Source organism: Schistosoma haematobium, chromosome ZW (assembly GCF_000699445.3).
Source record: "Schistosoma haematobium chromosome ZW, whole genome shotgun sequence".
Taxonomy (NCBI): domain Eukaryota; kingdom Metazoa; phylum Platyhelminthes; class Trematoda; order Strigeidida; family Schistosomatidae; genus Schistosoma; species Schistosoma haematobium.
In genome coordinates, this window is record NC_067195.1 from 11,653,339 (window position 1) to 11,725,427 (window position 72,089).

Sequence of the window (72,089 nt, forward strand, 5' to 3'; positions counted from 1 at the left end):
TACTGTACGGCTATACGAAATACAAAGTTTATGGTATCTACTGGGGAGCCGACAAGTGTCAGCATCTCATGTTCGAGAGCGTCAATCTCACCAACTTTACCGGCTACTGTAAGAGTGCGAATGCACATTCAACTGAACTTGGCGAATTAAGCTATAACCAATCAAACTGCGAATAAATGGAATATGGCTTAGTTTATCAGCTAGTGAGAAGTACTCAAGAGACTGAAAATTTGACCTATTCAACCTAACGATTAGGTCATATTAGTTTTCCTTACTAGACATTGTTGAGTGTTTCATCGCCTACTGATGAATTGGACCAAACAAGTTTATCAGCCACAACGCAGAGTCACTTAGATGAGCTTATTGAGAGGATAGCTTATGGCAAAACAGATGAGGGCGTTTCGCGGAGTATTGCACCTAGCGGTAAACTCAACAATATGGAATATGAGAAGGGTGTGACGATGTTACAATTTCAAGTTCATTAGCTACACAGATTTAAATATTTAGTCCTCCAAGTATTTATCAAGCAACAAATATGATAAATTACGCTCATATAAAACCTCATATTCTCCCAAACTTTCATTTGTACCATTCTGTAGTGTACAGCTCCAATAAGACTACAAATCAATGAAATGTGATTAATCCTTCGACAGATAATTTCAGTAATTTTTATAACACTGATTATTTAAATATACCGAGCAACGTGTGGAATAAAAATAATCACTTAGTTATCGAGTTCAACACAAGACTTATTCTCTGGTAGCCCTGTACGAAATTTTCAAAATCCATTGTTATCCAGTGTCGTTCACCTTAGTAGTGACGTTTTTACCAGAAGTTTTAACCTACACAAGTTAATAAAATTAAATTCACAAAATAAGCCTCTATTACTTAACAACTATCAATCTGGATCTTCAAACACATTACTTGGTCAGGATGTAATTCATAAATCTGAGTTCATATGAGAAACAATATTGAGAACAACATTGTTAAACGGAAATCAACAGTCAACAATTACAAATACTCCTTTTGTGTCCAATCATGATGGCTATAATAAATTAAGTTCAAATAATAATAGTAATTTCAACAGTTCCATGAAAAACTCAATTAATCAAGAAAATATTTTTGATCGAATATCTCGAACAAAATTATCACATCCGATTTCATAAGTAGTTTTCATGTTTTTTCAAAACAATTGATTTGTGCATAAGTAGCGTACTGATGTTATTTAATCATACCCTCTAAACAAGCAAATAAATCTTAGATCAATAGTGTCTTTTTATAGCTTGATATAATTTATTGACTTTTAAATGACATTGTAAGTATATATACGCAAGAGAGAGAGAGAGAGAGAGAGAGTACGAAGACACTAGAGATGCTTTTACTGGATATTTAAAGTTATGATACTTGTTAATTCATCTAGACTAATCGAAACTAATTTTCTCTTCTCACGAAAGAATATGTGTTGTTTTGAAATTGTATACACTATATTTTATCAGTTAAGAGAATTGCGAAAGTCAGTCAGTCAAACAGTTTAAAACCTGGCACACATGTGTATCGGTTCAAGTAGCTATACCCCATTAACATAGAGATGAAATTGGTAAGACAAATTTCAGAATAGTAATGGTAGTAATAGTATCAGTGGTAATAGAGATTAGGTATTGAAAATAAAACTCAATAAAATATAAGTCAGTGAAATTAAAACGAAAAGAAGTTATAAGGAATTTAAAATTTGGGAGAAGACAAAGAATGAATGCAACTGCGCCATCGTAAACGATTTTAAATCACTTCGTTCAAAGTCTCTAATAATTGATTAAGACAACCACACGGGCCCAAACCAGGTAGTCTACACATATTAACATGGCGTAGTCCAATTGTCGATGACTTCATGGACTGATATCATGTAGAAATGTCACATAAATTCTAATAACAATTGATCAATTTATCCGATTAAATGTGTAAATGAACCTTCACATAACTCACTTATTATTTGAAAGGTTTCTCAAGAAGTTTAATGTCACAGAATATCAGGTTGAAGGTACGGGTTTGTTGATATTTTACATTCGAATTAAACTGTACTTCCCAGAATGATTTCCTTTGAATTATCATGTATAGTATTTCAACTCGTTTTTTGAAGTAACCTAAAAGTTTTTTAAGATTTTGTCTGCGTTTTTTAAAATCTTTTACATGCCACAGGTGAATAAAATAAACAATTTCATTTCAAATGAGAAGAGACAATGCCTCATAAAAAAGGTTATTGAAGACGGATAGTGTCAAAGATGCCGCATTTCTTGCAGACGTGAATTATCAGGCCGCTGCAAGTGTTATAAAAATTTTAAAGAACGCAGGCAAAATTTTTGGTTATTTCAAAAAAACCCTATTGAAATTAAAAAAACGAGTTGAAATAATATATTTTAAAACCAAATTGATTGATCTCTAAGTAGTGACCAATGTAACATCCGTCCAGTACTTTTTAGTGATGATAGGTTTCTATCGATCAAGGTGTAATATGAACACCAACCTCAGTGATTTGATATTGTGTGACTACAGTACAATTTTACGTATCTTATACACTGTGTATAAAAATCTGATATGAACATTACTCAGTCAATTTATCTAACTATACTTCTACCAAGAGCATCTCAAAATCATTCATACACAACTCACAACAAACAACGAAATATTTCAGTAGAGTTTTGGGCAAGAACGTTACCTACTATTCTGTACTAGTGACAGAAATATTAGTACAACTCACTCTGTATACATATGAATCCACTTAGCTCCCCTTCTCAAAGAACAAAATTGCGTATAGGAATATTATCAATTATTTATACATGCTATATGACAATCACAGCCGTTGCGTAAACTTTAGGCATGGATTTCCTCCGTCACAATACCAAAAACAAAAAAGGTTTTATAAGAATTAACTAAATTGGCAAATCTTCACAAAAAGTGAGGAATATAACTAAAGTAAAAATCAAGTGAGCTGTTTTGATAAAAGATCTGAAAAACAAAACAAGAAAGACTGACAAAATAACGAAGGTTTTTAAACAGTAAACCAAAAAATTGTTTTAAATGACAGATAAATATTTGAAATTAACAAGCTCATCTCTGTTGGACTAACTATAGGAATTTGTAGCATGTAGGGGGGTGTTTGTTATATGTGAACGTATGTGCCTGCACACACATAATTTTAACGGTAATGTAGTATCATAAAAAAATGTTGGAGTCAATCACACAAAGATCAATCAAACCAAATTCATATTCACATAAATAAATAAGAAGCATAGTTGACAAACATATCACGACTACTATTTAAAACAAATAACAGTAGTATTAGGATTAATAATTGGTTAAACAACAGTAAAGGAAAGACAATTTTACAAGGGTTTGGAGATTTTAAAAAAGAGAAATACACAAAATAGGTTTAAACCACGAATACTACTTTTCTTTTCCAGAAATATTTGATAAATGTCCTTGGAACATTGTATAAATGACAATTAATTCAATTTCTGGTTATTTAGTGAAAATACACTCATAATGTGTAATTAGTATTTGTGTGAATGCATTAATCACATCGATGGCAGTCAATGAAGCTTGATTCCGTGACCAAATTAAACTAGGCCCGAATACAACAGCTAAATTAGCTGCATTCATCTTATTTTGCTGAGAATAAGTAGTGACCTGAAATAATGAAAGTGAAAAAAAGATTTTTGTGAAAAACATAAACCGCCACAGATCTTGACAGAACAGTTGATTCCAAATAAAAAAAACACTTGATTTCTAACTATCAGAATAGTAAAAAGCATAACAGTCTGAATATAGACGGCGAACAAGAATTAGGATAGATACAAAAATGAATACATAGCCTTCAAGATTTGTTACTGGAAAAAATATAATGATATGTCTACTGATCATAGTAAGGTTGGATTCAGATGTACCGAACGACAGGTATCAATGGTATATTTTATCATGGGATAATGGGTCAGAAAAGGACCACTGGTTGTCGATTGAATAATGAACAATACTATGTTTGACTGGTACTTTTTCTGATCAAAATCTACCGTTCAAGTTTCAATGTAGTCACCAGTCTAAGTTATAACAAGAGTAGGACTATTAATTAATTGAATATGATAATCGTTCACTGTAACGTTCGGTTATTTTCCGACATTTTCTGTTGTGTATTCAATCCAATATGACTTTTGTTCTTTATAGTATTCCTTTAAGTTCTGATTACTTGAATCTACTCAATAATCACTGCAAAATAAATCAGTGAGTATAAGAGTTGTACTTTTCCCTTCTTGCGTACACAGGATAGGCCTTGTATTTTTAATAGTTGTGGCTCGGTCAAAAGTATTGGGGGCAGCGTTAAGGAGTAACTTCATGCGTTCACCCATGTATTTATATTATTGAGATGTGTAGCGAAAAATAGGTTATGTATAATACTAAGTAAGATTTAGCGAGTTCGAACTGGGTGACGAGCATCGAACCGTTCAAGATTGTGATAGATATGTCTGGTGAACAAGTGTTAGATAAAACCCAACAGATTAATACTACAAATCATAATTTTCTTTTTGATGTAAAATCGTTTATGGTAAAAATTTAAACTAATTAGTTTTATAATTGTTCTGGACTGTTGTTTCATATTTTGCTCATTATTTTTTCTATCTATAAAATTACATTTAGTCTGTGAAATTAGTGCGTTCTCTTTTTGAAGGATTTAGAGCGCATAAAGTGTTATATTGAATCCATTTTATTTATTTTATTATTTGTATAAATGAGGGCCAGAATATAGATGCATTACACAAACAGGGGAATGAAATAGTAGAGACAAAAAGAGAGATAAGTATTATTAAAAGGAAATAAATAAATAGGATAGTATATAGTGAAAAGAACAGTTCATTTAGAATACTTTCAGTTGAGTTTTTTATTTTTATGAAAGATGTAAGAGAAAATCACGGTATGATAGCCAATGGTTGAGCCATGTCTGATAAAGTCTCAAAACCGCGAGTTGATTCACTTTTAAAACTCCCAACCAGGGAGACGAGATGGTCCAACAGGTTTAAATTACATACAGCTTTCTTTCAACTAATGGCGCACTGGCATGAACTGACCACCTCTTCGCCTTTTACACACAGTCCCTAAGTCGGTAAATAATGCGCAGTATGAAAACCATTAGGATGACATAGGTAACAAATGTTAGGGTCGCCGAAGTCGGTGTTTCAAAATGATGACACTAAGTGAGTTATCATCACTGTATTCGAACACACAGTACTGAATCTAAACATTACTAACATGATTTTGTCGCTGAATATCAGTAATCCTACAGAGATAACGATGATAGAACACAGAGTTGTTTAACATTCTCCGTTCGGAGAGACCAGTTTCCAGAGCAAAAATGAATTAAACCCGCTGAATACTAAAGCTTATTACTTGTTATTTCACCTAACAATAAAACAAATATTTATGATTTATCATTAATAATGATCAGGTCACAAATGAACTATAATATTTCAAAAGAAACGTCTCACGTACACACATACATCCGAAAAACTCACTAACCTCTGTTAAAAATCTTATTAGGAAATTTAATATTTCGTAATTATCATCAGGTAACTTCATAAGAATTAGTTTTTTAGCTAATGCAACTTTTTCTTTGGCACCCAGACCTTCCACAATTTCAATGAAAAGAGAGGGAGAAACAAAACAGATGTCTATTCTATGCAACAAATAATAATATGGATTTGATAAATACATAATAATACCAATAGTAATAATAATGATCACTAGCGCTAATCCTGGTTGGTCTTTCGACATACATATCCTTTTTATTCGTCCCTATCTAGTGTATCGTACCATATTACTTTTTAATATTCAGTAACTAAGGTTATTGTCAATTATCTTTTGCAAATATCGCTTAGGATGTCTTATTTGCTATAGTAGGGAATATTTTTTAAATGTTTATATGTGTTTGCAACACAACCCATTCTATCATTGGAATTACATTTATTTGACAACTTTGGTAGTTTATCCTTATTTCATAAGTGTTTATTGAACATATGTTTATTCGTAAAAAACTACATATTTGATTTTAAGAGTTCTTTTTAAAATTTACTGTCCAATATCATAGACTATGACTTAACTCTACGTGGTGTTCTTCACGTTATCGACACACATCCTTTTTGACCAATGCTATGAAGCATATGTTTTACACACTTCCTCCGAATAGTATCAAGAGTTCGGACATAATAGTGTATGGTTGACATGTGGATCACATCATTATTCAGTAACATTTAGTTAGTCAGTTATGTTAATTAATTAGTTTCGAAAATAAATTACAAGATTACTTACCACTTGTACCTAATATTTCATCATACAGTTCAAATGTTAATAATGGTTCAGTAAGTTCACGTAAAAATGATTTCAATAGAACAGCTGCCAAGTGAGGATCATCATAATCTCGTAGATCGACAGTTTCACCTATAATTTATCATTATTTACGGGAAAGTAAAAAATACATACAATATAATCTATAAAATTAACAACACGAAAATACAAAAACCTTACAAATCAAACTTCACACCCATAACATAAACTAATGGTTATCACGATACCGAAGATCCGTGGAAAACGCTTTGCTGTTTGATTTAAAAGGAATTAGGTTCGAGTCCAAGTGAATGCGAATACAGAAATGTAGGTACATCCAGGTGACGAGTCCCAAACAAGAAGAAAAAATGTATCACAGATTCCACTTCTGGCCACCGTCCAACTTTAGTAGAAACTTATGATTGAATGATAACATTGAGGCAGTGTGTTAAGGATATACACACATATACCAAAAGATAACCGATTAGAAATAGTTAACAACAAGAAATAACAAGCCCTCATCCATGAGGTACACAAAAAAATAGTTTAACAACTATTTCAAAAAAGACATACATATATAGATATTTGAATAATGCGATATGTGAAATGTAACAGGTTAATTTTAATAAGATCATCCATTCAAATTTTTCGTATATATTATATCGAAACTAATAAATAGGGAAACATAATGAAGTCTGACTCCATTGAAATCCTGAACCGATCTAAGTTAAACAAACACTGGACAAGTAAGAAGCCGTGCGGCAATTACTCACCGAAGACAATGCAAGGTGATAGTGCAATGTCGTGGATTGATTTAAGTCAAACACTAACACAGATGGATCCCATTCAGCTCAGTGATTAAAAAGTTAGCGTTTGCGCGTGAGACCGAAGGTCATGGGTCAGATCCCCGCATGCGAAGTCATGGATGCGCACTGCTGGAGCAACCAATACTAGGACGAAACACCTGTCCAATACCTCCAGATTTCCATTGGTTGTCTAACTTAGATCGTTTCGGGATTTCAATCAAATTCAATAATCTCCGTAACTCCATACTTATAAAAATCTATTGTTGGGAACTGAAAACGTTTTGATTATCTTTTTACGAGAAAATATGTTTAACTAGTATGCTTTTCTACTGCCGAAGCTGTAGTAAAATGTACTGTTATACATACAATAGACGGCATAGAGAAAGAAGAATAGATGTTACCCATTATTATATTCAGTCAGTCAGTCAGCTACAATGTAGGACCAGGCACATATATGCATCGGTCCAAGTTGCCATACCTCCTTAACACAACAAGATGGACAACGGATTCATAAAAGTAGTTAATTCAGAGGTGGTAATATACAAAAGAAAGATTGCAATAAGGATATAGTACAGAAAGAAAGAATTAGTTCGTAGAAAGAAAGATATAAAGCGATTTTAATCTCTTAGTTTAAGGGAAGACAGAGAGTGTATACACCGACGCCATTGTGATCGATTCTGAGCCATGTCACTAAGAGTTTCCAACCATTGGTTACGATAGTCACGCGGACCCCAACCAAGTAGTCTGCATCTACCAACATGGCTCAGAACAGATGTTAGTGACCTCAAGCACTGATGCCACGTTTCAGTTTGGCCGCCCCTAACTTTCTTCCAACCATCCCGAACACCGGTTAGCATTGCACGTCGTGGTAATCGGTGTTCAGGCATACGTAACACGTGGCCCAACCATCTCAGTAGATGAAGATTCATAACCTCATCAACTGATTTACCATCATTCCCTAATACCCTGCGTCTAACCTCACTATTACTTACCCGGTGATCCCAGCAGACGCCAGCAATATTTCTAAGGTATCTGTGGTCAAATACTAGTAGCTTACGGGTGTCTTCTACTCTTAATGGCCATGTTTCGCTGCCGTAAATTAAAACAGAACGAACTGCCGCGCAGTATACTCGTCCTTTTATTGATAGACAGATATCTCGCCTTCGCCATAGGTGACGTAAGTTGGCAAAAGCAAAACGAGCTTTTCAAATCCGTGCTGAGATTTCGTCAGACACCAACCTATTAGGGCTGATCAGACTTCCAAGATAAGTGAAATTGTCAACGCGTTCGACTACTTCACTCCCTATCCTTAGTTCAGGTGTTAACGCAGACCAATCCTGAAGCAACAACTTGCATTTAGAGGGAGAGAAGCGCATTCCAAACATTCTGGCATTGTTGCTTAGTGCTACCAAAAGACTCTGCATTTAATCAGCGTCTTCACCAAACAGGACTATATCATCTGCGTATTCTAAGTCGATAAGTGGACCTCCTGGAAGGAGATCAATACCCGAGAATTCAGTCGACGAGAATGTTATTTCCATCAATAAGTCTATGAAGTTAAACAAAAATGGAGAAAGTGGACAGCCTTGACGGACACCACTTGAGGTTGCAAAAGCAGATGACAGTTCGCCATAAACTCTGACTCGACTGGTAGTGTTCGAGTAAAGAGCCTTCACAAGGTTTATGTACTCCTGAGGTACGCCTTTCAATGACAGACACTGCCACAGAATCTCGCGGTCTACCGAGTCAAATGCTGCTTTTATGTCAAGAAAGACCACCATTGTCGGACGCCGATAAGTATGCCTATGTTCTAGAACCTGACGAATGGTGAATATGTGGTCGATGCAGCCACGACCAGGTCTGAAGCCAGCTTGATTCTCTCGTGTTTGCAGTCCACGAGTCTTAGTTAGGCGTCTGATAATTATCGAGGCTAGTATTTCAGATACTATATTAGTTAAACTAATTCCTCTGTGGTTGTCACAGGATGATTTTAACCCTCTCTTATATATTGGGACGATAAGTGATTGTGACCAGTCAGATGGAATAACGTCTAACTCCCAGATCTTAGCTAAAATATTAGTCAACCTAATCGCTAAAATTGGACCACCATCCTTAAAGACCTCTGGAGCCAATCCATCTGGACCAGCTGCCCTTCCTCGTTTCAGATTAACTATAGCCTTTTGAACTTATGCTAGAGTTGGGGGACCTACTTCAATGTTCCATTCACACTGTCTGGGAATGGAGGGTAGTTGTAGAGTAGCTGAAGGCCAGCTGAACTGTTCTCTGAAATGTTCCGCCCATCGTTCTAAACGTCTGGACTGGGAGCAGATGAGAGTATTGTCTTTTTCCGAAATAATCTCACTTACACTTGACTTATTAGTTCCAGTTTCTTTTATTAGTCTGTAAAGCTGTCTTGTGTTCCCTATAGTCGCCGCCTTTTCCATCTCTTTTGCTTTCATTGCCCACCACTGCTCACGGAGGTTTCTTAGACTTTTTCTTAACCTAGATCTGATTTGTTGTCGCTCTTCATCATGTTCGGAACCTGATGGGACGAGTTTGCGAGAATCCATCAGTGTGATAGACTTTGAAGAAATCCACTGGTTCTTTGTAACTCTGTGGTTTAAGTCACTAATAGATTTCATTGCTGTTTCCACAGCGCAAGCAGATGCGTGCCCGTATTAGGGCGTGGTCGGAGTCCAAGCAGGTACTCCAGAATGAGCGACAATCTTCTACCGACCCTCTCCAACGATGACTGATGGCAATATGGTCTATTTGAGTCCATCGTTGGTTTGGTGTAGGGGGGTCGCCATGTTAGACGATGTCTTTCCTTATGCTTAAAATTTGTGTTTGCTAAAAACAAACGATTGTCTGAGCATAGTTGCAGCAGACGATTACCATTATCTGTTCGTTGTGCCGGTATACTAAAATACCCACCTAAATGCCTTTCTGTTTGGTTTAAACTACCTATCTGAGCATTAAAGTCACCCCCTACGAGTACTATGTCTGAACGTTTAGCTTTCTGAAGAAGTTGAGATAGCTTTCTGTAAAATTCATCTTTCATTTAATCTGAGCTGCAGTCGGTGGGAGCGTAGGCAGAAACGACGAAAAGGAAACGACGTGTATCCCTATCATTCAGAGTTCTTACGGAGCCGTTTAGCCGAACAGCACATAGACGACTGTTAACGGGAATCCACTCTAACAGTGTTTGTTCCGCCCTCATGCTTAGTGCTATCCCTACTCCTGCCAGTCCATGAGAGCTGGCCGTTGGGTCACCAGATACACGGAGGGTGTGTCTCGTTGGCTCTCCGTTTTGCCGAGGTGAGGTCAAGTCAATGACCACACTGGAGTCCTGTATACGTGTTTCAGAGACAGCATACATCAATGGTACGAGATTCAAGGGTTCTAGCCAAGGAAGCCTGTTGACTGATTTGACATAGGGTGCGTACGTTGAAGGCTCCAATGTGTAGTTTGGAGCGAGGTTTCAGTAGACCTGGGACAGTGTTTTGAGCACTAGAATCGTTGGCTATGGTGACACTTGAGGGGGAAGCCGAAAAAGGAAGTTTAGAGGTGGAAGTCGATGTAGGAGGAATATTAGGAAGTGAAGACGGAGGTTGATTATGAATACAGTGGTCTTGAGTGCGATTATCACTTCCCGGTTGCCCATACCGTGGAAGGGTTCTTCTGGAGGTACCTGAAGAGGAAATTCGATTAGAGGTGGTCTTAGTGAGTTGGGAGCGTGACCGCAGTGCCCAAGGGACAACTGCTTGAGGTCGGTCACACACGACCTTTTTATGGGTAGTTTTTGTGTTAGCTCCGTACTTGTTGAAACCTTACCATCGTGAGATAAGGCGAGCTGTGCATTTTTAGGGTCGACCTTTTCTAACCCCACCCCTCCTTGTGGGAAGGCAACATCGCTGTCATGCTGGTTGTTTGAAGGAAACACCTTACTGCTGTCACACCTTGGGTTTGTTGCTTTTAGTCTTACCGCTTTACAACCGACCTGTCTGACATGGTAGGACCTTGAGGAACGGTTGTTCCAGCCAGTATAGCTCGGTTGCTTCATCACGATAGGCAAGCCCGACCACCACGTCAAGTAGCAACAACGGTCGAGCCATTATTATATTGAATCTCATCCTTTTTCCCTACCATATACATATTTGATAGTTGCTTCAACAACCGACTTAAAAGTTTAACAACTACGATACTAGCTATTATAATGTGTCTTCACTTTGATCTTGACCTTTAAAATTACCTTATACTTTTGTTAATTCCGCTAATTTATTTTTTCCTCTGAAATCACACTATTTACGCTTAATGTTCTATTACCACTGATACTGTTACCACTCCCACTACTCTGATATTTGCCCCTGATAGTTTCATCTTGATATGTTGATTTTGTGTGGCAAATTGGACTGATGCCCATTTGTGGAAAGTTCAATGTTATTTATGACAGACTGAAACCCCTCGTATATTAGTTGAAAAACCCTAACTCTTTAGGACCTGATATACAAGCAGGCTAGTTAGAAAATTATCAGGCTAAAATCAGGAACTTAAGGCCTGGTAGCAACGTTGTACTACCAACTCCATAGGAGTGTAACAGCAGTTGGTATTTCCAACAAACCACTAGCATCCTCAGAGATATTGCCTTCCCATGAAGAAGGACGGGGTTAGAGTATGATGGTCGTAAAAACAGAACACCTGACCTCACTACACAGATTACCGTTGCTGGCAGTAAGGGCTTCAATGTATAAAAAAGGGTGTGTGACCAGACTGAAATAACTGTCCTTTAGGTTCTACCATCACACATCTAGGTAGTCAAAATCACTACCAAACCAATTTCCTTTAAAGGTGCCTTAAGAAATATCCTTCCACAGTGTAGGTAACTGGGAAGTGATTACCACCCATATATTTCTAACAATGAAGGCCAGAGTAATCGACTTTTAATCACTACGCTCCATTGACTTCGGTTTGTTTTAAAGAGTAGCGATGCCAGTAGGCTTCATACAAATACTGTACCTCGAGTTCAAGTGCATACAAACCTGTATTTAGCGAATTTTCCAGATTATAGCTGATCAAAAAAAGAATTAAATGAAAATATCAATGATTATGATCTAAATAGAGTACTTTAGAATAGACGTCAGGCTGGTTGGTTAACAACCGTTGAATATCTAAAGTTAGAAACCAATTAGAGCTTGCGTAGTTTGGACAAAATGGGCTAGTATCACCAACTTTTATAGGAACAAAGTTGAGTAAACAAATCTGTACATGGACACATAGTTGTATTATTCCAAATAATATTTGTTATAATCTGTGAAAAAATGATACTTCCCACAGGAAACACTGAGATTCGCACAACTCAATTAAGAACACAAATTTAACAACTGAAGTAAGAATTATTCATCCCCCGAAAAACATGACAATTCATTTATCAAACTAAATCCATTTATTTATTGATTTTACTGACATTTGACGATTAGTCAACGAATATCACTTATAACTGAAATATGGCAAATAAAAAAATAGATTTTTCACAGAAATAGTACAGAAAGTATACTATCAGTTACACTCTGCATAAATGTCACATTAAATTAAACAAACATTATATTAAGTAATTATCCCATTGAAATGATATAATACACGGAAGTAATAGTGAACAATAGTTAATTACTTAATAATTAGTTAAAATTTGATCTCACATTTGCATTTCATCCTGACAAATAATATTTATTGTAATCCATATCCAATGTAAATTATTATTGGTTTCGATGTTGTCTACAACTATCACCATTGATTAGAACATTAATCAGAAATTTTCTTACTAAAGAAAATATTGTTAGCTTGCAAAAAGGATTCCTGTCATGAAACACGTTTATATTTTTGTAATATTTCATTGTTTAGGAAGGAAAAAAAACAACTCACTTCTATACCACTAACTACTGGAACAAAACACAATCGATAATCGGCATTATTTCTACCTATGTATTTATGTATGTAAAACTCCACAAGAATGGAAATATTTTACACATCTGTATGCAGGTAAACTACACTGTCTTATAAGTTATAAAAAATAACTTGACTGTAATGCTGATAGAAACGGAAATACGTAAATTAAGGCTATTTGTATTGGAAATTCTAAATTGATATTGTTCTGGGATAGGGCGTGACAATTTCATCTCTCTGTGCTGATTGTGTATGGCAACTTGAACCAATGTACAAACGTACCAGGTTCCACGTTGCGACTGACTGGCTGATTGACACTGTTCATATAACTTAATAATAATAATAAAGGGAGTTTACCATTATTATATAAATTCTGTACATCTCGTAATTGTTTCAGACTGACAGATCGACGGAAGATTCCTTCAGTTGTTAAACCTAAAAGAGTTAACAGAGAGAAAGGAATCAAGTAAACGCTTAGATTTTGCGTTAGTTGACGCTCGTAAATAGGTATAACTGAAATATTGATGGAATTGATGCTCCCTGTGGGATTTGAGTCTAGGTCATTCTGAGACGTTGTCACTGAACTATTCGAGGTACGACTGACCTGCCATGAAATTAGATCTCTACATCGATTGGTCATCGAGGAGTGGCTGAATTTGGCTATGTAATCTACCGAAATCCCTAAACTCTCTTACAGTTTTGAAATTCATGCCTTGAAGAAAAACATGCTCAACTGCTTTAATTCATTTTATATTGTTTGTTCGAATCTTCCCATTGATGTTTAGGACTGCAATCGATCAGTCTCTTATTTGGATATGTGCCTCCTATGCGGATTGCCTCGATATTGCCTTGAATCATAAGCTTTATAAGCAAAAAATGGAAAGTGGCTAGCAGTGGAATCCACAACGTGTGTTCCGTCTTATTTGGGACTCGTCAGCCGGATGTACCTGCACCCCAGAATTGAAGATCCAAACAAACAATTCAAAATGAATTAAATCTTTACTTCATTACACAAGCTAATGGCTATCACGACTCGGTAGCTAAGTGGATAATGCGATGGCGTTTGGAGCGAACGGTACTGGGTTCGAGTTCCGGAGTTAACTTCAACGTTGGGATACAGGTACATCCAGCCGATGAGTCCCAAATAGAACGAAACACACATCCTGGATTCCACTCCCAGCCACCAGCCATTTTTGATTATATTGAACTACCGGTATAAGGCATGAGACAAAGTCTTGAGACTGTTAGTTAACAATTAAATTAATAATCTCAATGTTAATATTAGTTAATCTATCTTGACTATTTTGGTTTCATTTAATTATTTCTCCTTTTGTGCTTATGCACATTATATAAACACATTTATGTACTTTCGATAATGATATTAGAAGACGAAGATTATCAGAACTATGTGATATATTAGCGCAATACATTTCGAACAATCTGGTCACACATATACTTGTTAAGAGCATTTATATATAAAAATAAAAGGTCAACTAGACAGGAAACGGGGTAAGAGGAGATAAGGATAATGATAAGAGTAATAATAATAATAATAATAATGATAATGATAATAATAATAATGTGAACACAAAGCGAAACCTAATCACTCTGGATAATGAGTCAATATTACCAGGGTAGGTTTAAGGTAAGAACCAGACTGTTCGAAATGTATTGCGCTAATATATCACATAGTTCTGATAATCTTCGTCTTCTAATATCATTATCGAAATTTATCAAAGGGACTAATTGTTTTACATTTATGTACGATTATGTGTTATTTATGGATGAATGATTGGAAATACTTTTGATCGAGGAATTTATTAGTATTTATTTATTTGAACACATAAATATTGATACAAGGGGGCACCAAATATATATGCGCCATAAAAAACAATGAGAATGGAAGGAAAAAAAGAAGTATAACGACCACAGATTAGTGTAGGGTAGTGTATTAATAATAACAATTACTATTATTATGGGGGAAACGGAAAGATACAACCTGAAGAATTCTTTCAGTTAATGCAGATACAACCACTTTTTATGAAGAAAGTAAAAAAAGCTACAGCAGGACCGCCACTGGCTTCTATTCCGAGCCATATCTGATAACGTCTCTAGCCACTGTGGAGCACCATCTCTCGGACCCCAACCAGGGAGTCATGAAGAACCAACAGAAGCCAGTCACGCACAACTTTCTTTCATACCACGACACCATGTCATACACTGACTACCTCTCAGTTTTTTCCAACTGGTCCTAGAGTGGGCAAATAATTCACGACGTGGAATTCTCTGGGACGACATTCGTAGAACATGTCCAAGCCACAGAATTCGATGTTTCAAGATAGTGACACCAACTGAATTATCGTCTCTGTGCCCGAACGCACGATGCTGAACCTCTGCATTACTAACATAGTGTTGCCACTGGATGTCAGCAATCCTTCGGAGACAACGATGATCAAACACAGAGAGTCGTATAACATCCCCAACTCGGAAACTAATTGCCAACTGATTAAGTGAGGATTACATGACTTGAGTATTATCGCGCAGTAAGACAATATCATCCGCATACTCAAGGTCGAGGAGTCTTTCCCCGGGCAACAGATCCACATCGCCATTACTTACATCCATCAGAGCTGTTCCGAGAACGTCGTCGATAGCAAAGTTGAAGAGGAATGCTGAGATTGGGCAACCCTGTCTAACCCCACTGCTTGAATGGAACAATGGAGAGAGGTGATTATGTGCCCTCACTCTGCCTGAGGTGTTTGTATATAGGGCTTTTAAGATGTTAATAAATTTCTTAGGCACACTCTTCTTCAATAGACAATCCCAGAGAACAGTCCTGTTCAACGAATCGAAGGCAAACCTTATGTCAAGAAACACTACGATTGTATCAGTACTAGTGCGATGTATTCATCGTGTTTGATTTCAAATAAAAGCACACTACAAGAACTAAAATCTTCAAGTTTTTGATGATTTTTTCTGCCGTATAACTAACGTAAAGGTCAGTTCATGATATAGACTATCAACTCAACAATCTGGATAACTCACTCGTACTGAATATAGCTGTTATAGCCATATCTCCGCTATTGTGTCCTCATGAATTATGGGGATTCTGCAGAGCAAACGTGGACTCACCTTGTTATCCCTCATTTATTAATATTTTATTCTATGTGTGTAAAAAGCAAAAATATGATATACATATTTTACTTTCATTATTAAGAAAATCAAAGTACCACATACCACGATCGCGTAGATAATCGATGGTATCTTCAAAGACAATAGGAATAGGTCGACCGCCGTTATTCATTTTGATGCTAATATAAGAAGAGAGAGGAAATGACAATGCTTCAATCCGAAGTATATATTCTAATTGAAATCAAAACTTTGTTCAAGCTATGAAGAACATAATATACAACAATAAGAATGCATTATATATATATATATATATATATATATATATATATATATATATATATATATATATATATATATATATATATATATATATATATATATAAACCGAGTTCGATGAGAGGAAAATAGCAAGTGAAGAAAATGTGAGATGGTTGCGCAATATCATGAAGTGCTTAAAGTTAGATATGTACACCATTGGATCCCAGCCCAGTGGTCTAGAGGTTAAGCGTTCGCGAGCAAGACCAAAGATCCTGCGTTCGATTTCTGGCTTCAGGGTTGTAAATGTGCACTACCGAGGAGTCCCATACTAGTGCTTTCAAGATTCTAATGGTTATCTAACTTGAATAGACTCGTGATTTAAATGAAATCCAGTAATCTGCACAATTTAATACCAATATATATTTAAACGTTACATACTTACAATTGTAAACTAACATTAAATTGTTGTTGAGGATCTGGAGTAACATCTTTGCACTGTTCTTCATATACACCAGAAAACACTGAAGCAGCATCCGGCAGCGATGGTATATAAGGTGTAGATACTCGAGCAGTAGAACTGAAATAATATAAGATAACAAGAATATTATTTAATGTTGTGTCAGAACTTTAATGTACCATTTGATACAGATATGTGTGAACTCTAGTCCCCACAAATTACTTAAGTAACTTATTTTACTAAGTAAGCAATTATGTGCTCGCTAATGAGTTAGTGCTTATGACATTGTCCGGTTGCTCAAAATGAAGAAGAGTTGGAAGAGTTCAAACATGGACCGTAGTGGCTGAATGGGAAATCCCTTTATTCAGTAATGTGCAATGTAGAACCTGACATATATTCATTGGTTCAAATTACCATAGCACATTAACGCTAAACAACTGTATTGTGATGCTTGGTGTTCGAGATTGATGTTAATACACAAACTTTTTATTTTCAAGCCCCTAACCAGGTACTGAATGAGAAGGCTAAAAGTGATGAAGGGAGTTCATTAGAATAAACTGATTCACATGCGAAAGCACACCTCAGAGAATCAAACTTCATGGCCAATCACATCTAATTGCTATTCGGAGGTTTTTGATTGGTCAACTATGTTACACTGTCATCAGCATGACTGAGTAAAGTGTGTAATTAAATGATAGGCTGGGCGAGTATAGAGTTATAGCACGCCATCTCATGATCAAAAGGTGAGACATCATAAACGACACGCGCTATTGAAAGGAATATGTCTGGCACCTACTGAGGATCTCAGCATACACGTCCACTTAGTCAAAACGACAATCGTATGTGTACTAATAATTTGTGCACATTACAATTTAGTGTGGCAATCAAATTTTCCTACCAATTTCAATCTTCCCTTTTGCAGAGTGGGTTTGGTGTATTGTAGGAAGCCTATGTAGTAAGTGAATCGAACGGCAATACACAAAATAATTAGTTATTGATGCCAGAGTTTTTTACTGTGATCCGCATATTAAAACTGTATGAAATATAACCACGGTGAAAACCCTCAAACCTTAAGTTGGTACTTTCAGTCTTTCCATTTTCTAACAGAACTGATAGGACTGAAAGGAACACGTGTTTTATCCAATATATCTCTATCAAGTCACAGTGTTAGGCAAGCCCGATCACCACATTAAGGTAGCAGCTACAGTTGAGTTCACATAACAGATTGTAATAAATAAAATAGTGAATTAGTGTTTAAATGACAAAATATCTACATAAGAATGGGGACATTATGCAATTGTAGTAAGGGTTTTATCAATTACTCACTACAGTATAACTGGTTCCCAAATATTTTACTAATTTGATCAAGATAACTTATGGACACATGCAGGCTATTAATGAGTCATGTCGAGCAATAAATGCAATGAGAGGAGTAGAATTGAAATAATAAATTTTATTGACAATTTCAAGTATTATATGTGATCGTGTGTATTGGATTTCTAATAATTAAAAATTTAGTTTTAGTTCTACTGGATTATGAATGGTCACACAAGTACACAGGTACATTAACGTCTCGACTGTTTCTAACATCTAACTATGGAGGACGATGAGTGAAGACACAAGCCACCTGCCAGTTTTATACATAAATATTATGATTTGACGATGTCATACTTATGGACATAGTACAGTTTGTGAAATAATACTAAACCCTAACCAAATACACTTCAAGCTGAATGTATTCCTACATTACAAGACTTATGATTAAGTTTAATAAAAGCTACTCAGATTAATGATAGATAAAATAGCTCTACCCACATGGGACTGTGATCATAATCTGTACATCAGTTATCTGCTCTACTAAATATATATAACATTCTCACGGTAAACTTTTATTTGTTCTTTAAGAATATTAAGCAAGCAGAATAGCCTGACCACGAGATTATGCTCGATGATCGTAAAGGATCAATAGATGATATGACTTCTACGGAAGATTACATAGGTTAAACATTTATGCCATCCCCTTCAACTTAGGTGGAATAAGATGTAAGTAGGCTCCTTATATTGGTTAGAGTCAAAAATCTACAACCACGATTCACATATTTATTTATTTGTACAGACGAGAATACAATTTGAAAACAAAACGGAAATAAAGTCACGTAAAAATGATGTTATTCTTCAAAACTAAAACTAAAAACACGCATTACACCATGACGACTAACCAACATTACTACTCATTTTAGAAAATCAATGACCACATCCATGCCCTAGCAACAAAACCAGGAAAAATACAAACATTTCTAACCGTTTACGGAAACAGATCAAAAGGTTTTGAAATGTGAATATCCCTTGGTTATTGAAAGAGTGCATAGATCATTCAAGTAAAGAATTTATCGCTCAAAAACCAATTAAACTTAATTGTATATAACGATGATTTTTACGTAATTTAAGAGTTTTCTAAAAGTTTATAATCAGGCTTGTTGAGCTTTAAGTTTGCGATATTTCGCTACATGGAAACCCACTAATTCGAGCAGATCAATATCTTAAAGACTTCTCTTTTATGCCTTAAGTCACAGGCTTTATAAGTCAAGATGAATGGTGGCTCAGTAGCTAAATGGATAACGCGATGGCGTTTGGAGTGAACGGCACTGGGTTCGAGTCCCGGAGTGAACATCAACCATGAACTGCAGGCACATTCAGCTGACGAGTCCCAACTAGGACGAAACGCGCGTACTGGATTTCACTGCCAGCCACTATCCATCTTCGCTTATAAAGCTTGTGACTTAAGGCAATATCGAGGCCATCCGCACAGGATGCACATATGCAAATAAGAGACTGACCGATTGCAGTCCTAAACAACAATGGGAAGATATAAGCAAACAACACCAAGTAAATTTAATAGTATTTATTATTCAGCACATAAGCGGTGGATAATATTCAGATTAGTGTTTACTTTGAACCAACAAGCAAACAAATGAACTCATTATTGACGTTTTAGTAAGAGTCTGTGTAATTGTTTCATGAGATATTGGTTTAATGTCATATCATTTTCACTATAGGACTGAACAATTTAAGAATTTTATTAATCCTAAGCACTATATGAACGTATCTTCTATAACACTTTATGCAATGTGAATAACTAAGGTGATATTGCTTTCTGAAAGCCAATCTCTGTCAAATGAAGATGTGATACTATCCCATGAGCTCACTGACTGTTAGAACGAGCAATGTATGTGGGTATGTAAGTAAAGAATACTTAATAGGGTGAGCGTGATTGTCGTAACCAATGATCTGGAGGTATTGAGTGGAATAGATCAAACTCAATCACAAAGGCGTAGATCTAATTAACAGCTTTTATTTTCTTTTAAATTTAGAGGTTTAAAAATAATTTCTGTTAAAATCCTTAACTGACATGTGCTTGATACTGAAAACAGTGATTGATAGGCATAACGTAAAATTATAATAATGAAAAAATGTTTTACAATTTTGTTAAAAAGGTAATAAATTCACATTTATTGATGTAATTAGTTAATTAATTAATTAGCAATAACTTGCTTACTCTTTTTGAATTTTTGGAATAGATCTTGGTGGTAGATTTTTTATAATAGATTTATCATAGCTTTAATAAATAAATAAAACAAAGCAAACTGATCACAATAATAACAATGGTATTATTAATAATTAGTTAATTAATTGATGAGATATAACACCAACGAATAAAAAGATAGGAGTTACAAATAGCGAAAAATGAATCTCATCTGTTCAAGTAGATTAAAACATTCAATGAAAAGATTTAATTTTAGAGGCACTATTCTCATTCAAGCTGTACAATCACATTTACATGGCACATTTAATTGATAAAGAAGATTTAATGCACATGATAAGGCACGAATTGGAAGAGCAAGTGAAAAATTTCTACAATTGAAGAATAAATGGAACTCTAAAGAATTATCAGTCAACAATAAATTCATAATTTTCAATAAGAATTTTAAGACAGTTCTGTTGTACGGAGTTGAAGTTTCGGAGAACTACTACAACCATCATCAAAAAAGGTAAAGGCATTTATAAACAGTTGTCTATACAAGATACTTCAGATTCTTTGGCCAGACACTATCAGCAACGACCTACTGTGACAGAGAAAAAACCAGCTTCTAGATGAAGGAGAAACTAGGAAAAGATAGGGGACGCACTGAGGAAATAATCAAACTGCATCACGAAACAGGCTCTAGTTTGGATACCTGAAGGAAGAAAGGCAGACCAAAAAACACACTGCGCCAGGAATCGAAGGTAGACATCAAAACGAAGAATAGCACTTTGGTAACACCTTGAATGGAGGGACCGTAACAGAGCTGATCGGATATCCCTGGTCGGTGGCCTATGCTCCATGAGAAATAACAGGCATAAGAAAATAAATTCAATTGAGAACAAAACAGTTAGCATGCAGAAGTTATCATCATAACTACAATGGAGCAGATGGCAACAACTATGTGATGGCAAAGAGAAAGGGAGAGAACATGAATGAGGGGAGTTAAATGGTTTGGTTTCACAACCAAAGGACCACAAGTTCATACACCGATCCATCAGATTTTTCAGTCTGAAAAGCTTGTTCACTGCAAACACACACAAAAGTGTAGTTTCAAGCAAACTGTAAGAATACATACCTGATAAATGTGCAACATAATTTATCTGTTGGGATATTCAGGAAAGCATCCCAAAAATTATCCTGTTAAGCCTAATGCTATCCTTGGACATGAAATGGTATCATCTTATTGGTCAATGTTTGTATTGGGGTCAATTGATGAACTATCGATTAAATGCGCAAATAGGTCAATTAATGAACTCATTGATTAATGTTTAAAAATCTTCTATGACAATATCGATTGTAAATAATTGTATAAATACGCTTGACTTGTATGCTTGATTGGATCTGCCTGCCTGACTTGTTATCTGCTGTTTGTCTGTAGAATACACTTTCTACACCTTACCCAGACTTCTTGATCGGGTTAGCAGAACCGGGGACAACGAACCAGAATAGCTATCGAGTCGCTGAATCATTGATCCTTCGTTCGTTCGAGTAAGACGCATCAGTAATAGCATTCAAGCAATAACGAAACATAACATTATCTTATGGAATAATGAATGGAATACGAATTCAGAAAAAGAAACAGAACTAAGACTATATGATATGAAAATAACATAAACATTATGAAAATGATACGACAAAATGTAAAGGTGAATTGTGGTTACCAGTGGGATTTATGAAGTATATTTAGTCCAAATTCGGACTCGATAGCCAAGAGTACATGCATCCTGGTGCCGATGTCCAACGCCCGTTTCAAACCCATTAACCTTTAGCTCCGAACACCCAAAGCATAAAATACTCAAACCCCTACATATAAATAAGACACAATCTTGGCTAGAGCCATGGTCTGAGTTTATGCCTATAGCATCTATTCAAAAAATAAATCAAGGAATCATATAAACCCCTAATGAATATAAAGTTTAAGGTTTATAATGTGAACAGCTATGGGCTTCCAGTTTAAAATAATCTCATGTGGACATATTTCACCAAGTTTTGATAAACTGTAAGACAAAATGGACATTAGGAGCAAGACATTATTGGCTACTGAGCATAAATTGAAAGAAACAGCCCACTATTTATATTATATCCTAGTGAAGATTAAACTACGGGTAACTTCTGAGAACTATTAATGGACTAATATTCTATATATATTCTTATTGTATAACTATTCAGTAACTAGATTGCATATATCCATATTCCTCTTATTATAAGCTTTATTTTGACCTATAGACTATTATTATACAATTTACTATTCTTAAGTTATGTTCAGTTTATTAATTACAGTCTCCCACGTTCACAGCCATTATTTAGCTTGATCTTGTATAAATGTTATTTCCTATTTTATGGTGTAATGCTGTCTGTTTGGCTGATATATAAACCGAGTATGTTTGAAATAAATGATTCGCGTAGTGGAAGCTGTTATTGGCGTTCTGGACTCAACTGAAAGGGCTAGGAGAACAAAGGGTCAATAAGGACGCTAGGCTGCTCATAACGGTCGAACGTTACTGGTTTGACACAGTATTAAGATTGTATAAGTCGTAATTCAATTGGCGAATAAATCACATGATAATTAGCCGGCCTTAAAATCACAACAATTTAACATGTGAGTAGCTTTCTGTCACTGGTTTCTACTCTGAACTCACTGATTGCAGACTCCTTATAATTGCATCAATTGAGGTACTGCCTAGCGTATACTCTGGCTCTCTATGTCGGTCGTAAATTGGTATTCGGTATGTAATCCAGTCTGTGCATATCGTATCAATCGAGCATTCAGTTTATTGGTAGCGAGATATCAGTCGCTAGTCGTGTTATCGTATTATAGTAAGAAATTGTAGAAAACAGAAAATATTTTTATTCGGTCAATATATATCAGTTACAATATGTATTAACCAACCAGACATTCAGGAATAACAAAATGAAAATAAGTTAGATGCTTTAATTTTTTCTCCCCAAATAGAACTGTTTTCCATGTGTTCAGAGATGCGCTCAAACAAGAAGAGCAAACACTAAGTACAGTTTTACTTCACAGGAGCAGGTGAATGATAGAGAATAGACCATAAATTAAAACAATTTTGCTATTACCAACTTGAACTTTCTTAACGGTATGTTTTATAATGAATAGTGGTAGGAATGACAACGCATGTTATCAAAAATTAATGAATTAACAGGTTTATTTTATTCAATTGTTTATCATTATCTAGTAGAAACTTTAACAAATCATCTAGTTCCTATCAACTGGAAAACTAAGGTATAGACTAACAATATGTAGGTCTATTTTTAGTGTCAGTTACATTTATTGACATAAAATACGATTATATTTAAGTCCAAATTAGACAATATAGATTTTGGTGCAGTTTTATTCTCTGACTTGGATGGTTTAATTGTGAAGCTTTTATTATTCTTCCAAGCAACATAACCAGCATAAACTTCAGGTAGAAGTTTGTGCTCGACGACCAAAACATTCAGTACAGAGAACAAAACTCGACCTAAATCATCGACCTGAGCTACAAATCTCCACCACGTCATAAATATAAATCACATATCTCTATACCATAGAATGACAATTTAGATAAATATTTCAGAGACAACAATTTTAGCAGTTTAAAACAATTTTAATAAATAAGATTCCTCTCTGTGTAAGTATGTGAGATAATGGTTACGCAATAGGAGAGGTAGATTCTGATTTAAGTTCAATAGTAAGCGAAATGGCCATGTTTACTTGAATCGACAAATTCACAATGAATGTAATGAAGAAGAATGCCCACATAAACTACAAATAATTATTGTTCATATAAAATACTCTTACTTTAAAACACGTTGTGGTATTGGCAATTGATCAACGAATAAGGTTTCTTCTAATTCGGATAATGCTTCAGCATAAACCACTTTATTTGACATTTTAGAACTGAAATATTTATTTTTTGAAATTTGTTTGAAAGGAGAGAGAAGACAGAAAAGTTGTGAACAAGATAGAGATTAAAGCTATTCGCTGGTCAAATGCTGATAATAATAATAACCAATTTTTTCAGATAAAATCAATTCGACAGTTATATTCATGACATGCGATAAGACATTATTTCATTTGTCAGTTAATGAGTCTTTCTGTTGATGATGCTAAGGGCCGTAACCGATCTATGATCTCTTTTGGAATATGTACATCCTTAATGGACTGTCCCGATTATCATAAACCTTAAGTAAAGTTAGATACTGAATAACAGTAGGATCCAGGACGCGCGTTTAATCTTACTTAAGACTCGTCGGTTGTATGTACCTGCACCCGAGTGTCGATTTTTATTTCGGGATAGGATAGTTTAGAAGAGATTGCCCATAATGCTGTAAGTTTAAATGTATCCGTTTAAAAGCACACTATCATTAGTTAGCCTTTTTACATAATTCTTTATTATTGTATCAATACTAACCCGAGATCACTGGACAGTAAATAGTTTCTTCCTAGTATGAAACTTCTTAGTGGTGTGCATCGACGACCTCACTAAGGTTCAGAATCAGAACCTAAAGATCTTATGGTGAGTACTTAAACTTTAAACTACTTAGATAAAATCCACTGGTTTGCTTTCTAACACTGATTAATTCATGATGAAAACTAACTACAATTTAAACTAATCTTTACAAAACCTATTTAAGAAAACCGGTTTTTCCAAATATCATATACATCTGAAATAATTAAGCACATAACAGATACGTAGTATATATTATCCACAAATTATAACACGAAGTATGAAAAACAAAACTATCACGATAGGGTTTTTTATTATCCTTATCATTTTGGATAAGGCATCATTTAATGATACTTTTAAGCTAGTGCAGACGATAACATTGGTGGATGACAGGTAGATGAAAAATGTTAATTTGAACAGCGTGACTTTGACCAACACGTGTTGAAGTCTAAAAATATTCCTCGAAAGTCAGTCAGTCAAAAGCAACATGAAACTTGGTGCAGGTGTATATTGGTAGAATTCGTCAGATCAAATCCCGGAGTGGTAGGGGTATTGAAGTACTAGAAAAAATTAAGCATCAAAGATACTAACCAAGGAAAAAAAATCAGTGGAATAAAAAAAACAGTGATGAGTTCCGATACTTAGAAATTAAGAGCGAACGAAAAGTGGATGTATCAATGCCACTGCAAACGATGTTAAGCTACGTCATTTAGAGTCTCCAACCATTGGTTATGATGATGACGTGGACTCCAAACAGGGAATCTAAACCTTATTTATTTATTTGAACAGAAAAACATTGGTACAAAGGGGCACCAGATACATATGCGCCATACAATAATAATGAGAATGTGAAGATATAAAGAATGTAAGGCGAGTATAAGTAAAAAGAAGTACAACAATGAACAGAATTTGTGTATGATACTGAAATAACAATAATGGGAGGGGCAGTTCAATTAGTAAAAGTACAATCACAAAGAATTCTTCCACTTGAAGAGGTGACGTCTTTTTTATGGAGAAAGTAAAAAAGCTACAGCAGGACCGCCACTGGCTTCTATTCCGAGCCATATCTGATAACGTCTCTAGCCACTGTGGAGCACCATCTCTCGGACCCCAACCAGGGAGTCATGAAGAACCAACAGAAGCCAGTCACGCACAACTTTCTTTCATACCACGACACCATGTCATACACTGACTACCTCTCAGTTTTTTCCAACTGGTCCTAGAGTGGGCAAATAATTCACGACGTGGAATTCTCTGGGACGACATTCGTAGAACATGTCCAAGCCACAGAATTCGATGTTTCAAGATAGTGACACCAACTGAATTATCGTCTCTGTGCCCGAACGCACGATGCTGAACCTCTGCATTACTAACATAGTGTTGCCACTGGATGTCAGCAATCCTTCGGAGACAACGATGATCAAACACAGAGAGTCGTATAACATCCCCAACTCGGTAACTAGGTTTGACAAGCATAGAGCAAAACTGCTCTCACAGACACGTTGTTGATCCGATCTTTTGCAGCCAGACTAACATCATGACGGCACCAAACATGGCCCAGATTGACATGAGCCGCTCTGGCTTTCACTCACGCCACCACCAGCACTTGTGCAGCTACCTAGATACACGAACTACTCGACTACTTCTATCCGCTCACCATACAGGGCGAGTGCAGGATCAGGGTCCTGCCAATCTTGTAGAAGTACTTTCCACTTCGAAGGTGCAAAGCTGATACTGTGGACAGCGCTACTTATATCGATGTAAGTAGTATATGACGCGAGTTAAAAACGCAATGTCTGGCAGCAGAAGATGGAGAAAGATCGAGAAAGGAAGAGCGACAACACAACGCAATTTGTAAGAAAACGCATGAACAATGAAATGTGAGACAATTGATTGATGTTTGCAACAAGCACAGTCCAGGTTGATAGGATGCATTGATATTTTGCAAATTAACGATTTACTATATGGTTTTTCTACTTTACCAAGTAACTTTGTAATTTTGTGCTAAATATGATTCGGTTGTCCTCACCTGTGTTCTCTTTCACTACATTTGATGTCGTTGCCTCCACTAAGGACGAAGATTCCATGGCCGGAGGAGTCTGAGGACGGAGACGTGCTGAGCCTTCTGAAGGAGTTTGAGGCCGTGTTGGAGCTCGTGGGAGTGAAGGAGCCGAAGGCGAAGTTGGTGGTGCTGGGGACGCTGCTGAGAGGCAGAGCGATAGCTGTATATGACAGTTTGGACGGTGCTGGCGGAAAGACGACATGGGAGACGGTCACGGAGCGGTTACTGGCGGAGTTCGACAGCCCGGAGGACAGGGGGGAGGCACTACAGAAGTTTTGGTCGACGAGGTTGTCGGTCGGTGGTGACCCACTGGTGCTGGCTGTGGAGCTTACCAGATTGTTACGCCGTGCGCTGCCGAGTCTGGATGAGGAGTCAGAGGCACAATTGTTGGCGTCGCAGTTTATCGAGAGTGTGCCTGACACCGTTTCCAAGCAGCTGAAACTAGTGAACGCAGCGCAACCGATTTATATCTGTGAACTGGCGAAGGTGACTCGTCAGCTGATGACACGAGCAGTAGCTCCGGTCGGGTGCGAAAAGCAGGAGATAAATAATGTCGAGAAGATTGAGGAGCTGGAGCGTGAGATTTCAGTAATACGAGTGAACCATAAAAGGAACGATAAATGTTACGCTTGCGGAGGGATAGGACATTGGAAGATAAACTGTCCAACAAGACGAAGACGTTATAACGTGTGTTCTTTCTATCCTAGGAATCTGGGAGTTGTTGCGTTAGTAGACAGAAGGGCAGTTTATACGAGAGTGAACATAAATGAACGAGATTTAGTTTGTCTGGTCGATACAGGGGCAGCAGTATCGTTAATAGGCAAAGAGCAATGTAAGAAACTCAAGCCGTGTACATTAGCTGTCCACACTATAGGAGGCCATATGTTAGAGGTGTTGGGGGTATCTAACAGTATCGTAAAATTGGGAGATGCTGAGATAAATTTTCCGTTCGTGGTAACCACAAGCTTATCGAGACAGATATTAGGAGCAGATTTCCTAAGAGAAGTAAAAGCGATAGTTGACTTAAGAAGCAGTAAGATGGTTACAAAGTATGGTTCATTGCCAATACGTGAAACTAGCGAAGTGGCTGAAATAAGAGTGGCAGCGGATGTCTCGTCGAAGAAACCGAACATTAACGAGTTATGAACAAAGTATGCGAAACTATTCACTGAAGATGGGGAGCCGTATGGATTTTGACAAAGTGAAGCACGAAATCCCGATAAAGAACGATCGAGTAAATATATTTGCAACACGTCGTGTCCCGGTGCATTTAGAGGCTGAGGTAAATCGTCAGGTCCAGGTAATGTTGAAAGAAGGTATAATTGAGGAAGCGGACAGCCCATATAGCTCACCGGTACTTTTGGTAAAGAAACCAAACGGAAAGTATAGATTTTGTGTCGACTTCAGAGAATTGAATAATATAACAGACCTGAAACCTTGTGCAATGCCAACAGTGGTGGAAACATTAGATCGGCTACAGAATGCCACGGTGTTTACAGTGTTGGACTTACGGCCAGGTTATTGGCAACTGCCTATAAAACAGAGCGATCGAAGCAAGACAGCGTTTACTGTACGTGATAAACAGTATCAACTTAAACAAATGCCGTTTGGGTTGGCTGGTGCACCATTTACGTTCAGAAGATTAATGACGCTACTGCTCAAGAATCTAGATAATGTCGAGGTATATAGCGACGATGTAATTGTGTACAGTCAGACAGAAACAGATCACGTCAAGTGTGTGGAGGCGGTCTTAAAGCGAATTGACGAATTTGGACTTCGAATTAATAAGGACAAGTCGCAGATAGCGAGAAATAGCGTCACGTTGTTGGGACATAAAGTGGGAAATGGAGAAATAAAACCATTGCCGGAGAAAATCCTTACCATAAAAAATATTGCAGTGCCTAATTCGACAAGGAAGTCGAGACAGTTCCTGGGAAGAGCGGCGTTCTACAGTCGGTTTGTCAAGAACTTCAACGAAATAGCAGCACCCCTACATAAGTTGTTGAGCAACACCAAGTTTACGTGGACTGAGACTGCCGAACAAACGTTCGACCGAATCAAAAACATGCTAGACGACCGTCAGATGACGCTCGGACTGCCTGAACCCGGAAAACTGTTTACAGTAGCCACAGACGCAAGTGGTCATGGTATAGGTGCTGTGTTGAGTCAGGCTGATAGAGTGGTGGAATACGCAAGTCGCGTCGTCACACCCGCTGAACAGAAGTATTCAACGATCGAAAAGGAGTGTTCAGCAATCGCGCGGGCAGTAGAAAAATGGAGACCGTACCTTTTAGGTAGACGGTTTCACATTGAGACTGAACATAAACCCCTGCAGTGGTTGAAAACAGCAAGAGACCCCCGAGGAAAGTTGGCGCGATGGATGATACTTCTGCAAGAATATGACCTCGGTATCGGTCATGTCCCAGGAAAGGAAAACGTAATGGCGGATTACTTGTCAAGACCAGACATGGAAGCTGACCTTCCATTAACAGCATACGCGGCGAATAGTTTAAAGGGAGACCCATTAGAACTCGTCCGGCAGCACAGAGCTGACCCTAACCTTCGAGAGGTAATCAGAGTGATAAAAGAGGGAGCAGACGTAGACAAACAAACAATGGACAAGGGGGTAATAACGCTGCTTCGGCAAAAGGAACGACTGAGAGTGAACGCATATGGAGTTCTGACCTGGCAGGACGATGACGAGAATTGGGTGGCTGTGATCCCGAAAGGCTGGCGGCGAAAAATGATACACGAGTGTCATCAGGTAGCACATACAGGCATCGCAAGAACGACGGATTTACTACGACAAAGTGCATACTGACCGGGCATGAGGGACGATGTAGCTGAATACGTGTTAACTTGCCAGCAGTGTCAACTAATGTGTGACGACGGACCCCGGGTGAGCTCGAGGAAGCTGTAGGAGGCTCAGAAGGAGCCGAAGATATTCCATCTAATCACCATTCAGAAGAATATCCTAGAATTCAACGTGTAGCATCCTGATTGGTCAATGCTAATAATCCCATGTACGCGGATTGGTGGACTCTAATGATAATTTCGTTCTTACTAAAAACTATAAATACCTGACAATTTTGTATTATAATTGACATTGGAATAGTATTCCTTTCGTTAGTCTTCTGTCTTCTTACTGCGACTTGGAAGGGTTTGGTGTTCTAGTGCTCTGTTATACGCGGTATATCAGCCTTTAAGATATAACATAATGAAAAGCGATCGATACACACAACCGCCATTATAGTCAATCCCAGTAACCGCAGTCGGTGATCTATGGTCGGTGGATGTAATGGGACCGTTTCCACAGACGGCGAGCGGCAATCAGTACATGCTAGTGATGACGGGACATGCTACACGTTGGGTAGATGCCGTACCCGTTGCAGACCAACGGGCAAAAACAGTGACCGAAGTGGTAATCAGGCATATTGTAGCGTGTCACAGATTACCGAAGATGATATTAACTGACCAGGGTCCCTGTTTTGAAAGTGACGAGTTTAAAGCCCGTCTAAAGCAGTTTGGTATCAAGAGAATACGAACTACACCGTAACATCCTCAGACAAACGGGCTTATAGAGAGAAACAACCGGACGTTAAAGGAATCGTTAGCATCTAAAGGAGGAAATTAGGAGAAAGAGTTACCATTGATTTTGCTGGCGCATCGCTCCTCCATACAAGGAACAACCAAGAAGTCACCTTTCTTGCTCATATACGGCAGACAGCCACGACTTCCAATGCATAATAAGACCTGGCCACAACAACAGAAGTGGACGACAACAAGGAAAGAAAAGAGAGGAGGGAAGCAATAAGGAATGTGGAAAAGAAACAAATATCAGACATAAAGAAGGTGGGACAACAGAGGAGAACGTGGAAACCTTTTGCAGTGGGGGACCTAATAAAGTGTAGAGAGCGAAAAAGTAACATAGCAGGGAGAGCAGGGTCGGGAAATCAGATCCCAAAGTGGGAAGGACCGTACGTTATCACGGAGAGACGCGGCTCGGTTTACACGATCAGGAGAGAAGACAAGCAGAAGCGCGTAAATACTAGTCAACTGCAGAGATGGTTTCAAGATCATCATGTGTGTGAGTCACGAAAAGCGCCAAAGAAGACAGCGGTACGGCGATCAGAAAGACTACGACAACAACTTATTAGAAGGGGGGATGAGTGTGGTGCGTGCTACTTATATCGATGTAAGTAGTATATGACGCGAGTTAAAAACGCAATGTCTGGCAGCAGAAGATGGAGAAAGATCGAGAAAGGAAGAGCGACAACACAACGCAATTTGTAAGAAAACGCATGAACAATGAAATGTGAGACAATTGATTGATGTTTGCAACAAGCACTGTCCAGGTTGATAGGATGCATTGATATTTTGCAAATTAACGATTTACTATATGGTTTTTCTACTTTACCAAGTAACTTTGTAATTTTGTGCTAAATATGATTCGGTTGTCCTCACCTGTGTTCTCCTTCGCTACACTATCATACCCACGGGCACCAATTGACAACTGATTAAGTGAGGATTATATGACTTGAGTATTATCGCGCAATAAGAGAATATCATCCGCATACTCAAGGTCGAGGAGTCTTTCTCCGGGCAGCAGATCCACACCGCCATTACTTACATCCATCAGAGCTGTTCCGAGAACGTCGTCGATAGCAAAGTTGAAGAGGAATGCTGAGATTGGGCAACCCTGCCTAGCCCCATTGATTGAATGGAACAATGGAGAGAGGTAATTATTTGCCTTCACTCTGCCTGAGGTGTTTGTATATAGGGCTTTTAAGATGTTAATAAACTTCTTAGGCACACACTTCTTCAATAGACAATCCCAGAGAACAGTCCTGTTCAACGAATCGAAGGCAAACCTTATGTCAAGAAACACTACGATTATTGGCCTGTGATAAGTATGACGGTGTTCTAACATTTGGTGGAGGGTGAATATGTGATCAATACATCCTCGACTACAACGAAAACCAACTTGCTCTTCGTGAGTCAATCTTTCTCGGGTTTTGAACAATCTACGGAGAATGACGGAAGCCAATAGTTTGAACGCAATCGGAAGAAGCCTTAACCCCCCGATAGTTCTTGCATAGAGGATGTGAACCTTTTTTAAAGACAAGGACGATTATCGACTCATTCCATGACGTTGGTACACTGTCTAGCTGCCAAACCTTTGTGAAAAACTCAGACAGTTCCTTAACTAGAAAGTCACCATCATCTTTAAAAAGGGCCGGAGGTAAGTCATCTGGATCCAGTAATTTGTAGCGCTTCAAGAGTTGGAGTTCTTTGCGAACTTCCGCCTCATTTGATGGATCAGTCGTCACATCGAATATTTAGAGACAAAAATAACATCTTATGTTTATTGTAAATTGTCTCATATATATAATTATTACTCTGAATAAATAATATCCACTTTATTAGTTACATTATGAATTTGTATGAAATCACTTTCAAGTTAGTATAAACAAACGACTCGACTAGTGAGTGAACTAGGTTAGGGGTTATCCGCAATGTTTCCAATGTTCAGTAGATATGTTGTATCTAGCATTTTACGGTCAGTTTCGCATGGTCAAATGTATATTTTAATTAGGGATTTCATTCCAAAACTTAACATTTTTTCATCCAGCATATTATGTTGCGCCACATTAACATGTTCATTGGAGACAGGTGAGGATAACTCCAGAGATTTGAAGTGAAATCCAGAATGTAAACTACACGCTAACATATAACATTAAACCGATCAATCAACGGAAAAATAGCCAAAATTGCTGGATATAACACACTTATTGACCACTTACGACAACTTCAGCCATTAAACAGTAAATTCCGTGGTAATTTCTTAATGCACATAGAAAATCTAGTGATATCAAACATTTATTGATATATGTAGAGAAGGATTAAAAAAATATGCCTATAAAAATTTAATTAATGGAATCGATACGATTTTGAATAATTGTAATTCAAATTGTGGAAGACTGGGCAATGTTATGGGCTTATAAAGAAAGCAATCTTTAATGGGATGTTAATTTTATTGTCATATCAGTGTCTAAGAAATGATATGTAGTATGACAACAAAGTTTACAGAAACAATTAGGAATAGTATACTTTTTATCTAAGACAAAAGTGGAAGACATGTGAGTTTATTCAGATTTTTATAAAACACCAGTATAAGTAGATGCACAGACCAAATTGCGACACTACGGATCATCGTCGAACAATCAGTTGAGTGGAACTCGTCACTATACATCAACTTCATCGATTATGAAAAGACCTTTGACATTGTGGATAGGAGAACATTATGGAAACTTCTCCGACATTATGGAGTTCCTGAGAAGATTGTCAGCATTATTCGGAACTCATACAACGGACTACAGTGCAAAGTCGTGCATGGAGAACAGCTGACAGATGCATTCCAATTAAGGACCGGAATAAGACAAGGTTGTCTACTCTCTCCCTTCCTCTTTCTTCTAGTGGTCGACTGGATTATGAAGACCTCGAGATCTGAGGGACAACACGGCTTACAATGGACAGCTCAGGACCAATTAGACGATTTGGACTTCACAGATGACCTAGCCCTCCTATCCCATACACACGAACAAATGCAGTTGAAGACAGCCAGTGTAGCAGCAGTCTCTGCCTCTGTAGGCCTCAACATACACAAGGGGAAAACCGAGGTCCTCAAATACAACACGGAGAACACTAATCCAATCATACCTGATGGCGAAACTCTGGAAGATGTAGAATCGTCCACGTACCTGGGAAGCATCATCGATGGACAAGGAGAATCAGATGCAGATGTGAAGGCGAGGATTGGCAAAGCAATGGCCGCATTCCTACAATTGAAGAACATATGGAACTCAAAACAACTTTCAACCAATATCAAAGTGAGAATCTTCAATACGAACGTCAAGGCAGTTCCACTGTACGGAGTTGAAAGTTGGAGAACTGCTGCAACCATCATCAAGAATTTACAGGTATTTATAAATAGTTGTCTACGCAAGATACTCAACATCGATTGGCCGGATACCATCAGCAACAACCTTCTGTGGGAGAGAACAAGCCAGCTTCCAGCTGAAGAGTAAGTTAGGAAAAGACGATGGAAATGGATAGGACATACATTACGCAAATCGTCAAACTGCATCACGTGACAAGCCCTAACTTGGAATCGTGAAGGAAGGCGGAAGAGAGGAAGGCCAAAGAACACATTACGTCGGGAAATAAAAGCAGATATGGAAAGGATGAATAACGACTGGAAGGGATTGCCCAGTACAGGGTTGGATGGCGAATGCTAGTGAGCGGCCTATGTTCCTTCACGAGTAGTAACAGGCGTAAGTAAAGTAAGTAAGTAAAGGAGAATTAATTTACTTCAACTAACGAAAAACACCATATGCCAATGAGTCGAAGAAAAACAGGCTTCAGGAAGTAGTATGAGTACAGACCAGTTAACATAATTCGCATGTTATAAGTATAGACACAGTAGAAGTTATTTCATTACTCTATCTTTAAAAAAAAGAACTTTTATCTAGTTTCTTTCGAATCGGAAAACTGCTTTCAACTCCTTCACTAGTAGGTGAACTTGAGCCAGTCAGATATAATGGTTGGATCGAAGAAACACTACACCTAATAACCTTATTATCTCCACGACTAACACTTCTCACGGTCCTTTATCATCTCGCACCGCTGGTGCAAACGATTCAACTACGCGGAACGTTATTCCTGGTCTCCTGAAACTACGTTCTAAACTACATGTAGGAGCTTATAAAGTCCGAACACTGTGCCAAATAGGACAACAGGCTTCCTTACCTAATACTATAGGATCTCACGCCGTGTATGCTGCGTCTCCTAAACGCGTATACAGGATCCGAGTAGCGTCATTCATTTGACCTCACCATATCAAAATAAAGAACCATCTCGATTCACACTTCATGTATCTCGAAGCCCCGATGCTGCTTCCCGTGGCCTCGCTGGCGTAGGTATAGCATTGAGTCCTAGGGCAGAACTAGCTCTTTTAGAGTGGATCTCAGTAGACAGTCGTTTGTGCACTGTCCGACTGAACGGAACAGTAAGGACTCGGAAAAATAGGGACACTTGTCGTTGCCTCATCGTTGTCTCTGCCTACTCTCCCACTGACTGCAGCTCAGATGATGTAAAAGATGAGTTTTACAGAAAGCTTTCGGACCTTCTCCGAAAAGCTAGGCGCTCTGATGTAGTCATAGTGGCCGGTGACTTTAATGCTCAAGTAGGTAAACTAAGCGAAAAGGAAAGACACCTGGGTGAACCTTATGGTGTTGTGGCTCAAAGAACAGGTAATGGAGACCGTCTGTTGCAAGTATGCTCAGATAACCGCCTGTTTCTTGCAAATACTAAATATAAACATAAGGAAAAACACATTTTGGCATGGCAACCCCCGAATTCGTCCAAACGTTGGACCCAAATAGATCACATTGCTATCAGCCACCGATGGAGGAGCTCGATAGAAGACTGTCGGTCGTTCTGGAACATATGATTGGATTCGGATCATGTTCTAGCGCGAGCGCGTATTTGTCTGCGTCTTACTGAACGTAGGAAAGACACTGCAAGTAAACCTCTTAGGGTCCTACTTAATGATAGCCAAGCTAAGAATATATTTCAGGAACAACTAGGAAAACAGTTAGGCAGTCATGTATGTGATGCCCATCCCGAGGCAGCATGAAATGATATCCGAAAAGCTGTGGAAACAGCAGTGATATCTGCTAGTACGGTAAACCGTAAGGTTAGGGAGAAACACTGGATCTCAGCAGCATCTATCGCACTGATAGATGCTCGGAAACTCACTCCACCTGGCTCTGAACATAATGAGAGGAGTCAGCTTAAGCACAAGCTGAAAAGAAGCCTACGCAATGATCGCGAATAGTGGTGGGTAGCGAAATCAAGAGAGATGAAAAAGGCAGCGGCAATAGGTAATAGCAGACAATTGTTCAGACTCGTTAAGGAAACCGGAATTAGGAACCCGACCGTTAGCGAAACAATCTCAGAGAAAGATGGACGTATTATTCATTCTCAATCCAGGAGATTGGATCGATGGGCAGAACACTTTAGGGATCAGTTCAACTGGACTTCAGCCACACTTCGGTTTCACACGATCTCTAGTCAACCTGAATGGCAAGTTAATGTAGGTCCTCCGTCCCTTTACGAAGTTGAAAAAGCCATAGGAAATCTGAAACGAGGGATAGCAGCAGGCCCTGACAGGTTTATCCCTGAGATTTTTAAGGATGGTAGTCCAGTATTAGCAGTGAGATTAACTGAGGTCTTAGGTAGAATTTGAGAAGTGGACATAATCCCATCTGACTGGTCTCAATCACTGATTGTGCCAATCTATAAGAAAGGACAAAAGTCCTCTTGTGACACTCACAGAGGAATCAGTTTGACTAATATAGTATCTAAAATATTAGCTTCGATAATACTTCGACGCTTAACCAAAGCTCGTGAAGAACAGACTAGAGAAAATCAGGCTGGTTTTCGACCTGGAAGTGGTTGTATAGATCAGATATTCACACTACGTCAGGTTCTAGAACACAGACACACATTCAGACGCCCCACAATGATAGTATTTCTCGACCTTAAGGCGGCATTCGACTCTGTTGATCGTGAGGTTCTATGGCAGTGTTTGTCACTGAAAGGAGTACCAAAGAAGTACATTAACCTCATAAAGGCTCTCTACTCGAACACAACTGGTCGAGTGAGAGCTTATGGTGAACTGTCATCAGAATTGATTACCTCAAGTGGTGTTCGTCAGGGCTGTCCACTCTCCCCATTCTTGTTTAACTTTGTCGTTGACGTACTTTTAGAGATAACACTCTCCTCATCTAGATTTCCAGGGGTTGAACTTCTACCGGGAGGTTCACTTGTTGACTTAGAATATGCTGATGACATAGTTTTATTTGGTGAAGACGCTGACAAAATGCAGTCTTCTGACCACTCTAAGCAACAATGCAAGCATATTTGTGATGCGATTCTCCCCCTCGAAGTGCAAAATGTTACTTCAGGATTGAGTAGCATCGACACCCGAACTAATGATAGGGAGTGAAGTAGTTGAGCGTGCCGATCGCTTCACTTATCATGGGAGTCTCATCAGCCCTTGTGGTCTGGTGTGTGACGAAATCTCAGCATGGATACAGAAGGCTCGACTAGCTTTGGCCAACTTGCGTTATTTATGGAGTAGGTGAGATACCCGTCTACCAATCCAAGGACGGGTTTACTGCGCAGCAGAACTTTTCGTCCTACTTTATGGCAGTGAAACATGGCCGGTAAGAGTAGAGGATATCCGTAGGCTACTAGTATTTGATCATAGGTGTCTTCGAAACATTGCTCGTATATCATGGGACCATCGAGTAAGTAACGCAGTTGTTAGGAAACGGGTTCTAGGTAAGGATGGCAAATCAATTGATGAAGTAGTGAAACTTCATCAGTTGAGGTGGCTGGGACACGTGTTACGTATGCCCAACGACCGACTGCCTCGACGTGCTATGTTCAGTGGTATAGGAGTAGGTTGGAAGAAAGCTAGGGGCGGCCAAGCCAAAACATAGCACAAGTCCATGAAGTCACTGACAAGTGGACTGAGCCATGTTGGTAGGTGTAGACTACCTGGTTGGGGACCACGAGATGATAGCAACCTATGGTTAGACACCCTGAATGACATGGCTCAAAATCGTTTGCAATGGCGCAGGTGCATCCACTTTTTGTGTTCTCCCAAATTCTAATCTTCTGAATTCTTCATGTCCCTTTTTCCTCTCCCCAAATTTATTTCACTGGATTATACTCTTTAAATAACATCTCCAAACGCTAATGTTTCCGATTACTGCTTATTCTCTTGCTACCTCTACCACTACGGGATTTGAATGGACAACTGCATCTCTGTGCTAATGTGGTGTGGCAACTCGAACTGATGTACGTGCGCACGTATGTGCGAAGTTCTACGTTGTTGCTGACCGACTCACTACAACTATCATCAAAAAGGTAAAGGCATTTATAAACAGTTGTCTATACAAGATACTTCAGATTCTTTGGCCAGACACTCTCAGCAACGACCTACTATGACAGAGAAAAAACCAGCTTCTAGATGAAGGAGAAACTAGGAAAAGATAGGGGACGCACTGAGGAAATAATCAAACTGCATCACGAAACAGGCTCTAGTTTGGATACCTGAAGGAAGAAAGGCAGACCAAAAAACACACTGCGCCAGGAATCGAAGGTAGACATCAAAACGAAGAATAGCACTTTGGTAACACCTTGAATGGAGGGACCGTAACAGAGCTGATCGGATATCCCTGGTCGGTGGCCTATGCTCCACGAGAAATAACAGGTGTACCTAAGTAAGTACTGACAGTTATTATTTCACTGTCATTTATTTACCGCTCATACTTTTTAATAAAATTAACAGTAAACAATCTTATGTTCCTGTGTTGTAATACAATCTAAAAATCAATGACATAATACATTGACAATTGTTAAAAAATAATATTTACAACTATGAATATGTATAGATATATTAACCAACAAACAAACAGACAGAATATAATCCTACCTGATAAATGGTCTGAAGAGAGTCCATAAAATTTTTATACCAGTAGTAGGATGTACAATGTAAAGTGTTTTCAAATTTTTACGAAAACTGGAGAGAGAGAGAGAGAGAGAGAGAAGGCAATAATAAAATCATTTTAAATAAATTATATGGATCTGATAACGTCAACCTGAAACTAATATTATGAAATATGAGAAAAAAGATTACCATTAACTTAATTAATTAGGGTATTTTATTTTCAAATATTACGTGTTGTATTTTTGAACTCGTCTAGAACTAATTTTTTTAGTAATATAGTCTTCATGTAATTAATCCCTAATGTAATCATTTTACATAATTCAACAATTCCATAAAGGGTACTCTCTACTACTGATAAAGTAAATATCAATGAATTAACGGAAATAATATATCACCATTCAATGGATAGTTGGATAATTGACGTGCTAATCTGATTATATGTGACTAGTAGGCATAAATTGCAGTATTGCGTTGGGTTAGGGTTTATTATTTTTGAAAGGAAGTGATAACAAGGAATTAAAAATATATGAAACAGAAGTCTTAGCGGTATAACTTCCAAGCCATGGGATTAGCATTAAATCCAACGTCGAGAATTTCGAACAATATAAATGAAGACATTAAGAAAAGACAAATATTTACCAACATCCAGAGTTCCTAATAGGACGAAACGCGCGTTGTCGATTCCACTGCTAGCTAAATTCTATCTGTTCTATATCCATGGAATAACATTTCCTGCCATTATTAAGATATATCTCAGTAATCTACCAGACCAATAATAACTACTCAGAGGGAGAAGTTAGAAGGGATTCAGAAATATCCGAATAAAATACATAATGTACAACTAATAAAGCCTTCTGTTAGTAAAGCGAAACATGTCAAGTATTTATAATGGTGAGATCATTAGTAAATCAAGATTAAGTGATCTGAGGTGGTAGTCGATGACATGATTTGAACCCCCAACTTACTACTATATCTTTCAAGATATTGATTAACTATGAACCAAGCCTAATTTCTTCCCTCTTCTATGAGCTCATCAGATTACTACTACTAAATGGTCTAAAGGTAACGAACTCGTCGTAAACACTGAAAGTCACTGATTTGGGCTATGGAGAGAACAATTGCACACTAGCGAGGAGTAACATTTCAAGATCCAATAGTTATTCAGTGCTCCCTGATTTGTAAAAATTCTATTGTCGCTATCAATCGGAGATAAAAACCAACTCCAACGTAAACTAATCTACAAAAACTATAGATAGACCGAATTATTCACCATATTTATCCGATTCCAAATGAAAATAGGCATCGTTTATAGTCCATCAAAAGTGAAAAAATAACGATGAAATGGTGTTGGTCATTCAATAATAAAATAATGAGCAATTTACTTGCGCCCAAATGTTCTATAAGCTTGAACAAGCCATTTAAATTTAGGTCGATTTTTGTTAGTAAGTCCGAAGTGGAAGTAAATTAGGACGTAATCAATACTGACATATTGTTCCAATGTTTTAGTAATATACCTAAAATAGTATATATATATATATATATATATATATATATATATATATATATATATACATGGAAAATTAACATGGATTATTAGAATAAGTTCAGATATACACGAATAAGTAAATTGCTTTACATTCAAAGATTTAAAAGGTAACAAGAATAATAATCCAATATTAAGAGAATTACCACACATTAAGAACAAAGTTGTACACAGACTGAGTGTTAATATTATGGATAGATTATCCCACAAGTACTGAGATACTCATGTAGTGTAGGCTACTTATGTTGACAGATATAAGTGGTACGTAACACCAATCGGAAGTGGACTGTCTACCAGCAGAAGGTTAAGAAAATTGAAATGAAGAGAAGATAGAAGGAAACTGAAAGCAATCAAGATAACAACAGGAATGAAGGAACAACGAAGCTTGTAAGAGACAATTCAAAGATGTGCAAATGATGTACGATTTCCACATTTTACTAAACCGCTGTGCGATTGAGCATTAAACAATAAATTGGTTTTCTCCACCTGAGTTCTCGTTCACTTCACTCATAAGCAGTTTGTATTGATCAAGAGGGGTTAACTGATCAGGCCTAGTAAACTAACAAAGGCAAATTACCGGTTATTCCAAAGTTTAATATGCACTGTAGTCAGGTCAGTCATATCCAGTGTAAAGCTTGACAATTATGTAAGTTATGTAGTGAATGAAGGTTTGCTGGGGAAGACAAATCTATTATTTTATGCAAAGTTACACATTCCCTTTGTAAAATATGAACATCATACATCAAATACATCATCTGTACATCTTCCTTGAGTTGTCTTTACACATTCCATCATTCTTCTAATTCTGTCACTATTCTGATTGCTTTCCGTTTTCCTTCCTGTTCTCTTTATTTCAATCTTCTGCTGGTAAGCATTCCTGCTACATACTTATATCTGTCCACATAAGTAGCGCACACCACGCTCGTCTCCCCTTTGATAAGTCGCTCTTACAGTTGTACGCTCGCCGTGCCGCTTTCTTTTTCATCAGTCTGTGACTCATTCCTCGTCGAAATATCGAGCCCGCTGGCGTGCTGAATTCCGTAGCTGTCGACCTGTTGGACCATCTAAGTCCGAGCATTCGGGACGTCCAACGCCTCCTCTTCATTGACAGCGATTGCTATGAAAGTTCTTTCAAACTACCCTCCTCAATTTAGCTATGAACAAGACCCTGGGTGAATGATAATCGTGATAATTGTATATGTGTACTCGATTTTCGAGACACAGTTTTACCCAAATACTAATAGAAAATTAATGTTATTATTTCTCCGAAAGTCACAAGACACGCGCTTTATTTGACAAAAGAATTTGACTAATTTTTAACCAATGTAGCGCATTTTAACTGAACACAGAAATTTGTGTACTTAGCCTTCGATCATAATCAGTGTGTGTTATAGATACTATCGGCTATTAAAAACCACAAATAACTGTAATGTAGTCCAAACTCAGCATTCGATAGTTGATACTCGAGTTGAGCCACACAACGTTATTTTATAAAAATGTTTTTCAAGCTCTAAAATAATTTATGGGAACTAATCAAGTTATTGAGCTTTTTGAAAGTCATAAACTTTTCCGAACAATTATTGGTCAAAAACTGAAAGAATCCGCTGCCTAAATCACAGTTTTATGCTCATTGCAATTGGATTCCTGATAAGTTTATCATATGTAACGATGGTGTTTTTCCGTTAATGAAAAACCTAACCGATCAAATTCATTATATAGAATCATTAAAGTTCGTATTGATTCATACAAATAAAACAGTCTGTTAATGCACATACTTCTCTCACACACACGTAACTGCATTAACAAAAGCAATGATTTGAAAGCCTAACAAAAATTTGGTTGAAAATGGCATATATATATATATATATATATATATATATATATATATATATATATATATATATTTGCCATCATATGAAAACTGCACGTTTCATTTTAGAATGTCTGCCTCAAACAAGGTAGTGGTCTATTGTATTGAACTATTTACTTTGAACAAATATTTAACTTAGTATCTGATGGACAACAAAGGTATTTACAATATTCTAGTTACAAAAATAAACAAATAAACTGGGTTCCACATAAGTTTAAAAAAGTAAGAAATCTTTAAAAACGAAGGAATTTCTAAAGATCGGTCACAGGGAATAAAAGCGGCAGTGACTTCGTGGTTAAGAAACGAGACTTCTGACGATAGAAATGTATCTGGGTCCTGTATGAGTTTCATATACACAGAACAAAGAGACGAGATTTTAAAGTCCTGGACAATAGATTGCATTCCCCGGCTCGACAAAAGATCCGAACACTGTTAGCAGTGCGGCTTTGGAGAACCAGGAATAACATCCCCTGGACTCTAATTACTAGAATTAGTAAGGTATAGAAAATAAGATGAAGCCATAGGGGACGGATTAAGTGTAGGGAGAGAAGTATAAGGAAATGAAGAGGGGGTTTGATTGTGGATAAGGTGATCTCGAGAGTTTTTGGATAGGAATACCTCAGGTTATCGAGCTTTCTGTTAATAAATGATAACCCTTACGTATGAGGAAAACCATGATAACATTCCCCCAATTCATATTTCCATAATGATGGTTGTTACTATTTGATCAGTTGTTCTTACTGGTAGTTGGTAATTTTACTGTCTTAATTTCATGTTTTGTTGTTACATACAGAGTTTTTATACTTTGATACTGTCTTCTTAAATATCAAGTTTCTCAAAAACCATACTCCCGTTCACATCTTACAGTAAAGTCAGTAGTACGATTTCGTCATCGGACAGTAAGTTGCAACACTTAGTTTTACCTCCTTTTAATCGACTCCCATATAATGGTAGGACCGATGATTCCAGTTAATATAGCTTGATCATTATAAGCAGACCCGAATATAACATCAAGAGAACAACGACGGTAACTTACTTGTATAAAACGAGTAAGCCAATCAGCAGTAGTGCATCGAAAGGTTTAGCGTCAATTACGGAAAAAGCAGTTGGCAGATAATAATTGTAACAAATGTATAGAATTATTTTCTCAAACAGATCCTAATACATACATAACACTGTTCGATTTAGTCTTCCCCAGGAAAAACTATAAATTACGGATTTGTGTGAGAAGAATGATGCTATTTCAGAGATGTAAACTGCACAAAATAGTAAATAGTTATCATTTACTAAAAAAGTTGAGCGGTTAACCAAAATTCATCTTTCCCTTCAATATTACATCTTAACAAGTTAACTAACTGGTTAATTAATTGACTCATTCGTCACACTCGAAGTGTGAGGGTTAATGATGCTACCTGTTTTGTCAAAAAGAAGCAGGCGGTGCGGGATTCGAAACCGCAACATGGCTAAAAGTTGAACGCCTTTACTACTGAGCCATGGACAGTGAGTAGCGTTGAGCTTTTACAGACTGATTCATTTAATTCCAGGTTCATCAAATAATCATGACTTACATTAGAAGATGTTGATGATCAATTAAATCAGCTGCTGGTAGACGACAAGCTGAGAAAACAATTATTTTACGACCGAGTTTATCATCTCCTGCACCTTGTAATACACCCAGCCGAGAAATATCTGGATAATCAGAATCAATTACATCTTGAACACTGAGCTCCTATAAGTAAAAGAAGAGTAAAAGTTTCAACATGCTACGATAAAAATAATTACTTTAGAACATTGATTTTTCTGGAAAAAAAGTAGCTTAAGCAAAATACAATAAGTATATAAAATGGACAACATATTATCGTAAAACTAGTTGTATAATATTTGGTGATAATACCTCAATGAACTTGATCATTTAAATTTATTAGAAGTATAAAAATTCCCTGATCAGTCAGTAACCTATAGTTGAACGATTAAAAATACAGTCGTGGTGGAATATGGCGAAACTAATCGAAACATTTATAGGTTAAAAGAAGGGATACTGTATTGAACAGGAACACGAGTGGGGACAATCGAATGTATTTGACAGAAAATTACAGAACCTGTTAAAACTTAACAATCATATTTTACTTACGCCTGTTACTACTCGTGAAGGAACATAGGCCGCTCACTAGCATTCGCCATCCAACCCTGTACTGGGCAATCCCTTCCAGTCGTTATTCATCCTTTCCATATCTGCTTTTATTTCCCGACGTAATGTGTTCTTTGGCCTTCCTCTCTTCCGCCTTCCTTCACGATTCCAAGTTAGGGCTTGTCACGTGATGCAGTTTGACGATTTGCGTAATGTATGTCCTATCCATTTCCATCGTCTTTTCCTAACTTACTCTTCAGCTGGAAGCTGGCTTGTTCTCTCCCACAGAAGGTTGTTGCTGATGGTATCCGGCCAATCGATGTTGAGTATCTTGCGTAGACAACTATTTATAAATACCTGTAAATTCTTGATGATGGTTGCAGCAGTTCTCCAACTTTCAACTCCGTACAGTGGAACTGCCTTGACGTTCGTATTGAAGATTCTCACTTTGATATTGGTTGAAAGTTGTTTTGAGTTCCATATGTTCTTCAATTGTAGGAATGCGGCCATTGCTTTGCCAATCCTCGCCTTTACATCTGCACCTGATTCTCCTTGTCCATCGATGATGCTTCCCAGGTACGTGGACGATTCTACATCTTCCAGAGTTTCGCCATCAGGTATGATTGGATTAGTGTTCTCCGTGTTGTATTTGAGGACCTCGGTTTTCCCCTTGTGTATGTTGAGGCCTACAGAGGCAGAGACTGCTGCTACACTGGCTGTCTTCAACTGCATTTGTTCGTGTGTATGGGATAGGAGGGCTAGGTCATCTGTGAAGTCCAAATCGTCTAATTGGTCCTGAGCTGTCCATTGTAAGCCGTGTTGTCCCTCAGATCTCGAGGTCTTCATAATCCAGTCGACCACTAGAAGAAAGAGGAAGGGAGAGAGTAGACAACCTTGTCTTATTCCGGTCCTTAATTGGAATGCATCTGTCAGCTGTTCTCCATGCACGACTTTGCACTGTAGTCCGTTGTATGAGTTCCGAATAATGCTGACAATCTTCTCAGGAACTCCATAATGTCGGAGAAGTTTCCATAATGTTCTCCTATCCACAATGTCAAAGGTCTTTTCATAATCGATGAAGTTGATGTATAGTGACGAGTTCCACTCAACTGATTGTTCGACGATGATCCGCAGTGTCGCAATTCGGTCTGTGCACGACCGATCCTTACGGAATCCAGCTTGTTGATCTTGAAGTTGGGCGTCTACTGCGTCTTTCATCCGGTTCAGTAACACTCTGTTAAAAGATTTCCCTGGTACTGACAGTAATGTGATGACTCTGTAGTTTTCACATTTGCTCCTCCCAAATCTTTTTAAATAGAAGGTGAAGCATGTTTGTAGTTACTTCGATGTCTGACTTTAGTGCTTCAGCTGGTATATTGTCGGGTCCTGCTAATAATCATATAGTAATATTTAATTTGCAAAATGTCCATCAATTGTCTCAAAATGACTCAGACTTCCTTGTTCTTGCATTTTCATACAAATTTCATTCTGTTTCTATTCTTTACAAATCGATCCTCATGTCTCTCTGCTGCCAGACATTCTGTTCCTGACTGACGTCATATACCACTTATGTCGATATAAGTAGCACACACAACACAATACTACTAATTTCCAGGTCATATTGAAGTTGAAATGCATCTTGTGCTTCATTGGCTGAGTACTTACAATTGGTTGGTCGATAAGCAATTTGAATGAGCCCACTATAATTGGAAGTCATACTACTTCAAAGAACCATGGAATGTGACTGAATTTAGTACTGTTAAACAAGAGTACAAATATGAGTGAGGTTAGTTTATCTGTGTTAATCATATTGACAAAGGAAGCCACTCAAGACACAACCTCTTTTAGTCATCCTAAGAATAATACTAAGACAAATGCTAATGATTGTACATTAGGTGGTGAGTAACACTTGTAAGACCATGCTATTTGTATTGTGAATATGGTCATCAAATGCCCTAGTAAGGCCGAGAGTGTAGAGCGTCAGCTCTCCATCTCGAAATGCTCTCAAGTGGCCACGTGCATACAACCAGCCAGGGAAGTCCTACTCACTGCCTTCCCGTGGTGGGGGTGTTGTTTACCAAATTGAGAGGATGAAAACCGGATGTCCGGCGCTTTACCCGGGTTTGGTGGATAAGGAGGGTCCACTTAGGGTAGTTGGAAAACCCCGATTCCAAACCAATGGTGCACATGAGCTCCAGAATCCTGAAGGAACAAGTGGTGTACGAACCAATCATTGGTCACCGGCTACCATGTGACTGCATCTGCTGACGTTGCTCCACTGCCTTGTGGATTAGATCTTTAGGTGGAAGGCTTCGGGTATGGCCTCCTAAGAAAACCACCTGCTTCTGTTTGGGCAACCGTGCAGTATTCCAGACCTCACACAAATCGAATAATTTATGTGGAGCATATCTATTTGGTGTCTCCTTGTACCAATGTTTATGTGTATAAATTAATTAATTAACTGTGAATATGTGTGAGTCAAAATCTCTGCATGTATACTTTCCAAACAACAGTAAAATTTTGCATTTCTCTGAATATAAAATAAACATACGCAACCATTCATTTTCTGTGCACAATGTTGAAGTTCTTGGTAGTTTCTACTTGTAAAATTATGTTAAATAAATAAATAATTATTTATTTGAACAGAAAAACATTGGTACAAAGGGGCACCAGATACATATGCGCCATACAATAATAATGAGAATGTGAAGATATAAAGAATGTAAGGCGAGTATAAGTAAAAAGAAGTACAACAATGAACAGAATTTGTGTATGATACTGAAATAACAATAATGGGAGGGGCAGTTCAATTAGTAAAAGTACAATCACAAAGAATTCTTCCACTTGAAGAGGTGACGTCTTTTTTATGGAGAAAGTAAAAAAGCTACAGCAGGACCGCCACTGGCTTCTATTCCGAGCCATATCTGATAACGTCTCTAGCCACTGTGGAGCACCATCTCTCGGACCCCAACCAGGGAGTCATGAAGAACCAACAGAAGCCAGTCACGCACAACTTTCTTTCATACCACGACACCATGTCATACACTGACTACCTCTCAGTTTTTTCCAACTGGTCCTAGAGTGGGCAAATAATTCACGACGTGGAATTCTCTGGGACGACATTCGTAGAACATGTCCAAGCCACAGAATTCGATGTTTCAAGATAGTGACACCAACTGAATTATCGTCTCTGTGCCCGAACGCACGATGCTGAACCTCTGCATTACTAACATAGTGTTGCCACTGGATGTCAGCAATCCTTCGGAGACAACGATGATCAAACACAGAGAGTCGTATAACATCCCCAACTCGGTAACTAGGTTTGACAAGCATAGAGCAAAACTGCTCTCACAGACACGTTGTTGATCCGATCTTTTGCAGCCAGACTAACATCATGACGGCACCAAACATGGCCCAGATTGACATGAGCCGCTCTGGCTTTCACTCACGCCACCACCAGCACTTGTGCAGCTACCTAGATACACGAACTACTCGACTACTTCTATCCGCTCACCATACAGGGCGAGTGCAGGATCAGGGTCCTGCCAATCTTGTAGAAGTACTTTCCACTTCGAAGGTGCAAAGCTGATACTGTGGACAGCGCTACTTATATCGATGTAAGTAGTATATGACGCGAGTTAAAAACGCAATGTCTGGCAGCAGAAGATGGAGAAAGATCGAGAAAGGAAGAGCGACAACACAACGCAATTTGTAAGAAAACGCATGAACAATGAAATGTGAGACAATTGATTGATGTTTGCAACAAGCACTGTCCAGGTTGATAGGATGCATTGATATTTTGCAAATTAACGATTTACTATATGGTTTTTCTACTTTACCAAGTAACTTTGTAATTTTGTGCTAAATATGATTCGGTTGTCCTCACCTGTGTTCTCCTTCGCTACACTATCATACCCACGGGCACCAATTGACAACTGATTAAGTGAGGATTATATGACTTGAGTATTATCGCGCAATAAGAGAATATCATCCGCATACTCAAGGTCGAGGAGTCTTTCTCCGGGCAGCAGATCCACACCGCCATTACTTACATCCATCAGAGCTGTTCCGAGAACGTCGTCGATAGCAAAGTTGAAGAGGAATGCTGAGATTGGGCAACCCTGCCTAGCCCCATTGATTGAATGGAACAATGGAGAGAGGTAATTATTTGCCTTCACTCTGCCTGAGGTGTTTGTATATAGGGCTTTTAAGATGTTAATAAACTTCTTAGGCACACACTTCTTCAATAGACAATCCCAGAGAACAGTCCTGTTCAACGAATCGAAGGCAAACCTTATGTCAAGAAACACTACGATTATTGGCCTGTGATAAGTATGACGGTGTTCTAACATTTGGTGGAGGGTGAATATGTGATCAATACATCCTCGACTACAACGAAAACCAACTTGCTCTTCGTGAGTCAATCTTTCTCGGGTTTTGAACAATCTACGGAGAATGACGGAAGCCAATAGTTTGAACGCAATCGGAAGAAGCCTTAACCCCCCGATAGTTCTTGCATAGGTGACGTGAGTCCTTTTTAAAGATAGGGACGATTATTGACTCATACCATGATTTTGGAACACTTTCTAACTCCCAAAAGTTTCGTCCTCTCAAATTCGTAAACAATACCCCCACCACAAAAAAGTAATGAGTAGGACTTCACTGACAGTGTCTGTATACGTGTGGCCACTTGAGAGCGTTTCGAGATGGAGAGCTGATGCTCCACACTCCCAGCCGTACCAGGGCCGCCCAGAGTCTCCGACTATTGGTTACGATAGTCGCGCGGACCCCAACCAAGTAGTTTGTATCTACCAACATGGCTCATACCAGAAGTTAGTGACTTCAAGGACTGATGCCACGTTTTAGTCTGGCCACCCCTAACTCTCTTCCAACCATCCCCAACACTTGTCAGCATTGCGCGTCGTGGTAACTGGTGTCCACGCATACGCAACACGTAGCCTACCCATCTCAGTCGATGGAGATTTACAACCCCATCAACTGATTTACCATTATTCCCTAATATCCTGCGTCTAACCTCACTATTACTTACCTGGTGATCCCAGCAGATGCGAGCAATATTTCTAAGAGATCTGTGGTCAAATATTAGTAACTTACGAGTATCCTCTACTCTTAGTGGCCACATTTCTCAGTCGTAAATTAAACCAGAATGAACTGCTGCGCAGTATACTCGTCCTTTGATTGATGAACGGATATTTCGCCTTCGCCATAAGTCACGTAAGTTGGCAAAAGCCAAACGAGCTTTTTGAATCCGTGCTGAGATTTCGTCAGACACTCACCCATTAATCTGATCAGACTTCCAAGATGAGTGAAGTTATCCATGCGTTCGGCTACCCCTATCCCTATCCGTAGTTCAGGTGTTGACGCAGACCAGTCCTGAGGCAACAACTTGCATTTAGAGGGGGAGAAACGCATCCCAAATATCCTGGCATTGTTGCTGAATGCTACCAAAGGACTATGTATTTTATAAGCGTCTTCATCAAACAGAACTATGTCATCTGCGTATTCTAAGTCAGTAAGTGGGCCTCTTGGTAGGAGATCAACTCCCAAATATTAAGACAACGGGAACGTTATTTCCACCAGTAGGTCTATGATGGATTTGAACAAAAATGTAGATAGTGGACAACCTTGACGGACACCACTTGAGGTTGCAAAATCAGATGACAGTTCACCATAAGCTTTGACCCGACCAGTAGTGTTTGAGTAAAGAGCCCTTACAAGGTTTATGTACATTTGTGGTACACCTTTCAATGACAGACACTGCAGCAGAACTTCTTGGTCTACGGAGCCAAATGCTGCTTTTAAGTTGTAGTGCCAGTTATTTTGTTAAGCCCATATATCTTATTCTAGTTTTCGAATAGGCCAATATATTCATTCTACTCGAGTCACATTTTGACCTTGTTAATTATTCGCTTATCAGCCCTGACTGCTTTTGCATGAGTGTATGTGTGCGTACACTTCTTATCCCATTCATCACATGTCTGTAACTTATTTTTGTGTGACTATAAACATTGATTAACGCTTGGTTAAATGGTGCTGGCTCACACGCCTTCTCCATTACGCGTTATTTCGCTTCGCTCTCTTCTATTCGCTTCATCCCTCTGATTTCCTGTCCAGATCAGTGAGTGTACAAAATATAGGCATTCGAAAATCTATTCTCGCATTTGACTTATTTAATTTCACTAACGCGACCTAAGTCAGTCATTACATACGAGGATTGACGATATGTATATCTCAATAGCAATCAGAAACGATCTCACTGGAGTCAGATCCCGGGCCACTAAAAGGTTATGAACAAGGATCATTGTCGGACGCCGATAAGCATGCCTTTGTTCTAAAACCTGACGAATGGTGAACATGTGGTCGATGCAGCCACGACCAGGTCTGAAGCCAGCCTGATGTTCTCGTGTTCGCAGTTCACGAGTCTTTGTTAGGCGTCCAATAGTTATTGAGGCTGGTATTTTGGATGCTTTATTAGTCAAACTAATCCCTCTACGGTTATCATAGCATGATTTTTACCCCCTCTTATATATTGGAACAATCAGTGATTGTGACCAGTCAGATGGGATTACGTCCAACTCCCAGATTTTAGCTGAAATATTAGTTAACCTAATCGCCAAAACTGGACCACCATACATGAAGACCTCTGGAGCCAATCCATCAGGACCAGCTGTTCTTCCTTGTTTCAGATTAGCTGTTGCTTTTTGAACTTCAACTAGAGTTGAGGGAGCTACTCTAATGTTCCATTCAGGCTGTTTGAGAATGATGGGTAGTCGTAGAGTAGCTGAAGGCCAACTGAACTACTATTTGAAGTGTTCCGCCCATCGTTCTAAACGTCTAGACTGAGAGCGGATGAAAGTGTCGTCTTATTCCGAGGTCGTCTCACTTACACTTGACTTATTAATTCCAGCTTCTTTTATTAGTCTGAATAGCTGTCTGGTGTTACCTACAGCCGCTGTCTTTTGCACCTCTTTTGCTTTCGTTGCCCACCACTGCTTAGACTTTTGGCTAACCTAGATCTATAATCAGAAAGGGGTTTTGTGGATATTATAGTGATTTAATAGTCGAATTCATGAGTCAATTAAAGCCAGACCATCATGGAAAATCTGGATCTGACTTGTTTTAGCTCTTTATTGTGTTCACAGCCTGATGGGATGAGTTTACGAGAATCTATCAGTGCAATAGACTTAGTAGAAATCCATTGGTTTTGCGGAACCCTTTGGTTTAAATCACCAATAGATGTCGCTGCTGTTTCCACAGTTGTTCGTGTATCTTCTCAATCAACATCTGGGTTAGCCTCGTTTTCAGAATTACCTAAGTGTGAATTCAGTTGTTCATGGCATCTACTTTTGGCTTTCTCGTCACTGAGTTCAACTCTAATGGGTTTTCTTAATGTGGTTTTTCTGTGTCCGATGAGACGCAAGCAAATATGTGCTCGTATTGGAACATGATCAGAGTCTAAACACGTATTCCAGAACGAGCGACATGCTTCTATCGAGCCTCTCCAACTGACTGATGGCAATATGGTCTATTTGAGTCCATCATTGGTTTGTTGCACTGGATCCGCCATGTTAGACGTTGTATCACCTTATGCTTAAACTTAGTGCTTGCTAAAAATAAACGATTGTCTGAGCACAGTTGCAGCAGACGATTACCATTATCTGTTCGCTGAGCCGGAATACCAAAATACCCACCTCAATGTCTTTCTGCTTGGTTTAAGCTACCTACCTGGGCATTAAAGTCACCTGCTACGAGTACTATATCTGAACGTTCAACTTTATGAAGAAGTTCAGAAAGCTTTCTGTAAAAACCATTTTTCACTTCATCCAGATTACAGTCAGTGGGAGCGTAGGCAGAAACGACGAAAAGGCAACTACGTTTATCTCTATCCTTCCGAGTTCCTACGGAGCCGTTCAGCCGAACAACACATAGACGACTGTTAACGGGGACCCACTCTAATAGTGTTTGTCCTACCCTCTTACTGCGTGCTATGCCTACACTTGCCAGTCCACGAGAACGAACCATCGGGTCGCCAGAGACACGAAGGGTGTGTCTCGTCGGCTCTCCGTTTTGGCGAGATGAGATTAAGTGAGTGACCGCACTAGGACCCTGTATGAGTGTTTCGGAGACACAGCATAAATCAATGGTACGAGATTCTAGGGTTTTAGCCAAGGAGGGCTTCTGGCCGATTTCACACAAGGGACGTAAGTTAAAGGCTCAAACGTGTAGTTTGGAGCGAGGTTTCAGTAGACTTGAGACAGTGTTTCGCGCACTAGAATCGCTGGCCATAGTGACACTTGAGGAGGAAGTCAAAAGAGGAAGTTGAAAGTCAAGGTAGGAGGAATAATAGGAATTAAAGAGGGAAATTGATTATGAATACAGTGATCTTGAGTGCTATTAGAGGTATGAGGGCAGTTATCACTTCCCGGTTGCCCACGCTGTGGAAGAGTTCTAGAGGTACCTGAAATTGAGATTGGGTAGGAGGTGGTCTTAGCGACCTGAGAGCGTGACTGCAGTGCCCAAGGGACAACTGCTTGAGGCCGGTTACACCTAACCTTTTTGTGAGTAATTGTTGTGTTAGCTCCGTACTTGTTGTGACCTTACCACCGGAGACGGAAATCCATGGGATAAGGCAAGTTGTGCATTTTTAGAGTCGACTTTTTCCAACACCACCCTTCCCTGTGGGAAGACAGCATCGCTGTTATACTGGTTGTCTGAAGGAAACATCTTACCTCTGTACAGTCAGCAGTACGACTGTTGTACAAGTCCTTTTTAATACATCTTCATATTACAGCTCTCGAATTATTAATCTTAGTAAATCCGGTGATACTGATGATCCCAGTAGGCCCCAGTGTAAAAACTTGGTTAGTGAGTGGAACAGATTTAAGAAAGACGAGCCACCTTGAGAGATCGGTAGGTGTCGATTGAGTAAAGATGTTTGTGAATTGGGTGGTCAGAGAGAGCACCAACCAATTACGAATCTTTACAGTAAAAGTACTCATGAGTCCGTATTGCTACTGACCATGGTAGGGAATGAGGTAGCAAACGTAGAACTAAGGTATCGTTATAGGGAACCAATGTCTTATCGGAAGTTTATGAGTCAGTTCGAAATCTACGCGGCTTTGAAGGTGTATGATGATGGACTACTTTCATATCTCATGGATTGTTGTAGCAGGTCTGAGGAGTTATTGAGGGTTGCGTGATGTCGGGACCATCTGAAGACTATTGTCGACACCGCGAAATACCTAGGTGGCTGTTCAAACAGGCTCACAGTGTCTCATGAGATGAACAAAGACTTATTCAATGGAAGAAACGTGGATTATGACAATCCAGGAGCCCTATCAAATTTGCTTATTACAATGGAAAATCGTACTACGGAGTTAAAAAAAAAAGAGCTACACAGTAGATTTGAACTCTTTTGGGGACTTTCGAAATGGGCCAAGTAAACAGAAAAGCTCACTGATAATGACAGGGAACCTATTTTCTTAGAGGGTAGGGAGTTCATCTCACCACGTGCAAGTTGCTCAAAGCTGTTTTGGTCAGTTAGCAGCCTTTAATAGGTGAATACATAACGCTAGGATGAATTGTTTTACACGATCAATTGAACCTAAATAGATCGAGGCTTATAAATCTCAATACGCCACATATTCGGGAAATAGTAAGGCCGTCAGTTGCTGGCTTTACCCGTGATTGCAGGTAAAAGCAAAGGGGTTTGGCTTTGTTTGTCTTAGACTAGGCCGTGGGTTTGGAGGACATGGATACAAAAACTGTAGTGGGTGCAACCATTGTGAAGGACATCGCCGTTTCTTTTCATATCAAATGTTAACGTAGAGGGTTCGAAGGAGGAGAATATGACCGACAAGTGTCGCTGTCTCATCGAACCACTTCATACAGATGTGAATTTGAGGTTAATATAAGTCTGAAGAACTGGCCACAGTTGGCTAACTTGCCATCGGGTAACTTTAGTAACGGAGAAGTCCTATTACTGGTTGATCGTGATGGGTCAGAGGAACATTGGGTTTTGAAACAGCGGTTTGCAGAGTGAGGAAACTTGGGTGGCCAATCTTTGGAGCCCACGTTTTATTGGAAGTACGGTATGGGCATCATCTAAAATCATGTCCATCAATCCCAGTAAATGGAAGATCGGCTACATAGAATGTATTATATTGAGTTTGCTAACGTCTCCACATTATTCGCGTCGCTAATTCTCCATTTTCTAGAATTCTTTAGCTACTCTATTGGTCTAATCACGTAGTGTGACAAAAATTGAGTCGACGTATTCCAACCAATATCCAGTGGCCGAAAACTGGTGCCACAAATTTATTACTAACAACTTTAGATGGAAAACGAGGTGGATCAGAAACAGTTAACAATGTAGAAAGCAGGACAGAAGTTGACCTTTTGAGGTTGATACAGTTCGCTAACCGAAGGAAATATATTTTAGAATGGACGGAAACATTACCAAATAGTCTGTAAGTCATGGACAGTGAAGGCACAGTACAGATGAAATTTCGATAGACCAATGAGAAGACGGAGTTTATCTGAAAGATGAAATTACCATAACGCAGTGCTTCTGAAGCAACTAATTTATTAATCCTACCGTTTATGTACTCAGTTTTGAGTTACAATGTGTGTGTGATGACTAATCATATTAACCGATTGCTTAAAGCAAAGTAGATTTAATGGTTTTAAGTAGTCGTCATATCACTAACTAGAAAACACTTAGGATAAAACAATGTACAAACCAACAATAAATATCATGGGAAAAAATAAACAATGCCGAAGTTCACTTCGACAAATGAACAGACAGTAAAGGTAAACACGCAGACAAAATAAAATGATCAATAGAAGAAATGGCAAAAATCGATGTTAATGGTTTAAGTGGTGTTTACCAGTATTCGAATATTCTACTGCTTTTTTAATTATTTTATGCATTAGTTTGTGTAAAAAAGCAATGAAACTGTATTTACCAGTACTTTAAACAAAGACAAGAAGCCCTTATTCGACACTAACAATACTTAAACAATTCACTAGTGACACAACAGCAGCGATATTGAACCACGTAGCTTAATTCAACCGTCTGACTTATACTGACACAATGGTAAGAACAAGGTGAAAAAATTGGGACAAAACAATCAAGTTGACTACTTCTATTGATTTTGTTAAGATTCTCATTGGTCTTCACAACATTGATTTGCGCACATGACTTTTTTCTTTCACGAAGAAATATCTAGTTTTTTTCTTTTTATATTACGTGCTACATGACGACATGAACATACAACTCTACAAAACACCTGCATACTAAACCTACAATCCTTTTAATGCAAGTTAAAAGTAAAAGTTAATAATATTTACTTGAAATTAATATTGTTTAAATAGTATAATTCAGTATAAATATAGATTATTCATTTTTATATTAAAAGCTATGATAGCTAAGGCTCCTTTATAATGTAACTGTGTACTAATGATGTAACTCACCAAATACAGACTCGCGTACTTGGCATTAAATCACATTTTATGCGTAGAGGCTATTGATACTAGTGTAGTGAACGAGAACTCAGGTGGTGATAACCGATTTATTGTTTAATGCAAGATCGCAGTGGCTTGGTGAAATAAGAAAAATATACATCAAAACACATCATTTACAAATCTTCTTTGAAATGTTTCTTACAAACTCCATCGTTCGTTCGCTCCTGTTGTTATTTCCATTGCTTTCAGTTTTTTTCTCACCTCATTGTTTTCTTCCTTTTTCAGTGAGAGTTCTACTTCCCATGCTTAATACATATTTATAATATATGTCCGCATAAATAACACACACCGCACTACTACTCAGTTTCCCGAATCGAAGTAGGTAAAGCAGGACTCGAGCCCTTGGTCTGATATTTAGAAGTCGAACGCCACAGATTCACTAAACTATGGGCCGAAATATACCGTGTGAAAACTAATGACAACAGAATAATTGCCCGAATTGCAGATAAGGCACAATCCAAATGACTTATTAATAAATGTAAATCAAGTGGTGCCCAAGTCCATGGATCACAACGTTAAGTAACGGCGAAAAACCAATGAGTAGGTAAAAATATATTGCGTATATTTATAAAACCACAATGGTTATGCGAACTAAAACAAAATATAAGCTGTGCTAATCACAATACTATTTTCAATTTAGGGAAGTCGAATACATTTTAGTTAATAAATACAATTTAATACTACACATGAATAGATCACTCCTATTGAGTTGAAACCATACATAACCAAAATTTATAAGCAAAAAACGTTAGTGAATGATTCTCAAGGTGAAATTAATTTTTGATACATTCTAACCAAGGACAAAATCGTAAAATGTAGAAAAAAGTAGTGCCTCAATAAATGGCATGAGTTTAAGAACAAGCAATGGGAACTGGATTAAAATTGTAATCAAGCAGTAGAGTTATTTCATTTTAGCCAAAACACGCGGTTTATAGATGGAATTCACTACCCTATAACTGAAAGTTGCCTTTCTATGCTACTGGACCACAACAAAATGTATTCATAGGTAAGAAACTATCGTATGAAACCCAAGTAAGCAATGAAACGGATAACCCACTTTCTCTTTGAAACAGTCACGAAGATATTTAAAAAAAGACGCTGCCAGTACGGAATATTCATAAGCATAAAATGAGTCAGTAATTGATTTAAATATATACTAACGATAGCCATAGATGAACATATGTGGAAAGAATGGGGAGGAAATGGAACAAAACTAAATTTACTAAGGGTGAAAACTACAACTGAACTACTTGCCTTAGCTGCGCATCCAAGTTCACGTTCAAAGTCTTCGTCGATTAACCCATCTGGTGTCATACGACCAGATTCAAACAACTGTTCATCGGACGAAAACTCTATCAAATAGAGAAAGAATGTGTGTACAAAAACGCTATTTAGGAAAGAATTTGTGCTTCCGATAGTACATGTGATCAGTCTTTATATAGTCAAACGATTACTATTGATTATGAATTAATCTAATCCTATGAGGAGAGACAATCACATGTTTGTAGGTTAGATAACAACATTCTACAAAAACGACCCACAATAAGTAAATTTGAATTTTTCTACACGATATATAACATAGTAACAACATACGTAATAATGTACCAAATAAACCCAACTAAGTTGCTGAGGTTCAGTGGCACGCAACTAGTTTCTTAAGCCAAGTTAACTGTAGCGGTGTTTAAAACAGCTTACAGTAGCATCTTTAGTGTTGAACCACAATTACAAGGTAAAATGACCAGTTATTCAAGATTCGAACGATACTCTACCCGTCTGTCAACAGTCTCTATTTTTACTCTTCGGCACAATCTGTTCAATATGAAAGCAAAACAACGGTTTGTATATTATTATTGTCTAAAGTATCCACAGAAGGCCACATAAGTTCCACAGACCTCTTCTAAAGGTTACTTCATCTTACAATAATGAAGCATTCTGTTAAACTATCCTTTCCTACTTATTAAAATGGTTGGGGTGCGCTATTTACACTTAATTTTCTTCTAACATGCGTTTTTGTGGTGGACTTTATCATAAGATAAAAGCAATTTTAACCAGCTAGTCATGAATAGTCTAGTTTCCCTTTTTTGTTTCATAAAAGTATACACACACAAAACCCCTTCTGATAATAAAAATATAATGGACAAATTTGGTAAACAGCTGGATCCAACATATAATCTGTGTAATATTTTACGATTGCGGTGTTTACATGTAGTATAAATTTAATTAAAAGTTGGAAATTTGTATTTGGTCTAAAATGTCTACCAATAACTTCTCGCGCATAACAGAACAAACGAGTGAGGAATATCTTAAGGTAATAAACAAAAATGGAAAGTCAATAGTTGGAACTATGAATCATCAAATGAGGTGCGTGAGATGTGTTCTGAAGCTTTAACTAGACGCAAAATAGTATTTAAGTATTTGAACGATGACGAAAGCCAACATTCTGGAGATTATAGTCAACAAACTGACTTCACCGTGGTTATCAAAAGAGGAATTCTATCCTCCTTCATAGACTGATGAGGCCAGAAAACGAGAGCACTCAGACAGAATTACGCTACATTCTAGGTCGTAGTTAGTATTAAAATGCCCTAGTGAGGCCGAGAGTGTAGAGCGTCAGCTCTCCATCTCGAAATGCTCTCAAGTGGCCACGTGCATACAACCAGCCAGGGAAGTCCTACTCACTGCCTTCCCGTGGTGGGGGTGTTGTTTACCAAATTGAGAGGATGAAAACCGGATGTCCGGCGCTTTACCCGGGTTTGGTGGATAAGGAGGGTCCACTTAGGGTAGTTGGAAAACCCCGATTCCAAACCAATGGTGCACATGAGCTCCAGAATCCTGAGGGAACAAGTGGTGTACGAACCAATCATTGGTCACCGGCTACCATGTGACTGCATCTGCTGACGTTGCTCCACTGCCTTGTGGATTAGATCTTTAGGTGGAAGGCTTCGGGTATGGCCTCCTAAGAAAACCACCTGCTTCTGTTTGGGCAACCGTGCAGTATTCCAGACCTCACACAAATCGAATAATTTATGTGGCGCATATGTTTTCGGTGCCCGTTTGTACCAATATTTGTGTTCAAATAAATAAAATGAAGTATAGCAATAACTTATAACCCCGGATGATCATTCTAAAAGACTCCTGGTGGAAACCTACCAGTCCATATGATTCTATTTCCACTGTTTTGGAGTGTTCAGGGGCCCTAATCCTTACCCACAGTTGGAAAAACAGATTTCGACCTTCTTACCAAACATCCATTTAGTACGATAAAGCCATATAGTTAGTGATAGCCAGTTTCAGATACCATCACGGTTACCTAGTCTGAAAGCGAACGCTTATTTAAACGCATAAACACTGATACAAGGTGCCAAATATATACGCCACACATGATTCGGTTGGTGTGAGGGCTGTAATACTGCCCAGGCGCGCAAACTGAAGCATGATGGCGCATCTTTCCCCAATAGTTTGACTAGCACTTAACTATGTGGTTCACGACCAACAGAAAAACTGGGAAGTGGAGGTACAGAACAAAACCAAAAATAGGTGACAGAATCAGTAATCATAAAAAATCTAAAAAACCACTTGAATTCGAAAGCCTCCAAGAATATGACGAACAAGTTTAAAAAAAACCCAAACATACCTTTTTCAGCAGCTAGTTCCAACTCAAATTCATCAAACTCCATCTCCGGGATTTCGAACTCGGAACAGGCGGAATGAACAGGCATATTATCATCGTATTTGCTGTTCCGCCTTGACGACTCGCCTACACTAGACGCCGTCTCTGCATCATTTAAAGCACTCCACGGTGCCTTTTGGGTGGTAAGGCCGTCGTCTGAAATGATATTAGACTTTCTAACTGTATTATGACTATCAGTAGGAACGTTCCGTTTGTTCTCTGGGTGTAACAGACCTTCGCAAACAGTACTCGTCACTGCTGGGTCTGACTCCATTTTATCCAACCTATAAATCGTTTAAAAACAGGAAGAAATCTGATCATGAACATAAGAACAGTGTAAAAAGTGAAATCATTTGTGATAAAATTTTATTAAAGACTTTTACAAACAGGAATCTAAACGACGTTTGGCAGCAACTAGTCGGTCAAGATTCTGGTAGAGGTCAATTGCTTTATCGTAAGTGCATCCTTCATATGGTAATCCCGCGGAAATATGTGATAGGTAGTTGATGTGTGAATTCATTTCCGTCTCTACTTCCTTAACAACTGTTCGGAAGTTATGTGTGCAACTTTCGACTTGTTTTACCGTTGGTTTATCTCTTGAAAGTTCTTCGAGAGCACTACCAGCGTGCTGAATAATTAGGCTTATCTTTCTCTCAACTTCATCGAGCTTGTTAAGGCGTGATTCAAGGGAAGCCTCGCCTTGACTATCTTTAGAAGTGCCTAACATAACTCAAGCAACCTTGTAGTTTAAACAGACCGGGGTCGTCAGGTTATTACAAATGCATATGGAAGGGCCATTAGAAGAATCCATATACAATATATATCCAATATCTTTGTCACGAGCTTTATGGATTGAACAAAGTTTTAGGTTTTTCCCTTATTGTCTTGGTACGGTTTCAGGTCTTTAGTAATCCTCAATAGGTTCAAATGGTTCAAATTGTTGTGGACGGAATAGAAAAAGCTTTCACTTAACAGGACTCCGTGTCTAGTAGCAGGGGATAAAGAATAACTCCAGGCAGGAACCTAGGTATGTTAACGATAAAAGAAGAAAAAGAAATTGGTAAATCATAGTATGATACTATCCTTAGACTTTAAGAATAGATCAAGTTGCCTCATAAAGGACTCCTGAGAAGTCGCTTGGACTAGCTCGGCCGGCAGCGAATTCCAGCATTTGACAACTCTTAAGGAGTAGAAGTTGTGTCTACAGTCCGTTCTGTTATGTCGTGTCTCCGATTTCTGGGTGTTACCCCTTAGGTTGGTATTGAGACTAAGCTTAAGTAGGTATTTAAAAAGATTTCCTGAAGTGTTAAGGATACTTTAAGCCATCAGAAGGTCACCTCCAAGACGCCTATACTCTAATGGGCAAACGTTAAGTGATTGGAAGCGCTCTTCATAAGATTTAAATTTGAGTTCTTGAACTGATTTCATGGCTCGCGGTTGGATACGCTCCAGAGTGTCCTTGCCGTTTTGAAGTGAGGGAGGAAATACTGTTTCCATACTCTAAATGGGGACGGATAAAACTGTTTAAAAGTTGGTAAGTTCTTCCGTCAAACTGGCCAAAATGCGCTTTAATGTTACCAGTGCAAGGTCTGCTCGAGAGGCATTTTTGTCACAGTTAGCGTAAGACTTCAAATAGTAGGACTCCTAAATCTTTTTCGACTTGGGATACTACTAGAGTGGAGTTTCTTAAGTTGTAACTGTAGTCTGCGGCATGTCGCAGATGAACTACTTTACACCTTGAAGTGTTAGAGGTAAGTCCGTTGTCGTCTGCCCAACTTTGAAGTCGAGTCCGATTCTCCTCAAGTGTCTGTATATCGTCTTGGTTGCGTATCTCTCTCCAAAGTTTCATGTCATCAGCAAAAAGTGGTAAGTCTGGCGATACCTGTTGAGGAATATCATTTATATAAATCAAGAAGAGAAGAGGTCCTAGTACTGAACCCTGGGGGACCCCACCAGAACATTCCATAGCCTGAGACAAAGTGAAGTTAACCCCGGCCTAAAAATGTCGATTTTTTAGGTATGAAATGAGCCAATCAATTAGAGGTGGTATGAGCTTATTGATAAGACATCTATGGTTAACCCTATCAAAAGCTCTTGAGAAATCAAGGTAACTGAAATCAACCTTCCCCTTGTAATCCAGGATGTTTGCCCATCTGTCCACCGCAGCCAGCAGGTTAGTTACACAAGAGTAACCCTTGCTGAAACCATACTGTTAGGCTGAAAAGAAGTTTAGGGATAATAAATCGTCGTGTATACCATCGCATATCAGGGACTCCATGATTTTTGAAGGTATAGAGAGAAGAGCCACTGGTCGGTAGCTTGAAGGTTCGCTGCGTCGACCTTTGAAAATTGGTGTGATCTGAGCCAGCTTCCAATTTTCCGGTAGTTTGCCTCGGCTTAGCGAGTGTGAGAACATCACGCTAAGCGGCGTTGCCAGGATTGAAGCTGCTTCCCTCAGTATAGCAGAATGGACCATATCTGGGCCAGGAGAAATGTCTTTTCTTAGGTGCTTCAGTTTCCCGAACACCAAGTCAACGCTCAGGTTCACTACGGAAAGTCATATGCAGTTGCAAATGAAGCTGTCATCAGTATACTTGAAGTGGATCGGTTGCAATGTCCAAGAGTATTGTTCAGCCAAAAGGTTAGCGGCGTCTTGTGAAGTATCAAAATAATTAAGTAACCTACCACAGTGAAGATTGTAACTTTTGTAACAATTTGATCTTCTCTGGAAGACTGACATGCCTCATGTAACAAACTGTTATTTGAGAATAAATCATTATTATTATGATTAGTCTTTAATTATATATACATTCCTTCAAATCACATCCAGGACATCTAGATACATATATCGTCTCTCCTGATGTCTATAGATCCTTCGGAAATCCAGATCTGTCGCTTAAGAGAGTGGTGGGAAGCTATATAAACACACTGATCAGTCCCCATCGTACTCTGATCTTTCTACAGCTACACTAGACACGCACTATTTACTTGGGCATGACGACTCCCTACAGTGAGTCTCGCTTATAGATTTACAATCAACCACAATTCTTTCGAATCGACATCGTGCAGTCCACTCAAAAGTGTCACTTGCTGTGAGCAGTTTTTGGAAAGTGTGGCTGTACCCAACCATTCAACAAACCCACGACCGGACACTCTATAGCGCCTCACAGATTGCAAGTACGTCTGTCTATCACAAACAACCCAGCGACGTAGATCTCGACTACTCACCCAGACATATACTCCATTCGTCAACTAAGTATGAACAAGATGACCACCCTGACAATTTTGATATAAACTCCAATAATCTCACCAGTTGTAGTTCTAAGAGCAGTGAAATACAACTTGGCCTCACCCAAAATATTTAGGACTTATTACCGTACAAATATTTGATCAGTGTTTCAGGAAATCTTGGTCCCGGAATTATAAAAAAACACAGAGGAAGTAATTGACCATATATCGTCTGAAGTGTTGAAAGACTACAGTGTATGAAGAATGTTATTGTGTATAATACACCTGATAGTGCGAACGTAAATTTTGCCAAAACTACTTTACTTCAAGAATGTGGGTTGTCACATTCTTAGTCTGTTACAAGAAGATTACGTAAAGCAGAGACTGAAGCCTCTTGTCCTATTCTATTTCAGTTTGGTAGTATCACAGAAACCAATCGCCTTCTTAATAGTAGGCCATTGCTGAGGCCAATTCCAAAATTTAAAAGATTAGAATTGTCCATGACAGGGCTGCTAACCAGCATCGAATCTTCAATGAACTATAAAGTTATCAACCTAGTTTATGTAATAGAGGCAGTTACAACGTTGGCTATTGCACAAATTCTAAAACACCATTCTCTACCCCTCCTAAACACGGAAGCACGTCGCATTTTGCTACTGGTCCTAAAAACAAACTACCCTCTGACCACCTTTCCTCAACTAGCCATATTAGTAATAAAATGAACGAACATAAATATGGAGCCAAAACTCCCACTTCTTCCTCTTCTCATGATAAACCAAACAATTCACTGGGTTTACTCATCGTACGTGACACTAAGGTAAATCACTGCTCAATCTGTACGAAATAAGATGATTCACATACGCACCCTGTTACTTTGAAACAACTCTTCACTTGTTTTGATAACGGAAAGTTGTTTGTTTTCCTATGTCACAGAATCATACCTCCAAATAGACACCTATGAGCTCTGCTGTTGTGATCGAGTCAACAAGACGGGTTGTGGTTGTCTTGTGCATGAATCGAAAAATATGAGAGCGGAAATCCATTGCGATGACATCCTTAGCAAACTACCTGATTTGATATGGCTTACTGTACATACCCATGAATGTATAATACTAATCGGATACATAAATCGAACTCCTAATACTCCTAGTTCAACTGACACTACTATCAGTGTGTCATTTGTTAAGGCTGCCTCGCTTGATTTTGCTTACAAAATTATTTGTGGTGATTTCTCATAATCAACTGGAAGACACATTCTGGCCCATTGTGCTTTGTAATCATACCTAGGTCCTGAGACATCACTGTTGGTAGCATGATGTACACCTGCCTACACGAAATCACAACATTATTGACTTGATATTCTCTCACAATGTCACATCAGCATCGGTGGTAGTTGGCAAAACGTTTCACAACAGCGATCATAAAATAGTTCTCTGCGTCCTTCCGATTCTTGACAAGTGCAACAAGTTCAAGACAATAAATACGCCTTTTGAAAATAGAGATTTCGCACACGCTGACTGGGAAAACTTCAGATTTCTAATAAAGCATTCTGACTGGAGCAGTTTCTTTATCTGTGATAACCTGTTAGAAACATTGTAAATATTGAATACCACCACCAAATCTGCACTAGACACTAATATTCCCTGTAAATTTGGTCTCAAAACAATTACTCCCTATATCAACCAAAAGACTAGGTCCAAGCTGCGAAAGCCAAAAAGGATGTACTATATATCAAGAGACTCCAGTGCCCTGCACCAGATATACTCTGTGCTTGAAGGAGTGCAGTGTCAATACAACAGACATCAACAAGCAGAGGAACGTACTGCGCTCACTACTGCATCTCAAACCCAAAACGTGTGTCATCTTGAAAAACGCATAAGAATGAATGCAGACCACAACATGCACTCCATACTACAGGATGGTGTGACGTATTATGACCAAACTGTCATCTGTGAACTCTTAAATGGATGATTTTCCCAAAATGGGGATACATTTTGATGTCCCAGATATTAACATGAAGTGCATTAGCAAAAATCATCTTAGTACCATTAACTTTGATCTTAATAATATACCCGCCGTCATTAGAACCCTCAAGCCGAATTCGAGTTTTGGTACCGAAGACATCTCACCGATTCTTTATAAAATTTTAGGACAGGACATACAGACGCTATTACTGCACATATTCACATTATCTTTAGAGGCAGGTACGTTTCTCGAAACCTGGAAGGCAACGTAAGTAGTCACTAAACACAAGTCAGGACCGAGAAACTTGGTCGAAAATTGCAGACCTATAAACATCACGCCAGTTATATCACGCATAATGGAAAAGGTGATACAAAATCAACTATCTGATCACCTACATATGGAAGATCTAATAGACCCGTCACAACACGTCTTCATTAGAACAAGGTCATGCAGTATATGACTGATGGACTTCTTTAGCGATGGCCAAAAGATACTGGTGGTTATACTGTATTTTGATATTAAGAAAGCTTTTGATAAGGTACCTCATAACCTCCCAATCTACAGGCTTCAATCAGTAAGAGTTAAAATCCTTCTATAGCAATGGATTAAGTCTTTTTTCATAGACAGATAAATAAATTCCACATCTACATCTCGACCAATATCCAATGTTGCGGGCTGCAATTAAACGCAACTCAATTTCGTAAATGTGCCCTTCAGCTTAGCAACTAATCAGAATGAGGCGGAAATTATTATATCCGCCATCTCCGTAAGCAATGGCGGTCGGCTTTCTTCGTTCTGTGCTTCTTTCAGCTATTTCTTTTGTGTAGCTATGTAATTTAATGTTTCGGTGTGCTAAAATGCCGCAGTTAGTGTAATGTTTTATATGTTGGTGTGAAATTTACTTCGAATCAGCGATTTTTTCTGGGTTTTTGCTGCTTCTACTCAAGTCAATGTATTTCTTCAGGCAATCTGGCTAGTCTTGTGCCATGAAATGTTAATGCGTTTTGTTCTGAGTTCTTTTTTTCAGATATCGGGAGCCAAGGTTAGTTTTGTTAGCTTAAATAAGTGTTGCCGCTGTATGGAACTCGAAATGTCGGCATAATCGTTCCTTATGTCATAACATCTTAATCCGTTATATTTTGAGCATTATTCTTTAGATATGGAGAACGGAAGTTAGTTTTTTTTAGCCAAAATAATTGTTGCTGCCGCATGTGACCGTAACTGGCCGCATATTCGTTCCCAACTGTTATTTATTGTTATCAGGCAGAATGAAAGACTTATTATTTTCTGCAGCATTATGGATTACGCTACTCCATAAACCAGTCAAACTAATACTGAGTGTCCAGTGGCTGTGGATACCAGTAATGTCTTCGAAATGATTGTGAGACCCTGGCACCTGACAAGCTTTGACCAAGTTAGAGAAGCTATCTATCTGTTGCAAAAGGTTTGTTACTGATAATACACCATCTAAAAAGTAATAGATGACTTGGACTCATTATGTTGTACGTGAAAGCAGGCTGAATAAAGAAAAGCCGGAAATTCGCTATGAGTATGTAGTGTATGTATGTTCTTTTGGCCATAAAAAGAAGCCGGAGGGCTATGGTCAGAGAGTAAAAGGGTAAATGATTATTATTATTGTTTTCAATTTTCATAGGTCAAAGTTTGGTGGTTGCAAGGCCATGTTTCGTTTACGGTATACTGTGAACCGGTTCGTCATATCGTCGTCGAGGATGATACATAACCATCCTTGTGATGAGAAGTGCTTGAAAAATGATCCGTGGTTCAGAAGACTATGTGAAGATCAGTTGAAGGTTGTTCTCCCGATGGTTAAGACTGGAAGTAGTGCTGAATCTATTGTTAAGTATGCAGAAGAAAATTTCGAAAAGACAACAACAGTGCATTATGTCAATAATTTAAAATATAAATTTGTCGGACGTAAGCTTATCCCATATATCTACGGTTTCTTAGGTTGTGGAAGTTTAAACGATGTAATTGCAACCTTACGGAACAATGAGAAATTGTTCGTTTCTTATGGGGGTGTGGCTAACCAGGTCACAAAAATAGCATTTAGCACACACGAGCGAATTGTAACGTACAAACGGTTCCCTGAAGTTGTGTGTTTGGATTCAGCATACAACACGAACAGGGGAAAGTAAGTAAAATTTTCCTGCGTACTAATTGTCTTTAGTTATAAACTCTTTCAGTTGTTTTGTACAGATAACTGCGGGCATGGTGTCTCAGTTATGTTTGCTTGGACCAAGGAAGAGAAGAAGGTTGATGTAGTATGGTTACTGGATCATTTTAAAAAGATCATGAATGGAACCAGTCAAACGGAAACGTTTGTGATGGATTGTGGAAGATCCATCATATCCGCTGTTGAATTAACGCACCGTACTGCCCACATAGCTCTATGCTCTTTCCACGTGTGTAGAACTATGTGTAAGAAGACCCGCAATCCGATAATCAAGCAGTACTTATGTCAACTGGTGCGTGAACAAACAGTAGCTAAGTTTAATCAGACACGTCGCATAATCAGTGTACGCAGCAGACGCATCGCAGACTACTTAAACAAGAACTGGATGAGTAGGAAAGAAACTTGGGCTGCAGCTTTCAATAGCAATGTCGTTACGTCGGGTAACAACACGAACAACCGGGTTGAAAGTGCGCACAGACAACTAAAGAGAAAGTTGTCCAACCGAGACGCGTTCAGTAAATGTATGTGGAAGACATTTACATGGCAGAGGCAATTAGGCAAACGTAGGTCACTACAATCCAGCTCACACTGTAGTCACAAACGCAGATACGTAGCTGAAGATTGCCTAAAGCCTCTACTAAGCAAGCTAACCACCTATGCTGGCTTTATAATCCTTAAAGACTATAAAAAAGGGGACTGATGTACATCAAGAATAGCCAGTCACCCTTTGTGTTCTTCGTAGACGGCTATCAATGTCCGGTAGTGGATGGACTTGGCAGGCTGTTCAAGATGTAGATGAAAATATACCAGCTATCCCGTCTCCAGATTATAATGAAACGAACAGACTTTATCGCACTCTACGCAGTAAAACCCACACACTCAGTACACTTTTCGGACAGACGACGGTGCAGGACACACTAAGGCAATTGATAGGTCATGTTGATGAATTAATACGCATGAGGCGTCTGGCTACAGTTTCTGAACATGGTAAGTCCACTGGTTCTTTGGAAGCCAAAATCTAGGTATCTATAAATGCGTCTATTAAGCTAGTACTCGTACTCTCTATTTCAGATAATCAATGAACATAAATCATGTGCGTCTGCTGCGTTGCCAGTTCTTGTATTCACTAAATACAGAGTTTCTTGCTATATTTCGTATAAGGGGGTGAAAACATTGAATGGGCCTGTAGTTTCGTTTTGACGGGCGCGTACCCTCACGATACTAGTGACCCGTCAGTGTAGCTAAGGTATTGATTAGAAATCCGACGGCATCCCAATAAACAACTATGGCTCAAACGCGTACCCATCAACGTACTACTGCAACACATCATGGCTGCTGAAATAGGTTATAAGGAGGCCCGGACTTAGGGGTTTACCGTTGCTTACTTACCATATGGTATTTCAATCAGAAACTAAGATTACAGGCAGTGACTATTGGGATGTGTGACTGAGTCAACTGTCTTAACTTGAAACTACTACATATCAACTAGGTGCTCACAGGCTCGCGTTTCACCAGTTTCTTACAACGATTAACTAGATAAAACGAAGTAGCATCAAGCCTATAAATTTATTCACGAACTTTAATTAACAATGGGATATGAAACAGATATTTACACCAGGTTCCAAATTACATTGTAGCATTGGTAAAGTGAAGCTGCAGTAGTTGCTTCCTTTCAAACGGCAGGGTATAAGAAGTAACCCCAAAACACTGGAAGTGGTTGTGAGACTAAAGTGGACGTCCGATATGCTTTTAATAATCTGCTGTTACTTGGGTCTCCCATAAAGTTTCATAGGGCCATAGTTATAAAGCTGAATGACCTTGTAAGATATGTGACGGCTCATTCCTGTTACATTGTAAATAAAAGATAGTAATGGATATAATCAAGAATGTTGAAAAGGTAAATAAACAAATTACATGTTTCTAAGGAAAGAATTTATGCAGCTGTGATTTACCTCGACTTCATAAATATCAGATCACGCCAGCTACTAAAACTTGTGCAAAGTACAGCATCGCACAGCTTTTATTATTTTGTTCTCACTTAAGTATTCCCATGCATCTGCGTCTGGTTTTACAGAAAGATATACAAGTTGATTTAGTATCTGGTAAACTAAAAGTTCCAGTTGTCAAAAAGACTCTTAACATCTGTCCACAGCCATCAGCATTTAATTAAGACAGAACACTCCTCACTTAAGACTCTACTGCTGTTTTGCAGGCAAATAAAAGCTCAGACACTTAGCTATCCTGCTACCGATGTTATTGCCAAGGAAATTCTTTAATGACAGTGGTCCTGAAACATGAAGTGTTAGACGTACTGTCTACAAATAAACACCAAACGTACTTAAAGCTATCTTATAATGTATAACAGCAACAGTACCAAAGGCATTTTTTTCCTATTTTTAATCAGACTGATTTGAATCAGTATATTCATCAAAAACAGGCAGCTCTACTTAGTAAACTGATCTGTTTCGCTACAGGCTTCAAGCACTATACTTAAGAATACCATAATTCTTTCAACTAAACTGAATTTTGCGACAACCAAGAATACTAAACTAAGCAAGTGTCATAATTATTGTTCCATTTACACAGACATTTTGCTAGACAGAGTCAAATGAACAAAATTCAGCCGATAGAACAAAAACACGAAATATAGGCCAGTCGAACTTACCTAAGAGAAAACGAAGGATATATATATATATATATATATATATATATACTGCTTTCATACTGAAGACAACGGGCAGTTGTCCGTAAAAACATATTTTACAGTACAACAAACCTTTCTTCAGTAAAATCATGCACTAACAGTCTATCTGGAAACGATCAACTATGTGAATAAACTCACTATGACTTGAGATATCATCCCAGCGTGCAATGGACGTACAGTGTAACGCAGTCGGACGTGGCGAATAAAAATTAAAAACAGAACAAAAATAACTACATAATCTAGTTATTTAATTAAAAATACATTATGAAATGACAAAATCTGTGGTTACTTGAACGCACAGATGACCCTGGGCGATACATTAAGTTTGCATGGTTGCGTTGCGGATATGTTCACCCGGTAAGACCTGCTATTATGCTGAAGACTTAAAAATCATCTATAAAACTAAGATTTGCTATGTACATAGTACTATGCAAGCAATCCAATATGAACTCAATAAAATGGACAACTAGTGCAAGCGCTAGAGGTTGAAGCTCAACACAGAGAAATGCGACTGGCCATGTACTTAAGACACGTCTCTTAAAAAGAACACAATGCCCAAACTGGCACCAGAAACTGGCCAATATGTACATTAATCACACCGTATTAACTTCTCTGAACATATTTCAGTCAAAGCACATAATATAAGGAAATTGCTAGGCTTCATTCTTCATGACTTTTTTCAAAATGAATCTAAAATCATTCTGTACAGGGTATGTGTAAGACCTATCGTTGAATACTGTTCGTTCTTGTTTTTCAACTTACGCCTATCCGATATACTTTGAGTGGAAGAAATACAACGGGATTTCACCTGCAAAATACTTAAGACTGACTCATTCATTGACTACAGTTCCCGATGCCATATTTTAGAATTAGAACCACTATGGAAAGTAAGGCTTAGGTCCAATTTGATTCTCTCCTTCAAACTCCTCAAAAACCTTGCTTATTTTAAACGTGATATAGTTCATGCCCAAAACCCATATAGATACGACCATCGGTGGGACCGACGTGATCTGGTACACCTGATTGCAACTGTGAGTCTGTTCCATTTTGGGATTTTTATACATTATTGCCTTATTTTTTTATTTTTTATACATTGTGATGTTTTCTTTTCGTGTTTTAGGATATCTACATATTTTTCCCTCGTATTCTCGTACCTAATATTCCCCTATGACCGAACAGACTCCTAAGGCATTTAAGATTAAGACCATGTCCCTACCCTCGTTCCGACTCATGTCCTTCTGGCCCGACAATATCGAAGCCTGGTTCTACTACGCAGAAGCCGACTTCCACGAGCACGGCGTGAACGACACACGTGCACAATTCCTCGCAGTAGTCAAGGCACTACCGCGGGAATTCAACAGGTACGTAACACCCAGTATGTTTACTAGTGATGTTTCTGACCCGAACGAAACCTTAAAACGTTCGATTCTTGAACGAGGAGACCTAACCGATCGACAAAGGTTAGATCAACTCTTTAATAACATAGACTTGCAACACGGTTCTGCGACGGACATGTTGAAAAGAATGAGAGAAGTGATAGGCCTAAGAACTTTCGACGAAGGCCTATTCAAACAACTTTTCTTGTCTAAACTTCCCCAACAGGTGCAAGCGGTCCTGGTCTCGTTTCAGAATAACGCCTTAGACGAGTTGGCTGCATCTACAGTAGACGCATCCAACTCGGCAATCGGAGGAGTCTTACAATAATGGGTTGACAACTCCTGGCAACCTTTGGCATTTTTCTTTAGACGGTTGCTAGAAACTGAATCGAGGTACAGCACATTCGGTAGGGAACCCCTAGCTATGTATTGTGCTGTACGGTATTTTCAACATCATATCGAAGACCGTGAATTCACTCTTTTCACTGACCATAAACCGCTCACCTTCTTTCTAAGCTCTCCTTCAGACAAGTACTCTCCCCGTGAGTCTCGACAACTGGACTACATTTCGCAGTTTACTTCAGACATTCAACACATCTCTGGAGCAAGCAATGTAGTTGCAGACGCCTTGTCTCGCATAACTTCCTTGAACAGTTTCCAAGGAATCGACCTTCTGAAACTCGCCGAGCCTCAAAAAGAAGACACTGATCTTCAGCACGAGTTATCCTCAACAACCCTTAAACTACGCATCAAACAGATGAGAGCAGGTAAGGAAACCTTACTTTGTGACACATCTACAGGTAGGGATCGCCCAATCGTGCCGAAACATTATCGACGCAATGTCTTCAATACATTGCACAAACTTTCTCATCCAGGTGTTCGAGCAACCATCAAGCTTGTAGCAGAACGATTTTGCTGGCCTGGCATGAATAAAGACGTGAGGGAGTGGGCACGCTCCTGTGTAAGCTGCCAAAAATCTAAGGTTATCAGACACAATAAATGTCCCTTAGGCTCATTTAAAACTCCCGATGCTCGTTTCGACCATGTTCATCTGGATTTGGTAGGACCGTTACCAGATTCGAATGGATACGTTTATCTTTTAACTTGCGTAGACCGTTTCACTCGATGGCCAGAAGCAGTACCTATCAACGACATCACTACTGAAACATTGACTCGCGCCTTCGTCGAACGATGGGTAGCAAACTTCGGCTGCCCTTCAACCATCACT

At 38.6% G+C, this 72,089-nt stretch overlaps 2 protein-coding genes across 3 annotated transcripts in view; one reads left to right on the forward strand and one right to left on the reverse strand.

The window, feature by feature from the left end:
• Positions 1 to 2,806: 2,806 nt before the first annotated feature.
• ARHGAP1_1 (Rho GTPase-activating protein 1) lies at positions 2,807 to 59,679 on the reverse strand. 2 transcript variants are annotated; one of them, XM_051218659.1, is made up of 13 exons: positions 59,359 to 59,679; positions 56,979 to 57,076; positions 43,618 to 43,778; positions 40,019 to 40,150; positions 38,622 to 38,708; positions 24,342 to 24,440; positions 20,513 to 20,572; positions 16,942 to 17,076; positions 16,347 to 16,420; positions 13,467 to 13,544; positions 6,349 to 6,477; positions 5,560 to 5,666; positions 2,819 to 3,681 (listed from the first exon to the last, which is right to left on the reverse strand). In XM_051218659.1, exons 1-13 carry the CDS (start codon positions 59,666 to 59,668, stop codon positions 3,514 to 3,516), a joined length of 1,638 nt encoding a protein of 545 aa, XP_051070393.1. In that variant the 5' UTR covers positions 59,669 to 59,679; the 3' UTR covers positions 2,819 to 3,513. The 2 variants fall into 2 exon arrangements, with proteins under 2 accessions (XP_051070392.1, XP_051070393.1); XM_051218660.1 differs by lacking the exon at positions 40,019 to 40,150 and having other exon boundaries at positions 2,807 to 3,681.
• A 6,389-nt stretch (positions 59,680 to 66,068) lies between these two features.
• The window catches only part of PRDX1_8 (Peroxiredoxin-1), a gene marked incomplete at both ends in the record, with an annotated part of 19,689 nt that continues 13,668 nt past the window's right edge, over positions 66,069 to 72,089 (forward strand). Inside the window, 4 exons of the mRNA XM_051218661.1 lie at positions 66,069 to 66,205; positions 66,242 to 66,522; positions 66,556 to 66,607; positions 67,524 to 67,768. Coding sequence (XP_051070394.1) covers positions 66,069 to 66,205; positions 66,242 to 66,522; positions 66,556 to 66,607; positions 67,524 to 67,768 — 715 coding nt within the window. The remainder of the gene's footprint in view (positions 66,206 to 66,241; positions 66,523 to 66,555; positions 66,608 to 67,523; positions 67,769 to 72,089) is intronic.

Coding starts and splice junctions, on each gene's coding strand:
- ARHGAP1_1 (XM_051218659.1), bottom strand. CDS start 59,668: ATGGAGTCAGACCCAGCAGTGACGAGTACTGTTTGCGAAGGTCTGTTA. Junction 38,709..40,018: donor TATAGAACATTTGGGCGCAA/GTAAATTGCTCA, acceptor CTCTCTCTCCAG/TTTTCGTAAAAATTTGAAAA. Junction 16,421..16,941: donor TTTAATGTTAGTTTACAATT/GTAAGTATGTAA, acceptor TTCTTATATTAG/CATCAAAATGAATAACGGCG.